The 57,835-nt window shown below is 47.4% G+C and overlaps 1 protein-coding gene across 3 annotated transcripts; it reads left to right on the forward strand.

Moving 5' to 3' along the window:
- Nucleotides 1-669: 669 nt before the first annotated feature.
- Nucleotides 670-41,102, forward strand: Pect (phosphoethanolamine cytidylyltransferase). Of its 3 annotated transcripts, none has more exons than XM_077669822.1 (16): nt 670-890; nt 2,642-2,684; nt 7,877-7,922; nt 21,208-21,293; nt 23,408-23,483; nt 23,990-24,056; nt 24,418-24,465; nt 25,209-25,293; nt 30,401-30,448; nt 32,744-32,836; nt 33,648-33,693; nt 34,471-34,547; nt 35,612-35,689; nt 35,989-36,054; nt 37,667-37,732; nt 38,282-41,102. In XM_077669822.1, the coding sequence occupies exons 1-16, from the start codon at nt 838-840 to the stop codon at nt 38,489-38,491; spliced, it is 1,188 nt and encodes a 395-aa protein (XP_077525948.1). In that variant the 5' UTR covers nt 670-837; the 3' UTR covers nt 38,492-41,102. The 3 variants fall into 3 exon arrangements, with proteins under 3 accessions (XP_077525948.1, XP_077525946.1, XP_077525947.1); XM_077669820.1 differs by lacking the exon at nt 670-890 and adding an exon at nt 939-1,120; XM_077669821.1 differs by lacking the exons at nt 670-890; nt 30,401-30,448 and adding an exon at nt 939-1,120.
- The last annotated feature ends 16,733 nt before the right edge of the window (nt 41,103-57,835 follow it).

Genomic DNA, 57,835 nt, shown 5'->3' on the forward strand with positions numbered 1-57,835 from the left:
GTCTTCGTTGACTGCTTCGTTCGAATTGGAACGGGGCTTAACATGGCGTACTGTCCGCGAAGACGGCAACGAAGCTGTCTAAACGGTAAATTGGAACGCACCCGTCGAAACCATCGAAAGTGCATTGGAAACTGAAACGCATGGCCAAAAAACGAGGCACTGGCGCTGAGCATAGCCTCATAGCATGGAGCAAGGAAAGCCTGGTAGCATTGAGAAACGAATAAATGTACTTCAGCCGCAGCACAAGTAAAAGGTGCCCAGGACTCCGTATGCTTACATCTCAGGTATCGCGCGTTTCATAGCCGAGTGGCAATCGCTTCACTTAACTTTATTTAGAACCCTTCGCTAGGATCAGAGGCAAAATTAGGGACCTTTGCACATGATGAAGCATTCAAAGCATAGAGTTAACCTGTCAACGTCATCCTTTTATTCCAGTATGAAAAGTAGACAAGCCAGGAAACGTCAAACGCGCAAGACAGAGAGAGCAAAAATAACACACATATGAAACTCAAATAACAATGAGTTATTTGTTGCGATGGTTGTTTGTTTTAATTTGGCAGACGATGCCGAAAAGCGAAAAGACCAAGGGCACGGGAGAGAGTGACGCGGCAGCGCGCGAAATTAGACCAAGGTCGACGATTGGCCTGCCGTGAACACGTGACCCCCTGCCGTAAAAGCGGATAATTTCCCAATGGCGCCTCAGCCGATGTCGTGGAAAGTGCGCCGGCCGCATCACAGCGTCGCAAGAACCACGTTTGCGCGAGGCCGCAGTTAAAAGGCGTGACCGGCACCGCGCGCATCTAAACAAGGCAGGCGCGCCTCTGGGAAAAATCGGCGATGAGCGGGGAACCAGCCGACAGGAATCTCGTCCGAGTCTGGTGCGATGGCTGGTAAGTGGCGACATATCCCCTCGTTGCGCGATCTGCGGTTACTGAAGTAGTACGCGCGGTCGAATGACAGGAATTCATTCACGACGTGCGATCGTCTTTAGAGAAAAACAGAGGCGTGGTGGCTGCTTCCGCCAGCGCGCTGAAATAGGATCGCTTATTTCGTCACCTCCCTTAGCAGAAGTTTATCGGCCCGAGCACTCCACCGTCTTGCTTTTGGAATTGCTGCCGAGGTGAGCGTTCGAGTTCAAGCGTCAATGCTTCTAGGTATCCGTGCATTTTGCATTTGTTGTTCCAAGCGAAAAATGCAAAAAAATAGAGCATTAGTGCGCGCTAATTTTTGATTCTGTCAGTAACTTATGCAGAACTTGCTGATAAAATCAGTCGTAGATCTGTGTGTTTTGCGTCCGTCACTTGATATGGGTACTGTTGAAATCAGTTTAGCGCCTTCCTACGCGCATTATCATCGGGCGATATGAAGTCGTAATGCGCGCAAACCAAAATTCATTGAACTGCAGCAGAACGTGCCGCGAGAGCAGTCTACTTGGGTAGTAAGACCGATAAATGGGTGTGTCGGAGTGCGCCAGTACGTTGCTCCCAAAGTTTGCAGTACGCTTCTGCAGCCGATTCATGCAACAGATATCGTCACGTAGTACGTCGCAGATCAGCGATATGCCCATAAAAGGAGACTCAATTAACTCGATCTTTGCCGCATCCTTTTTTAACTATCTCTCCGCAATATGTGACGTTTCGGTTGGATCTATTGGCTCGAAAAAAAATGTACGCGTAGCTGCGAAAAAACACTTATCGCTAGAAAAACACTTATCGCTACATTTTTCCTCTCCTGTGTGCCGTGTTTAACGCGCACCCCTTCACAGCGCAATCCTTTTTTTCTATAGAATTTCACCCAAGGGAATTTGTGTTTTATCTAAAACACGTCCACCGAAAGGGGACGTGTGGGACATTGAAAGCTTCGGGAATCAATATCATGACTGATTCACAGCCGCCGCCTTTTCTTGTTGCAGCCTCATAAAGTGTTTTGCCAGCTGCTGCTTTCAAGGTTTTGATTTGAAATGCCCTTGTCAGATGTTGTCACATCCGAGTCTCAACTCACCTCTTCAATGACAGACTACGTACTGGCCAAGAAAAGAAAAATATGAGCAAGCAGACTGAGTCGGCGGAACCTTTAAACAAAAAAAAATAGAAGTTCACGTACTGGGGTAATTTTTAACCACTTTCCAATGAAGCACGTGGTTAGTACCCTTTCTGTCTAAAGGTATGAAAAAGATCTTTTACGTTCATTGCTGATGGTATGGAGAAAAGCCACATTTGACATTAGGGATGCTTAATTTTTTGAACCTGCACACCCCGCGTGAGGATTCGAAAATGTTATACAAGCTTCCACTTACAGCCTTTCTGCAAAAGAATAATAGGAACTCTAGACACTTTGGCAAACTGGACCCTTTTCAGTCCCCATAGGTGTCTCGCCCAAGTAAGTTTCCACTTCAAATCAAGGCCAGGTTTCACGAATTTGGGTATAATATAAAAAATTACAATTTCTAGAAGTGTCCAGGCTTCTGGTGCAAACATAATTTTTTACTATCCAAAATAACGTGTGGCGCCCATCACAAATGACACACCAGCTCTGAATAGTTGCATTCAGCAGACTGCTTTGATGTCGGGGGCTCAACGGTGCATTGTCACCCATCGATGTCTGACGTTGTTTGTCTCCTCTGCTCTGTCTCCCCTTGTAGTTACGACATGGTACACTTTGGGCATGCCAATCAGCTGCGGCAGGTGAGTGACTCACGCTTATTGCTCATAAGGCATTGCTGCGCGAGAGCTGTGCCCCGATTGTATACGCACCACACAAACAAAGGTGACAGAAGAAACAGCCGTGCCCCTAAACATTTTGATAGAGACATTTGCAACATTTATAAACCTTGAGCTGCGCGCAGCTTTTGAAGCAGCTGTTGCATTTGCGCTGCTGAGTGTGTACTGCATGGGAATTAATTAACTCGAAACATTCAGTTTGTAACTAGCGACCTAGGTATAACTTTACACTGTCAGGCATGTGGGGAAGAAGCGAAATTGACCTAGAGCTACGATGTTTAGGTGGCTGTGTCCTGGATATATGACATCATTTCGATGAAGATCGTGATTGCATATCCTGTCCTACATACATGCAGTCATAAGCCAGAAACATTCCCACATCGGGGTGTTGGCCAGAATTGATGAGACAATAGTAGTCATATAACCCGTTAATTGATTTTAGTATGTGAAGCTGACAAAGTTTTCAGCACCGTGTGCAATTGATTGTCCCAAAGGTTTCGTTTAGTTAATTTCTTCTTGCTTTCTTTTTAAAGAACTGAATCTTGCGTCCAATTGTGTTTGACTGTTGTGACAAAATACGTACTTTTGCTCCGGACAACACCGACATTCAATGTGGCATACTCGGTGCACCAAGTTAGTACCTAGTCCTAAGCAGTGTGCAGCCATGCTGTAACTTCCTTTCATGGTCCACTGAGTCCTGCAGATTGCTTCCTGTTTACTGTGCCCTGTCAGCCGAGGCTGAGCCAACAGGAAAGCATTGGCGGCAAGAGAGGAACCTCAGCGAGAAATTCGTATTGTAGATGCAATGATGGCTATTACGATAACAGGTGGCAGAGCAAAACAATGTATATATAGGTGAAGGATGAAGAGCAATATCGCACAGCATCTTAACAACGTTTCCTTGAATGCCTCGCTGAAATGGCCTTTGTTTCATCTGCAGCAGTAGGGGCCACAAGTTGACCCCGTGTGAGATTTGCATATTTGGCCAAGGCCACTTCTTGCCTTCTTGGTGCCACAGACAAAGCGCACTGATTCTCTCGAGGCTTTTGTACGAGTTGCAGTACTGTTAAGCTATGGCCAACATATAAGAAAGGCAGGAAGGACATGCAGCTGCAGCCAATTGTTTTTATTTTAGTATGTGTTTCCTGCTAGTGGCTCTTAGTGTTGTGCACTGACAGTTTTCTGGCTTCTTTTTTCTATAGAATTGCATATGTTATTTGGATACCTCATAGGTACATCTATCGTTTTGGCTGTGTATTTATTTATTTATTTATCTATGCTGTAAAATCATTTTTAGAGATGATCACTTATGTGTACGTCCTTGGCAGCACACTTTCCAGCTGTTCAGAGTATTGAGTATGTGCCTTTTACAACTCTTAGGTGCAAAGGTAAATAAGAAAGTTTATTTCAGGGCATTTCAAAATATGGACCTAAATAACTTTTTAAAGTGGTAAAAATACGCAAATAAGTGGCTATAGTAATAATGGCACAAGAACCTTGCATCTAGGTCCATTTTGAATGAGCATGTCTCTTTGTACGCATAAATCAAAGCCCGAACCTCAAAAAAAGAACCGCAGCGCGTATTTTACTTTTCAAAACACTCGAAGAGCAATCAGCAGAGTGGTTCACCGAAAACTTCCTTGTAAATGCAAAAGGTCTCCGAAACAAGCGCAAAAAAGAAGTTTAATTGTGTGGCAAAATTTTGTGGGAGGTGTGTATTACAGTCTTAGCTCGTCACAAGAGACACTCAAGGGGACCCTGTAAACGTGTCTCTTGTAACCAGGGTCTCTTGTATGCGATGTTGCTAACATGGAGAACATAGAAAAACAAACCAAACCGCTTTCATTCAGATGTCTCTTGTAACAGTGCCGCTTGTAACGAGGTTTTGCTGTATTTATTTTATTTGTAATTGTAGTGTGCCTTGTACGAATGAGGTTTGAAATCAATATTTATGTCATAAAATACGTCGGGAGCACATTTTATTTACCTGGTTAAATTCAAAACAAGCCCAGCAAAGGAGTAATAGCAATTCTGCTTGGCCGCTTCCTGTTTCTTGTGCCACTTTTGCATTGTTGTTTGCTCTAAAAAGGTGGTACATTTGTTGTCTATACATTTTGCTTTCTCTTCATCTCTGTGCAGGCTCAGCTTTGAATATATTCTGGGACTTTTTACAATGTACACTTGCATGGCATACCGGGTTTGCATGATTCTAACGTGCACCTTTTTTTTCGCTAAAAGTAGCCTAAAATTTGCGTGCGCGTTACAATCAGGTTCAAAATCGAAATCAGCTTTCAACGTCCCGCGCTTTAGTTTTAATGCCAACAGGAGCTGGATAAGCGAGTTTATGAAGCACCAGGAATTTTCCCGGCAAAGTTACATGCGTCAAATAAAATGCCTTCTGCAAGTATGTCATGTCTTTTGCATCTGCACGGTAGAATCGGCGTGCAGTTATTTTGCCAATTTTTAAAAGTAACCTTACCTGCACGTTACAATTGGGGGCGTGTTAGAATCGCGCAAATGTGGTACATATACGGTAAGGCATAACCAATAAGGTAGACATACGATCACTATATTGTGTGTTCCACTGATTACCTGTACTTTTTTTCACAAGAGCATCTCCACTGTCAGTGGCACCTGTTTTCAGACTTCTGCTGTCATAGCTTGTATATAAATTGCCACCATAGAGCATACCTGAGAATTTGCTTCAATTTCCGAAACTCTGTTCAAAATCTGTGTGAAGCATCAAAGGTGCAGGCACAATTTTTCTGCTCTTTTGTGAAGAATGTCTGGGCAGTGCTTTCTCCTAATGTACCGGTCAATGCTCATGAATGTTGTGATTCCGATTGAAATCAGATTACAACTTATCATTTGTCAAAGTGCTGGCAAATTTTTTGGACTCTGCACGAGAAATGGGTCACCTGAAAGGAGCTACTATGTGTCGTAGTCTTATTGATCTTTTTGTTTTGCTCCAATAAGCCGCCCTGCCCTTTCAGCGATAGGATTGAAGTAGGATCCAACCGTGAAGCTACATCGCATTTAAAAACAATTATCATGAAAAGGTTAAATTTTGATACCAGGGTCATTCCACGCAAAACGTCCCAAACTGTGGGCCTGGCCGTCTCCAATTGCTCGAAAAGAAATCACGGTCGTTTACTTCGCTACACTATTCGTCTTCGTAAACAATTTGCATGGAGAAAAAATTTTTCTCTCTCACAGCAATTTGAATATTGTGGCTGTGACCGAAACCTAGCTTGCGAGAAAAAAAAATTCGCAAAAATAAAATATGGTACGGAACACGGTAAAAAAATTCCAGTTGGCAGAAACAGCACCGCGCTTCCTTGTTACGACACGTTCGCAACTGCTAGTGGGCCTCAAAATGTGCGTTGCAGGGAAGCTGTGCGGATATTTTGGGCCGTATTTAGACATTTCTTACAGGTGTTACCATTCTTAAAAAAGCAATTCACTGCATAGTTTGTTCATATTGTTGATGGTTAGTGCGGGGAAAAAATATGGGGGTCTGGAAGGGACCGGTTCCGGAGCGCTAAACACATTCACATTGAAAAACTGGCAATATCGCTCATGGTCAGACTTCTGGAGAATATCGCTCATGTTCAGGCGCTTATCGCAGTGCGTAGCGGTTAGTGAAAAAAACAGACCTGGGCTGACTTGAAAGGGTGTAGAAAGAGCACTTATTTCTGGAATTTTTTTAATTGTTCTTTTTGTTTTAAGGAAGGAAATAATTTTTATATTGAGCGGCGACATACACGACCTCAGTCGGCGGGCCGTAAGTTCGCTTCACTGCACGAAAGGCATAGAGTTTCATACTAATATATACTAGAGGGAAATCTGGCGCTGCATTCGCGTGCCGCCGTGGGCGGCGCCATTGCAGCTAGCGACGTTCCTCGCTTCCTTGGCTTGGTTAGCCACATGGCTTCTTTTTCGTCTTGAAGCCAAAAGGGTAGCATTGTTCTTTTGTTCATCATCCATGAAACTTCTAAATAATCCCTGACAATTAAATCTTTCTGGAGCTTTAATTTTATAATAACAGAACAAATTTTATTAATCTTCTGCAGTAATATTGTTGCATTTTTGCAGCCAAAGTCAACTTTTCAGCCTGTTCGTGAGCCATGCCAAGGACAAGTGGAACGTACCTGCCGGGTACATGACGGCACGCTCGCTGAAGCGCGGCTCCCCTAGACAGTGGCGCCAGATTTCCCTCTAGTGTATATTAGTATGAAACTCTATGCGAAAGGTACCTCCGCGGCAGCCCCGCAGTTCGAGAGACCGCATGTTTCCTCTTAGTTCCCGTCAGCGACTGTGTTCGTCTCGATAGTCTTCAAACGCGTCCTTTTGCGTTTTACTCATCTAGTTCGCGCTTCTTTATTGTCATTGTCGCATGCGCATCTGATCAGTTGTATTGCAGCAGCTGTAAATGCGGCACAGCTGAAAATAATTGATTTGTACACACAGGACACACTGAACTTTTCTTGAACTCCAAAGGGGTGTTTGCAGGGGAAGAATTGTCGCGTGCACCCGTGCCGGCGCCCGCGCGCGTGCGTGCACTGTATGACTGCATGGTGCACAGTAGCGCGAATTTACAACCCCTCCGCTTATCAGCTGGTGTACGCAGGCACATCGGCACGACGCGGCCGACAAGAGATAATCTTACAAAGAGAATCAACGGCTCCGTCAGCACGAGCAGCAAATCTACCTACCGCGGTGTATACAGTCTAACGCAACAATTAACCCAGTTTCTCCCTTGCAATATATGTTATATTGCAGGGGCAGGGACCGAGCTTGGGCGTACTGTCTACGCCCTCGGGTATGTACGAGCGAGAGTGCCAATTTTTATCTCCCCGAGGAGCTTGGACGCGTCCCAAAACAGCTCGCTGTCGTTCATCTTATTCTTATGTCAGACTTGACGGGTGCACGCCCTTTTTATATTTTTTTCCTTTCGTTTCCTTTCAAAATGAACGCTTCAAAGGCGAGCCCGAGTGACCTCTTGCAGCTTGAGTGACGGGAAGAGCGCGCACGCTGCCGCGCTTGGGGCGTGAGCGGGCTCCCGATAAAGTCCGGCGTGCGTGGCGTGATTTTTGCTGACCTGCCTCGCGGCACGTGCGTTATCGACGCCTCTTGTTTGCCTTTTTCTCGCGCAGGCCAAGGCGATGGGGGACTACCTGGTTGTCGGAGTCCACACCGACGGTGAGTGTCCATATCTACACCGAGAATGGCGTCATGTAAATATCCGGCGATAATTATTTTCACTTAAGGCTTATCTTCGGCGCAGAAAAGAATCTCGCTATCTGCCTGGCTATCTGCTTGTAATCGCCTGCGCAAGAGAATACATTTTCGGAATAAAAATAATTAAATCACTCGGTTACCGGTTGGAGTGAAATGCATATAGATCCATATATACGGAATTGATGGGCCCCCTCTTCTACGCCCCCCCCCCCCCCCTTTGAAGGAAACCAAACAGAAAAAATTCGGCCACTTTCGCAATTGAGATGTGAAGGCTCAGCGGAGCTGGTGCTATTCACTAGCTTTAACTTGGCTTTTCTTAGGTCTGCCCCTTTCGAAAAGAAAGGATTTAAAAAATTGGGCCCATCTCCCCGCGAGGGGGACTCGAGTAAATGCGTCGCATATGGGATGGGTGTATTGCGTTAACGTTTAGTCAGTGTTTGGGGAGTAATTGGTGGTAGTGAATGCGTTGTATCAGCAGCTTCTTGACGTAGTTTCAATGAGTCACATATATAAGGCGCGTTCGTAGCCTCCCATTCTGTGTCGGCTTTGTGGCGCAGTGGGTAGAGCACCATGTACATTGCGTTCCGCCCGCAGGGTCGAGGGATCGAAACCAGGCGCCGGATAGTATTTTTTTTTTATATAGTGTAGGGGGAGGGGTGCGGACTACGACTACGGACGTCAACGCGGGTGACATCGTGAGTTACTGAAATGCTCTGCATTTAAAAGCAAAGCTTTCTCTCTGCAAACTGAGTTCAGTCAAAGTGCACAATCCATCCTCCTAAAGTCGAAAATCAAAACTGCCAGAGTCAGCTCAGCTAATGCCCACGGCCATGCCCGCGCTACGAACGCAAAGGTAAATGCTGAGCCCCCCGAATGTGATGGTAGCGCAATCGGACAGACGCCAGCTTCACAACGCGAGGGACTCGGGTCAACACCACCTAGACTTTTTTTAAAGCAACGCTTGGCTGCTTTCGTCCAGCGGTTTCGCCGCGGATGCGCAAATTTACCTTTTGATCTCACGCACCCCCTGCGGCACACCCCTCGAAGCACATCGCGCGTGATTCGCCGGGCCCGCTTTCGGTGCTGCGCACAATAAGGCCCCGTTTTCAGTCCTTCTGCTGAACTGAGCGGCGCGCGGTTGCGGGCGCTCAGCTGCTCAGCAGCCGACCAGCCACACCGCCTCCTACGCATGCGCCGCTGGGTCTTCTCGGGCTGCGTGGCTCATCTTGCGCCCGGTGAAGAGGAACACCGCGTTCGCCGCGAATGAAAGCGAGGCGGGCCTCCTCGTGTGAGCGTTGCACGGGCCCGAACGGCGTTTGGCTGTGGTCGGCAATACAGCTATGCATCAAAGGGTAACCAAGCGAAACCAAGACACAGACTGAGGCTAGCTTTTGCTTTGCGTATCTAAGGTGAGCTGAGCTAAGCCGCAGCCATTTTTTCTAGGTGGTGTTGCCCAGGTTCGATTCCGACCACGGGAAACTTGATTTTTTTTCCCTTGAAGCGCGCTCTCCGAACACCTACTGGTGCGCCCCTGTCCTCCTGGCCACCTTCCCTCACTTCGCCCAGCATTTCCCCCTCTCCACTTCGCCGAGCGAGGTAGTAGTCTAAAGGGACACTAAGAGGCGAAAAGCAAGTTCGCCTGTATCGATCGATTACGGTGCTGAAAATCTAAATACACCATTCTTGCGACTAGCAGTTGTTTAATAAGGCAGAAAATGCCAGAAAAGTGAAAACAGGTGTCGGCGCCCAGTACGCTTTTGGGTACTGCGGTTTGTGGCGTCACAAAAGTTGATTGAATGATTGATTGATTTTAGGGTTTAACGCGCCGACGCAACGCAGGCGATGAGGCGCGCCGTGGTGGAGGGCTTCGGATTAATTTTGACCACCTGGGGATGTCACAAAAGTAATGAACGGGGGGAGCTCACTGGAGAATCTATAAATGTTGTTCTGACATAAACAGTTCCTAGGTAGTTGAGCAGGTGAAATGTAAATCAAAAGTTTCCGTGAGCTCATCTTATTTAACAAGCACAGACTGCAGCTTTTAGACGTTCCGAGACAGGCTGCTTTCCTCACGCTTCAGAATCGGCCACCATGTTTTCAGTTTCGTTTTTGAAAAGGCGTGCTGCACAGTGAATAATGTACGAAGGTGAACGCCCTTGCTTCAGCAAGCAATAACCCCGGTAGAAGCGGCAAAAGGAACAAAATGTTTGATAGATTTGCCTGAGCTTCTAATCTTCCGTTCTCTGTGTGCATATGTTGCTATCGATAAAGCGTGCTGCGCCCTGTTCTAACCTTATTATTCTTTAACGGTTAGGGGAAACCTTGTGCTTTTCCGTTCGCCTTAAGCTGCTGTTGATAATCCGTAACCGTCGCACAGCTCTACGGCGGAGCAGGGTTACTCAATTGTGATGTTCGCAGGCCGTAATATGTGGCCGATGGTTTACTCAAGGAGCGTACGAAAACACACCTTCACTATAAGCTTATCGAGTTCTACTGCTCGAAGCGGAGAGCACGGTCGCAACTGGTCACATTTCACTGACGCGCACTGTTTACCGCCCCGGGAGCTCGCTAGAGCGGCGTCGGAGAGCCGTCCGCGTTTAACGTATCACCTCCTAGTTGTGTGGCCTTTCGTGTCCCTTATAAACAGCTCCGCTGTTGAAAAAATAAGAGGAGCGCCCGCTGGCTCGTTACTAAACGGAGGTGCTGTCGCCTACGGGTAAACGTAAGAGTGCGTCCTGGCGGCTGCCGAACTGTGCAGTCAGTGAAATGCACGTTCCTAAGAGGGGTGTGGACAGCATAGAGTTGGTGGACAGTCAGTGTATTATCTCTATGACAGCTTGCACCAGCGTGAAAGGAGAGGGGGATGGAGAGAGAAGGCTATAGCTTGGCAGCAGTGGGGCAGCCTATGCAGCTGATGTAGGCGCGCGCCATTTAGGCGTTTTCTGGCACTTGCTATGCGGTGACTACTTTCACAGTGTATATGCAGCTTTCCTGTTGCTAGAGCAGGAAGTTGTAAACGTCCAGGAAACGTCGAATAAAATGTAACGATGCCAAGGTACCGTGGTGGAGCTAGCTTCTGTTACCGAGCAAATTTTTGTTACTATGTTAACGTCAGTGCATCACTGAGTTGCTCTTTTTCTTCCGTTTCTTATCTTGTCGGCATTATATTTGAAATGTGAACTTTTATGCCTGTTTTTTCGCTTTTATTTATTTGATTGCTCAATGCTTAATTATTATTGCTTTCAATTTTTCTTCACTTTGTTTTTCTTGTGTACAGTGGGTTCACCTCTTTGATGTGTAACTAAACTACTCCTGCATGGGATGTCCATGGCTTGCAGTATTGTATGTATAATGTAAAACGTCTGGATGACGTTATAGGGGGGGGGGGGGGGGCGGTATCGATGTTGTGGGAACGCAGCCGCTACGCGTACTCGTTCTTCTGCTAGATTCCTTCGACAACAAAATTAGGCGAACACGCTATGAATGCTTTTTTTCTTAATGTTGCACCGAGAAGAACGGCTGCACAGTGCCTCCCGCAAGACAGTGCGTCTTCGCCACGCGACCTTGGTCCGCCGCGTCGCCCGTGACCTCGATTCGGAACTACGACGCGGCGGACTCCGTCGCCCACATATCCCGCCTCGGGAGTCACGCGCGCCAAGGTTGCACTGATTTCAGTCGGGTGGAAACCGTCGCCAAGAGTGCAAGAGAGGCGCACCCATAAGCTTTACTAATCGAAGGCCAAAACCTTATATGTTTTGTTATACGAAAAACCCTGGTTGACCACATGGAATGGCTGAGAAAGTCGCGGCGCGTCACCACCTAACAGCAACAAAACCGTGGTGGGAGCTCAGCGAGCGCAACTCCTCTCGTGGCTCCGTAGCGCGTGGTTCTCTCTCCCTTCCCCTCTCTCTCCCCCTCTCTCTCTCTCTATTCACTATCCTTCCTTTGCCTGCCAGACTGCAGACCGTGCGGAACTCCGCACTAGAGACCCTACAAATCTGTATTATGGTAGCTCCATGGAAGCAGCATGGCACGTACGTGCAATGCTGCTTTTATTATGGCTTCCGCATTCAAAGCACGGAATTATTCGGTAGCGCTGGCCAGGTTGGATTCGTATTGAGCGTGGAGGCGAAAAGAAAAACTACGGCAGAAAAACTTTCTAACTACGTGAAGGCAAAAGCTTAGTATTGGCAGAGTCGAAGGACTGTGGTATTAGCCTAGTTGAGTACCCAAGCAATTACCGGACGTCCGTTGGCCGTCCTTGCGGACGTCCACTCCAACTCTAACGGACGTCCTGCGGACGTCCGTTTCAGAGCCGGTGGACATGTCATGTACGTCCGTAGTACGTCCGGGTTTAACACTTCCGTTCGTCCGCTCGGACGTCAGATATTGGATGTAATTGGATGTTCAGTAAAACTTTTGAGAATCAGAACTATTTTATTAATGAGAAGCATATGAATGCAACACCGCACAACAACAAAGCACTAGACAAGTATACACGAACACGGTAGCCTTGCTTAATACCTTGTTAGAGGTTCTCAATGCTTATATACCCTTCCGCAAAGAGATCATCGTTAGTCGGTGAGATCTTTCAAAAAGGTTAAAGTAGGCTTAGTTTCAGTAATATACAGATGAAACTTGCAATATACAAGTCGGCGTATTGATGTACAAAATCTTTTTAATTTAAAAAGAGAGTCGCTTTTCGGTTTTTGCTTTTATATTCAATTTACGCCATTATTTGATGCTTTGTGGTAACTTTGTACGTCCATAGACGTATGTCCTTTTGGCATACAGAAATGTATATCCGTTGCTGGATGTCCACTGTACGTCCGAAAATGTATATCCTTACATGGACGTACAGTGGACGTACAGCGGCCGTCCAAACTTGGCATTGGATGTTCGACTGTTTTTCGGACGTTCCACAGATGTCCGTGGTTGCTTGAGTACTCCTGTGTATCTGCTGTTGAACTTTCTGTTTATCTCCGCGGCCGTCACCACTTGACCAAGCCATTAGCTAGCCACCACCGGGAGCACCCTGTTCGGCCCCGTCGTACACTTGCACCTCTGGAGGCACGCGGCCTACTTTCCTCTGGCCAGCTGTTTCCCTTTCCCGGCGCGCGCACTCTTTCCCTTTGACTGCGCGTGATCCCTCGGTCCCCGCTCGCCCAACTTCAACTTTTTCGGACCATCTATTTTCTGTACCTCACAACGCGCGCACTTGAAACGCGAGACCAGTCTCAATTTTTTATGTATATACGAGCGTATATTTCTTTTGTCGGTGTGTTTATTTTTTCAATTCTTGTTTTGAAACCCGGTGGCGCAGGAGTCGTTAACTCAAAACCCAGAGTGAGAAATATTTCATTACAAAGCGCATTCTTTAGCGTGGCTAGAGAATTTCCCTCGAAATAAATAAACACTCACCCTTAAATGTAAAAAAATTCTTGGGGCACTCAAATCTGCGTACGTGCTTTGAAGGCGAAAGCCAGGCGGTGCTTATTAACAACCTCATTACTGCTTTATTTTTAATTTTGCAACGCATTTTCGTCTCTTTCTTCGCTGTCGTTTCTCTTGTCTTATGTTGCGGGGAATTACGTCGGCAAGCAGACTGGCATCGCCACAGCGTCCTTAGAATTCGGTTTGTGCACGCCTGGTGTGCACCTGTCGCTCTCGCGTGCCATCACGTTCAGGTGTCGCGCGGCATGCACCATTCTGCAACCTTTGCGTTTCCAGTTCTTTTGTGAAATTTGTGAAGCGGGCACGTTAGCTCCTCACCCGCCGCGGTGGCTCAGTGGCTAAGGCGTTGCGCTGCTGAGCACAAGGTCGCGGGTTCGATTTCCGGCCGCGGCGGCCGCTTTTCTGATGGAGGCGAAAAGCAAAAGCGCCCGTGTGTGTGAGATTTCGGCGCACGTTAAAGATCCCCAGGTGGTCAAAATTAACCCGGAGCCCTCCACTACGGCGCGCCTCATCGCCTGCGTTGCGTCGGCGCGTTAAACCCCACAATCAATCAATCACGTTAGCTCCTCAAAGCTCCGAACTCCTTGCCAATTCCTGAAATGCGTCGCTAACAGAGCAACACCATCAACAGCAAATTTTCTTCGCACTCATTAGCGAAAATGGGATAAAGTAGGACTAACTGCTGCATTCCGGCCTCGCGAAGAACATTATGCGCCGGGATGAGGGCCGTGCGCAAAGTGACGGGACCAAACGTTGGACCCAGGAACGTGCGGAGATAGCACAGTGGCGCGCACTGGGTTGCTGTGTGGAGACACGGGTTCAAGTCCCATCAGATCACACTCATACTTAAAACTGCGCATTCGGACGGGACAAGCAAAATAATGCGCAGTTTTAAGCATGAATATGAACCAACTAGCCCAACAACATGCTTTGCTGATCAGATCACACGTGTTCTTTCATTTGCGCTTTGCAGCGGCGGCTGTCTTCTTGTCCGGTGAGCAAAACGACGCCGTCTTTTCGCAGAATGGGCCATTGAAGGCTTCCGCCTTTAAAACTTCAATAAACTGCTGGTTAGCCCGAAGAACCAAGTTTTTTCATTCGGAGTGGGAAATCATTAGTTCTGACGTTTACCACATAATTTGTTCGAAGGTCCCCAAAATAATTGCGCTTCCGTCTCTTTGGGAAATTGTTCGCAACAGCTAAGAAACGTTATACCGCAAAATGTTCGGAACGTAGCCGAACCGATGGTGTGGGACGTATACCGATATTCTTTGGGACTGCGTCTGCAACGTTTTCGCAACTGCAACCAAGGCTATAGTATACTCAGCGGGAGGTTTATGATATTGCCTCGAACCGTGCATGCCTTCTGATTTGTTTATCTCCTGTTACCAGCGCATATCCTCCCCCCCAGATAACTTATCCGCTTCGAGCGAAGGGGGCATTTCCTCCTTTCGTATGCCGCCCCGGCCATCTCATTTAAGGAAAGGATTTAGCTATGCGGTCACAGCCAGGTTTTTCTTGTTTGATCGACAATGTTATCGATCCAATCTGATGTTTTCGAAACAAGAGCCCCCGAGATTTACTTAATGCGTGGAAAGCATACTCCGCGCCATTTAATGCTCTGTGTGTTGACTGTTTATTCAGCGCTCGGGTTTTCCTCTTGTTTTTTTTTCTTTTTTTTTTTTTTGCGAATTGCATAATTGCTCCAGTAAACGCCGTAGGGACAGTGCAACACATCTGATAAACGCTTTCACGGTTTCTTTCGCGTCTGGAAGCACTGTGGCGGCACTGCGTGAATTGCTCATCACAGCAGATACGCCATCCGTTTCGAAGAGAGCTACTAAAGCAAAGCAGATCCGCTTTGCTTTTGTAGCTCTCTTTTAAAGCAGAGGCTTTCCTAGTGGTACCGATGACGTCCTGTCAAAAATACTAACGCATTTCCCCATAGACCGGTTGGGTGACCGAGAAGCTCTGATAATTTCTGTGCAGACACACAGCGCATGCGGGAAACCGGGCTTTCATTCTGTCAAAACGGTTACTTGTAAAATCGTGAAAAAGGAACGGTTCCAGATGAGGGAATGCACGCATCGATCGTGAAGAAGCAGTACAACAGTGTGCCGTTATCTCATAAACCGTGCATCGGTATGCATTTAGATCGTTCGTAGATGCGCTTACTTTGTGCGCGAAAAATGGTCGCGTGAGTTCGTTCTTCGTTTGCGATTTGGGTCTTGGAAGGTTTGGCAATCGATTGGACACACTTTCAGCCTTCGCGCTTCTATCAACTTTCTTTAGGATGGGATGGTTGAGTTTTATCTGCGAAGTATACGTATCAAATGCGTCCATTGAGCCTGCAACTGAAGGAAAGCCGGCCATTAGCCGCTACACCGCTGTGATTCCAGCGATCGAAGAACGCCGGGACCAGGAAACAGAAAAATCCAAGTCATCTGATTGGCATAGAACAGGTTATTTTTGGCTGAGGTACTTTGCCACGCCCTAATTTAAGCACTGAATGTGTTGGTTGACGACGATCCGCAAGCATTTAGGATTTCGGAAAAAGTTCAGAAAAGTGTTGCAGGGTCCTTTTAATAATTCAACGTGAACCGTGGTTCGTTCGTCCCTGCGTGACAGCATCTAATCCAAATATGCCCGTCGGGCCCGTTGCTTTCGCTCCAGAGAGAACAGCGCCTGCATTTTATGCATTTCGTTGAGTTGCGTGTTTGTGCGGGAGCTCGCAAAGCCAATTATGCGATCGAAAGGTTCGGAGCCGACGCGGCCTTGACCGGTGCGGGCTGGAGGCCGAGGCCAGCCGAGGGCCCGCTGCAGGGAAGCCACGTTCCGTCGACCGTATATCTTGCCGTGAGCCGGGGTTGGGGCGCCACTGTCGTATACGTAATGCCGGGAACAAGATATACAGTTTCTGGACCTCGCGAGCGCTCGCGAGCGCTGAGTGATCGTATATCCTGTTGTAAAACAACGCAGTTGGGTCGAGGAGGGAGTGGTTTCCGGGAGAGGAGACGACACTCGCAACTTCGCGCCGAGGAAGTCTGCAATGTGATGTGTGGAATATGCGCATTCGCGTTGTGTTAATCGCCGAATGAGTCATAAGCGTACGTCTTTGCTTCACAAACGACATCACCGGCGCGTTCCCGTGCCGCCTTCCCTCTTTTCTTCGTTTTGTTTTTAAAGCAAAGATTTTATACTTTCGTCCAGCGATTTCGTGGAGGATGCTCAAGGTGACCTTTGGATCGGAGACACGCCCCTCGAAGCGCATCGCGTGAGAGACTAAACTTTTATTGGCGCAAGGGCTAATTCGGGGGAGGGGTGGTGGAAGGTCCCCGGTGATTTTGGCAGCCCGGGCGACGATGGCATCTTGCACCGCCGAATCCGAGCTGCCCAACGCCCTCGCCCAGTGCTCACCGTCTCGATATGGGGGGAATGGGTTGTGGGGGCATTGCCAGAGGAGGTGATCCATGGTTTGGACCACCCCACAAGCGGGGCAGTGGGGTGAAGGGTACAGACTGGGGTACATGCGGTGCAGGCGGGAGAGGCAAGGAAGGGTGTACGTTTGCACTAAGCGCCAGAGGCGTTCTTCGGTGTGAGAGAGCGCCGGCTGTGCAGGGGGCAGTAGACGGCGGGAGAGGCGGTAATGAGACGTAATTTCATGAAAGGAAAGGAGCCGATCTCGAGCTGACAGGGCTCCATGGAAGGGTTCCGGGCTAAGACCCGCTCGGAAGGTGAGCTCTCGAGCGGCTCTGTGTGCTGCCTCGTTCCCTCCCGCACCCGTGTGGGCTGGGGTCCATACCAGCTCCGTGGGGGAGTCAGGGGGATTTTGAAGAAGGATTTTGAGTGCCAGGGCAGAAATGCGGCCCCGGGCGAAATTTCGAGTGGCCGTCTTCGAATCGGAGATTATGATCGCAGGGGAAGGCCGTTGTGTTATCCGCCAAGCCCGCTTTCGGCGCCCGCGTGCGGCGACAGCGATCGCCACCGCCGCTGCGGCCGAGGCAGCCGACCACCCCCGCAGCCTCCCCGATGCATGCGGCGCTGAGTCGTTTCGGGCAACGTTACTCGTCTCGCGCCCCGCGAAGAGGAACGGTTCGTTCGCCGTGAATGTACGCCGCGTTCGCCCGGCCTCCTCCTGTGAGCGTTGCACGGAACCGAACGGCTTTGAGACGTGGTCGGCAATACAGCTAAATCAAAGGTTAACCAATTGAAACCAAGACTCAACCAGACTAAGCCAAGCTTTTGCTTTGCATATCCACTGTTAGCGGAGCTAAGCCGCAGCCATTTTTTTCCTTCGTTTCCTCGTGTAGAATGTCCTTTTCGTTCACGCGTGAGCTGTTCGTGTATGCGAAAGTTCCTTTCCGCAAATGAAAAAAAAAAATACAATTGGTTATTAGCCTGCGCCGAGTCCGCAGAGCACAAGTGTTTTTGCCTATATGTTTTTAAAGCTCTGTTTTCCAATTGTAATACGTACCAACTGGCTAGCTCCTCTATTCGCGTTCCTTTCTCCATGTTTGGAAGCCCGACGGAAAACTTCTTCCAAGCTCTGAGAGGGAAAACAGAGTTTCAGATTTTGCCTCTCTCTGGACCGGTTTCGGGTTCCTGACAAATTTGGCCGGGCGCAACCCAACGCCGCTTCCAACATCTATTTGTCCTGATTTTTGGCTCCGGTCCCTCGAATGATTGAATTAAGATCAAGTCAGATTGAAAACAGAATTGGAAAGCTCTGGTTGCGTGACCCGTACTGCGTAGATTTTTCTCCTTCAGTATATCTTGATGCTCAAGAGTCACCCGCGCGTTTTCTTTTCCTGTTGTTTCGGCGTCGCGTGAAAGGTCCACGCTATCTCTGTGCTCGTTTTGTCGCTGCGTTGGCGCGTTTATCGGCGTGGATTAAGTCGCATGGGGTATACAGTGAAACCTCGTTAAACCCGACGGGGGCGCGAAGAAGGTACGTACTAACCGGGCCTACGGTTTGTCCAAATGCATCAGGTTAAAGGGAAACCGGCTGGGGATTCGGCTTAAAAGAAACTACGGCTTATGCGGGTACTGTTTAACGAGATTCCACTGTATATGCTCCGCGCACGCACTCGGTTAGTAGTAGCGGCTCGTGTTCTTGCGTAAAACTGCGAGGGAGGGGCCAATTAGACGAGAGGGAAAGAGTGGCCATCGAAGGAGAAAGGCGAGTGCCAGATCGAGAGGCCGATAGGCAGCTCCAGCTGGTTGTCTTTATGCATGTGAAGTTGGAATGCGGCAGTCAGCCATTGTCTATGGAACATTAGCTGGAAATATTGCCGAATTGAACACCGTAAAGCAACGCAACGCTGTCCAAAAGGGGAGACCCCCAAGAAACACGCGGGAAACCTCCGGCGGTGGTGATCACAACGGATACCGCACAGATCAGTGCCATGGACAAGATAACGGGTCTCCCGAAGCTTTCCGGCAGCTTTGGCCGTGAAACGGTTTTTTTTTTTTTTTTTTCACTGGAATAAGTCATCCCTACCACCAGTTCTACAGCATTTCAGCTGTTCTGGTTGCTGAGCACAAGGACGCGGGTTCGATTCCCGGGCGCGTCGCCCGCTTTTCTGATGGAGGCAAAAAGCAAGAACGCTGGTGTGTTCGATATTTCGGCACACGTTGGAGATCCCCAGATGGTCAAATTAATCCGGAGCTCCCACTCCGGCGCGTTAAACCTCAAACGTTTCTGGTTAAGCGTATAGTACTACTATCGCAGCTTTCGTACGGAAAGGCTAGTTTTGTAGATTTTCGTTTATTTTCTACCCCGCTGGGCGTGGTTGCTTGTATGAGGTGTCGAGAAGCGCAGAAGCTTAGATGTCTATCGTCGCACGGTGCGTGAGATTCTTGGGTGACGTGCCGTCTCTCGGTTGCCGCCACTCAGCCTTGGCGAGACAGCGGTCTTCCGTCCGGGAGACTGCAATCATCTGGGCCCTGCTCGCGGGAAGAGTAGAGAAGCGCGATACGGTATCGGTTGCGTGGCGCGGTTGACTTTGAACGCACATGGAATGCGGGGAAACACCTCGCGTGGTCGCTCGCGTGTGCTGCACTTGAGAACGTTGAACTGTGAACCGCTGAAACTGGAGGACGCCCGTCCGTGGCTTGTCTTGGAGAGATAAGACGACGCGACGTCGGCGTCTGAACCACATAGATTAGCGCGCTGAATCACGTCTCGTGACCATCGGAGGAGACATCCCCCGCTTTGCTGATTCGCGCTGAACTGTCAGTTTCGAGCGCTTTCAGAACTGTGCGGTGTAAACGTTTGAAAGCTCAAAGTCAAAAGCACGGAGCAAGATATCTTGCTCCGTGGTCAAAAGCCGAGAGACTTTGCGCCGCACTTCTCGCAATGCACCGGGTGCCAAGGGGCCTCTCCTAAACTTTTGCAGCCGAGCTGCTTATCTCAGGTCCCTGTGAAGGAGGGGGTAAACGAAACGGCTCACATTTTTTTGGACAACGACGCAAGGATGAATTAAGCAGAGAAGCATACAACACAAGCGCTTGTGTTGTGTACTTCCCTGCTTCGGCCTTAATTGTCCACAAAATGCGCGCTGTTGAACCTTCCGGTTCTGATAACCAAGCACCCATCATGGTACAATATTGGGGTTCGCGGGAGATGTCCGCGAACAGAGCGCATCCGCAGCAGAAGCGTGGTAGGGAGAGTGAGAGGTTTTGGGAGATAGTGGAGAGATCGGGTGTGCGTCACCGCTCGCCGCTGCATTTACAGCCGTGGAGAGGGTGAGAGGGCCCAGCAGCGGCAACGCGAGAAAGGGGAGAGAGAGTGCGGCGTCGAACGCGACACGGCCGGTCCCGGCGCTGATCCGTAGACACCGCCCACTTGCCGACAAGACGTGCAGTTTCCTGCCCTCCTTTCTCCTTTAGATTGCGCCCCGCAGTCAGTGAAGTTTTGTTTTGTGAATGTGTGGAACTCTGTGAAACGGAAGCAGCTTGGCTGGGTAGTCCGCCTTTGTATGAATGGTTCAATGTAGCAATTTTTTCTTTCCATGTATCTGCACACTAAAACTAGTTCAGTTGGTGAGCAGCATGGTGGCAATCAGGACTGATTTGAAGTTCTGTTCTTGCCAGTGCTGATACTCAGTGGGTGGGTGCTATTTTTCGAATTGCAGGTGAAACTCTGACCAGACAAATCAGGTGCGAACACGTGGAAATTGCAAGCTACATATGCATTTTTTTCTTAAGGAAACAGTAGCACGCGACGAAGGTGGCATGGCGAATTGGCAATCTTTTGGGTAAATGTATACTAGTGTCAAATGGGGATTTTGCACTGCAGAAAAAAAAAGCAAAACTGTTGTAAATGGTTGAAAATGACCCTAATAGTCCTGATGACTAAAATAGGACCTTCTCCAGTGCACATGATGCCAATGAAATTGCTTGTAAGAACACTTCAAGTTCACTAACAAACATTAGGCACTATTTGCAGCAATAGTGTTTTACACAAGTGCCATTTTGGTGCAAGGGCACTACTTTAATGCATCTGGGGATGTTTCACAGAAATTAAAATATCTTTTGTAAGGAAGGTGCAGTTAACTCATCTACAGTAAGCCAATGGTCATCTACCTGTTATGTGCTGGTTCCAACAGCAGCTGTTTTGACGTGCTCGTACTGGTACTGGCGTCCGAGATGCCTGGATGGTACAAGACCCCTTGAATTTGCGTTGTGCCCCATCACCAGTGTGCTTCCTTTCTTCAAGCATTTTGTGTTTAGTGTATTTATTTATTGCCCTGCCTTTCTCCACCCTCCCTCTCCATACCTTCTGTTCCAGAGGAAATCAAGAACCACAAGGGCCCGCCCGTGTTCACCGAACAGGAGCGGTACAAGATGGTTCGGGCCATCAAGTGGGTGGACGAGGTGCGTGCAGCGTCTTTTTAAAAACACCATAGTCTCATAGCCAGGCGGTGGGCAAGCTTTTACTACTTGCATTTTTACACTTGACCAAGCTTTGTTGAAGTGGCTGCTGCTAATGAGAACATGAGGGGACATTTAAGATACGCTCGGTGTATCGTGTGGGTGAGCGGTATATCACACTCTTCTTATTTCTTCCTTTATCTTTTTTTTCCCCCTGTTTGGTGGCTGATTGGCATGACCACACATTCAGCAGTTATTTTAAACAGGAGGCTCAACTGTGGAAGCTCTGAGCTCAGTGGCACTCCCTTGGCTCAGCAGTTCAGGAGTATTTCCATGTGTGCATTCACTGCAACACTATGGGTGGTAAAAAATATTTGTAGGTGTGAGCGCAAGCCGTGCAGTGTTGGTGTGGATTAATATTTCAGTGGACCATCTGCAGCTCCACTTTGAGTGAACAAAGGGGTAGGTCTAGTTCTTGGGCTTGCGTGTACCATTGGTGCAGTCATCTTAAAATTTGCAAGTCTTTTTCAGCTTCATTATTCAGTGGTCTCTCGTGTAACTCGAGAAGCGTCAACGCTAAAAAGAAGGTTCAGTGTGCGTGCAGCAAACACAGGCATGTTGGATGCGGATGGTTTGTTAGTACTTGTTACTGGCACAATAATCACTAGAAATGTGCATGGTCGTTCGAATTGAGTGGTGATGGAAACAGCAGGGGATTGCCAGTGTGACAAAGCTGCAAAATGTTCAAGGTGGTGCTAAATACTGTGTTTGTCTGAAAAAAATGCTCTAAACACAATTTTCTCTATGTCTTGACAAAAATGCATCGAATTCAAATGGTTGGCACGTTGAGCACCCTGAATTGTAACACTGCAAGCATGCATACGCAGTTGTCACCAATGTGACAACCATGAACCATGACAGTCGTTGCTGTCATGGTTCCGGGCACCTACGCTATTTTATGCGCTTTCTTGTCAGGTGTGGTGAAACCATAACATGGGGGCAGAAGACGGCAGCATTTGACATTTCAGCGGAACTTAATGACTAAAAAGAAATTTGGCCACCTTTGCAATTGAGATGCGAAGGTGGAGGAAACAGCAGAGCTTTCCTGGCTTTAACTTGGCTTCTCTTAGGTCTGCCCATCTTATCGGTAGGTCGAACATTGATTCCGCCCAGCGCACGCCGTCTCTCCCAACTACGAGAACACCTGCACGTCAGAGTTTAAAGGTGTAGTGACACGAAATTTCAAAGCTGAGATAACCATGTAAAATGCTTCCTTTTGATCGGGAAATATTTCCCAGCAAGTTTCAATGGTAGCCATTCAGTATAACATATTTTAAATCCATTTTAATCTCTGCCCGCACGAGAAGCCGACACGCTGGCTGCGGTTGGTGCGCACTGCTACACCGTCTGTACGCGTCATGGTTTCGGGGCTGATGTCATGCTACCTGAGCGCGCGCGGGTGGTGAAGACCTCGGCCGGCCTGGGCGAGCGCCTGCATCCGCACCGGCCGCGGTGCGACAAGAGTGATGACGTCAGGCGCTACTTCCTGACATGGTGGCTGCTCGGCGTCCGTTTTGTCGAAACCGAAACTGAAGCGAACAAACGATGCCGTAAATGATTGTTTACGCTCCGATCAACCCACCCATTGCAGCGAAAAAACTTAACGCGAAAATTTCGTGTCAATACTCCTTTAAGGTGCTGCCAATCCCCGATGCGCGCCTCCCCACCCGAACATCTGTTCTGGGAGGCGCACTCCCCACACCTACTCGTCGGCTTTTTGCCCCCTCGCCTCTTTCCCTTACTCTTCTTGGCCTGGCATTCTCCCCCTCTCCACTTTGCTGAGCCGAGTTTGGAGCGATACCCGGCACGAATGGAACTTAAGTTTAAACAACCCGCTGTTAAAAAAAACTATTCCTGACAACCACTCTTATTCCTGTTACACTCTTATTTTAACGCATACTTTGTGCTTGTAGTCGAACCAAATTTCCGATGTATAGTGTCAGTTTTAGCCTGCATGTGCTGAAGACAGAGAAGTTAGTTTTGGGGCACCTATTGGTGCTGACTAAACTAACATAATCTCTCTGTCGCAATTTTTCCTGCATTCTTTTCCCCCCAAGGTTGTGGAAGGTGCCCCCTACATCACCACGTTGGAGACCTTGGACAGGTACAAGTGCGACTTCTGCGTCCACGGAGGTGAGGCCATTCAGACACTACTAAGTGGGAAAAGGCCTCAAAGCACGCGTGTGGCTGGAAGCAATCAACTGCTGCACTTGTTCTGTGAGGTTTAGACACAGGCAGGTTTTGTGCTAGGACATGACAGGCTCACGGTGCCAGTTTGTTTCAAGCACTTAATATTCGCAGTTTCTGCAGTTCTAAAATTTGCTCATTGAGACCAAAGAGAGACCGGTAAGCGCATAGTAGAGATTATTTTTGTTGCATGCTAGTGTAGTGCTGAGCAATAGTCTTCAATGGTCTCCTCCTCAGTTCCGCTTTCATGACACTTTTTTGCTTCATATTTTGGAGGCCATTGCTGATTGATACATGATATCGTTTGGACTCTGACTGGGTAAAACTCTAGAGAGATGTGCAACAAAAATTTTTGTAAGTAGTAGACATTGGATGATCCTAGTTGCAAGGTTTTGTCTTGTACTTAGCTTCTTTTGTTTCTTAGTGGAGAAAAAATGTGGTTTGTGTTGCAGATGACATCACGCTGGATGCATCGGGAGAGGACACATATCGCTACGTCAAAGAAAGTGGGCGCTACAAGTAAGTCACTGTGCACTTATAAATGTGCGGTGAATCACGCGTAGTCAAAGAGATTCTAGCGTAGCAGTGGCTGTCGTAAAGCGCCAAATTGTGCGCACTGGAACCGACAAAGTGAAGCATGATAGTAGCATGTATCGCAAATCACCTTTAATTTTTTGTGTGTGTGTCTATTCGAAAGAAAAAAAAAAACGAGGCAGCTCAGTGAAAGAGTTCATGCAATTTAACTTCTGACTGCTCTTTGCAGAGGCAAACTTTGTTAGCCAGGATTTAGTTGGACCTAACACTGGACCCAGCACTTTATTAAGCACAATGTGCCTCACAGCAAACTGTTCAAGTAAACGAGAAAACGTTTACTTTGCAGGGAGTGCCAGCGAACGGCAGGGATTTCAACCACAGATCTTGTTGGCCGGTGAGCATGTTTTGATTTTCCTCTGTTCTTTTTGTTGCTGTCGTGCATGCTGAATAGGTGTAGAGTCACCGGTGTTTTACCGCAAGCACAGAACTCATTTTCAGTAGCTTCTTTTGGCGTCTGTCATCACATTCGTCCAAAACCGCCGCACAGAACAGCTGTGCATTAATGGTTCTGTATATTAATAAGGTTGCAGATAGGGCTGCTGCTGTGGTGGTCCTCTGGCTATGGAAAGTAGGCAGGGGCTACAGTATTATCCGTGCCCTTTAGCAATAAAGATAGCTACTGCTGTCCTTTAGATGTCCGAGCACGCTTCATCCAAACAAAGTATTGCCTCGTGTTGTTCCGGAGCACGTGAACTTTACTGAACTTCTGAATCCATGCTACTACCAGTTGTAAACTAACTACTAGACAAATCACAAGTGAAAGAACCATTTGTTTATGATAGCACAATTCTGCTTCAGGGACGCCTAATGATTAGAACTTCCTTTGCAAAGAAGTTCCAGTAGCAAAGAAATTCTACAAGATTAGCAGAATTGTGCACATCAAAAAGGTAAAAGGGTGATTACGTGTGAGCTGCCAAGAAAATTCTTTGAGATTGTTTTTGCCGTAACAAATTACGTTTTTTGCAAGAAATCGGTAGGTTGTCGCTGCAATCGATGTTGCAGATTGTTTGCTGTTTGGTTAAAAGCTTCCACGCCTGATTGGCCTGGAATTAACCCTTGGTTCATTAATCTGTGCAGCATGCTGCTGATGACCAAGCAGCACCATCACCGCGGGGCCAAGGAGTATGGCGTGGACAAGGAACATGCCGGCAACATCAGCAAGGTGGGCTGTTTTCCTTTTGTTCAAGCTTCATGTGGGAAAAGGGGATGGGAAGGGGAGGCAACAAAGTATTTCGCAGTATATTCAAGTAAGGAAGACCATAAAATTACTTTGGAAGAAGTATTGCAGACTCAACATGCTAAAAATAGCAATTGAATGTGCAGAGAAGGAAGTGAAAAGTGAGGAAGGTGTCACTACCAAGATGAAGAGGCAAACCTTTTGAGCACCTTTAGGTGTAGAGCAGTGAAAAATTAAGGGCTGTTCAGCATTTGGCACCATCAGCAGTTGAATAGACTTATCTAAGGCTTTCGGCACCGTTACCCACTCAAAACTTCTTCATAAACTTCGTGTTATACTTAACAACCCGGCCTTAGTTGATTGGATTGCTAGCTTTTTACATGATCGCTCCCAGTATGTTTCGTTTAACTCCACAAACTCATCGGTAGTACATGTGTCATCCGGAGTTCCCCAGGGTTCGGTCCTGGGGCCACTTTTGTTCTTATTGTATGTAAATGATCTGCCTAATTATATATCCACAAACATCCGCCTCTATGCTGACGATTGCGTGTTATACAATATAATTAACAAGAATGATGATCATATTTTACTAAATGATTCTTTTGCTCAATTTTGCAGGTGGTGCCAGACATGGCAAATGAATATTAACTTTACGAAAACAGTCACTTTATCTTTCAGTACACGCAATTCCGTTTCTTTGTTTAATTATTCTTTCAACGGCTCTTCCCTACAGCGGGGGAACGAATATAAGTACCTGGGCGTCATCTTCACGCCTACCTTGTCTTGGTCAAGGCACATTGATTATACATGCAACAAAGCTCTAAAAAAGTTAGGCTACCTAAACCGTACATTGCGAGAAGCTCCACTCGAAACGAAATTAATAACATATAAAACGCTCATCCGACCCATCTTAGAATATGCCTGTACCATCTGGAATCCTTATAAAGTATCTGAAATTAACACACTCGAATCTGTTCAGAAAAAATCCATTCGTTTTATTTTTCGCCGCTTCGATTGGAGCTTTTCGCCGTCATCCCACCTTGCTACACTAGAATTACAACCGCTGTCGGAGCGCCGTGAACGGGAATGTCTTAAACTTTTACATATTCTTACGAATACTCCGCGCTACTCATTACAGAACAGCTATTTGTCGCCCGATAAACTTAAATCTACTAGAAATAGCCACAAACTCAACCTTGCAACTTTTCATCCACGAACTAATCTATTTAAGTACAGCTTCTTCCCGTGAACAATTGAAAAATGGAATCTACTACCAGGTGAAATTAGGTCATTGCCTTTGGAAAAATTTCTGCAGAATTTAAATTGATTGCGTTATGTCAGTTCTGCATAATTTCAATGTCTTGCTGTACTTATTATCTATTATGTCTATACTTCATGAGTAAGTGAATTTCAATGTGTTGTGTTTTTATCTGTGTTATTCTGTGCAGAAAATTGTTTTGCATTCTATGTACCAACCCACTCTTGCGATAGCCCAATTGGGCTGCAGTATGTATAAATAAATAAATAAATAAATAAATAAATTAAATTGTTGAGAATATTGTCACGAAGACAAGGACGACGCAGTTGTCTTGAAGGAGAAACAAGTTTATTGGAGCGAACTTGTGCTCCCCTAACAACTCAAAAGAATACAGAGGCGGCGGAGCAGCGGTCAACAAAGTGACTTGCGTCGGCGAACGTCGCAGAATCGAATGCCGCGGCGTCTGCTGTGCAGGCTTTTATCTTTCGGCGCGAGAGTTTCTGGAACCGTCGATTCACATCCAGAACATTGTAGATCACAGGAGATTATTCTGGGCTAGCGGCGCTAGGGCGAAACACTCTGCTTATCTGAATGAGATAGCCCGTGCGGCATAAAAATAAAGAATGGAACACGCGCTTCGCATGGGACACAGATAACAGAGCCGGGCGCGGCCGGGCATTAAAAACAAACAATAAATAAACAAACCCGTACATGGTTCGCGGCAATATCAGTAACGGGAGAAAATTTGAGAAATTGGAGGTGAGGAGCCCATTACTGCAGCTAGTTTAAATTCTCGCACAGAATGTTTGCGAGCATGTATGCCGTTCTTTTAGCTCATTTTTTGCTTACCATTTACTTCCTGTGCGTGCAGTGGTGCCTCTCCTTGTTCTCAAGCACTCCCCCTCATCCCCTGAACGCTGTGATGTTTTCTTGCAGTGCTATCTGTAGGCTGCTCTAATCTATTGGAGAACCCAATCTTGCAAATAAAATTGACCATTTGACCCAATTTTAAATGTTTTATTTTTTATTTATTTTTTGTTGGCAGCAAATAGGAGTGTAACATTTCTTTTCTGACATGCATTCTGTCACCGAGACATAAAACTTGGGAAGAGCAGGCACGAACAGTCAACTGCCCAAGGAATGGGGGCATAATTCAGGCTGCAGCCAAAAAATGCAAAAAGTGAGGAAGCTGTAGCTATTGCTATCACAAGGTACAAGACAAGCAAAATTCTGTTACGCCTTTGTCTACAAGCCATATATGCAACATGAAATAGGCAACCTTTCTGCTAGGAAGAATTTTTTCCTTTCAAGGTATGGCCTTGTGTTTTTCCTGGTTTTACTGATTAATGGCAATCACTCTCGAATTTAGGAAATCAGGCTTTATCTGTAAAATTAGGGCAGTCCCTTTCCTCCCCTGGTTATGGCAGTTTCACTTGCACAAGTGCGGAGGGCTTGCCGGGATGGCTTGCACCATGGGCACATTGGACTGCAATACAGTTGAACCGCTTTATAAGAGACATATACCGGGGAGCAGTTTCTGTGTCTCATATCGTTGTCATCACCATCATCACCAGCCTATCTACGCCCACTGCAGGGCAAAGGCCTCTCTCATTAATCTCCAACTACCCCGGTCCTGCGCTCATACGAGATGTCTCTTGTAAGCAGGGAACCATGTTTTCACTAAGTGATCAGACCCTAGTTAAATGCGGGCACCATACGACTAAAATAAGCTCGACAGAATGCTACAGCATGTTGCAAAAGGTTTATTATAACCCTCGTTTTGCCCCCAGAATTTGTGAAGTGGTTCTGAATCTTTGTTTTTGCTTTATGGTTGTATTTACACTGTTTTTTACAACAGCTTTTAGAAGCTTTCTCTTGTTTCACTGGTCGCGGAAGATGAATCGTAGATGTTGAGTTCACAAGCCTGATGAACAGTCAGAGCACACACCTTCTTCTGCTGTGTGTTCTGGTGTTCTGGCTATTCATCACGCTTGCAGGACTCAACATCGGCGGTGCTTCTTAATTGGAGCTACGTGATTGGGAGAGCCCACTGCACACTCCCGGTGTTCTTGGCTTGCGCAGAAGCCCGCATGGGCGGTCGCACTCTGTACATTGCATTTCCATTGGCAGGGCTTATTGTCGTCGTTTCGTGGCTGACTGAACCAGTGTGTGTTCGCTGAAGTTATAATAAATAGCTACTGCGGGCATCTGTTGCCCCCTTACAATAGACGGAACTGCAGTTACTGACTAGTGGCACCACATCTAAAGTTAGAATGTCTCTTACTAGCGAGATTGTTGACCAGAATTCAATGGTAACTTGTCCTTTATAACCAACTATCTTCTACATCCGATGTCTCTTATAAGAGAGGGCAATTTAAGGGAAAGATAGGGCAGCCATCTATGTGGATAAATAGTGTCTCTTATATTCTATTGTCTTTTACATCCATGTCTCTTATAACGAGGTTCAACTGTATTTGTCATTGCACACACTTCACCAAGTGGCAAATGTTTTGTCTGCTTTGCTGAGGAGGATCTGCCGGTACTATCACATGTAGCAAATTTTTTTGCCGCTGGTGGAATAGTAATTTTTGATATGAAGTTAAACAAGTCAGATGATGTAACTACTAAGAATCGGAGGAATCGGGCAACAAAACAGCACCTTTTTTTTTTTTTCTTTCGTAGAAGAAGTGGTCACACTGAGGGTGAATTGAAATTACCAGTCAGTAGCGTGTATTGTTTTAGGTACGGCCTCTTTGGTGCAAAAAAGAATTCATCATTCTCTCGTGGTGTTCTCCCTGCCGTGGCTCTTGCCAAGTGGGCTGGCACTTGTGCAAGATGAGTTGCATTCAGTATCTTCTGTGGCTTTTACAACTCAGTTGGGACAAAGGCGGGCTGGTGCAATTAGGTATGGTCACGGAATGTAACTGATGCCTGGTGGTTATGTGGCAGACACGGCTTTCTTTAGTAAAAGAAATTGCAAAAGAAAAATTGATTTTGTGTGCCTCCTATTCTAATTTGTAATCAACTAATTCTTTAATAAAGAATACTTGCAAATTATTGCAGTCCTATCGTAAACACTTACCTTAACCTTGCACTCCAAAGTGCTCTGAACGGCTGCTTTTGGGTACATTTCATCTTTTCTTGTATTCTCAATAGCAACTTTTTCACCATGGCAGCAGTTGTCAGCCACAGTGTCTTGGGGTGTGCTATAAACTGGCTAGTGCTGTAAATCTATATGAAAAGTGTAGCGTTTGCTGGTACAAGTGGAAAAAATTAAATACTTCGTTTGTTGAAAACATTTGCACCTTGCAGCAAAATTTTCATATGGTTACCATTTTTGCCACAAGAAAGGTAATGTTGTAACTGCGATACATCTTTGGTCCTTCCATTGTTCAGTGCAAAGCTAATAGAAAATTTACCATATCGTATCGCAACGTTGTGTCTTTTGGAAACTATAACACACCACTGGTGCTAGTGAGCCCTGACAATGTGGCTTTTTATGTGCAAAGGAACGTCGCATTTGTGGGCAGTCACGTTGTTTGAAGTACTGAAGCAAGGCAGCTGTGTTATTTAAATGCCAACATTTGGGCGTAATGAACGGAATAACTGCGTTCTCTGTGAGTATGCCGATTGCAGAAATGTCATAAAGCGCTCCACACTGAGGTCTGGCCCATATTCTCTCTAGGAGATACTATCCTATGTTTTTGTTGTATTTTTTTTTTCCCTCTTCCCCTCCTTTTGCATGTGTTGTCCCTGTGTATTTGCCCTTCCTCACGTTCTGCTATGTTGTCGACTCTTCGGCCCCCTCTCCCTCCCACCCTTAAACATCGGCAGTTCTCCACTATCGTTGGTCTAACTACAGCCTGCGTCAACGGAAATGGCGTAAGTCATTGCCGTGGCCGTGCGAAAAGCTTGTTTTTATAGTGCCTACACGCCTGGTTTCATATTGCGTAAGGCTGATTCTCCCTGGGGCAGAGAGTAATACTGAACGTTATAAACAAAGTGTTCACGAGAAAAGAGTAAGTTGGGTGCGGCATTGAATGTTGTGTGCTGCTCTGTGTCACATTAGCACCTAGTTTTAGCAGCTCTGGTTTGCAATTCCAACTTGCTGCATGCAAGAACACGCAAGGAAAGCTTGCAGGCGCAACAAGGCGACGAAACCTGACTGCAGCATGCGGTCAACATGCTGCGAAACTGGCTTCGTGAAGACACATGGCAACATTTGAGCGTAGTGCATGGTGCGGCTGTTAGGTAATGCGAGTTATTTTTGCGATAAAAATAGAATAATTGCAGTTGAAGTTGTGACAATGATCGATGATGGCCCATTGATCAGTGGCACCTGGCAGACAGCAGTGTACTCCAAAATGTGCAATTTATTTACAAGCACTATGTGCGAAGCATGGCATGATTGCTCGGAATTCCGGCAGAGTAAGTGAGGCTCACCGTGCCTATAAAGCACCAAACACCTCAGTTGTATTACAAAAACCCCGCCGCATCCCTCCCACGGTGGTGTAACTACAGCTCTCTCTCTCTCTCTCTCTCTCTCTCTCTCTCTCTCTCTCTCTCTCTCTCTCTCTCTCTCTCTCTCTCTCTCTCTCTCTCTCTCTCTCTCTCTCTCTCTCTCTCTCTCTCACGCATGCATGCACGCACGCACGCACATGCAAAAACTCTGTGTTCATTCAATGCATGCTTACAAGCAAATGAACCAAAGCAACAGAAAACAACGGATACACTCTTAGCACTGAACAACTTACCTCGGTCAGTCTTATGTCCCATCCCCTAATTCAACACCAGTAATCACACTCCGCAAAGAAGATTACTTTTCTTTGTTAGTGCTCTCCTCTTTCCTGTGAAACCACCATGGGCCTCCCAAAGGACGGTCGTCCGGTCACTGCTGCGTCCAGCCTCTTTGGCGATGGACTCGGACGTGCAACAAATTGGCACATAGACACTAGTGATGGCCAGGATAACTGCGACAGGCAGTGCGTCACTTGTCCACTTTTACACTTTCTTGGGGACTGAGCCCTTGAGTGACCAGACTGGCTGATGGTGACAGGCGTCGCCTTGTCCCTTGAGAGCGTGCTCACTGGGAAAACACTGAGGAGAAGGCCCCACGGTTGCACTTGGTGCATCCTGTGCACTATTCAGCCCTGCCAACTTAGAAGCAAATAATCGCAACAGAGGTAGACGAGCTAAGCAACAGCAACAAACACGCTGTCGGCAGTCTCCATTAAGCGAGGAGGTACTCGAACTGAACAGTTGCTTTTTCTGTTTACATATAGGGTCTGCTGTCATCACGCATGCAATTTGAACTCGGAAATGTGTTTTGAAGAGCTCTTTCAGACACAAGGCCGTGCTGATTAATGACCAGAACATGCAACTAAACTTGGGAGCTCTGATAGACAAGTATCAACAAGTAACAGCCAAACATGCCTCAATAGGAAATTTTCAAATCGGAGTCACACATGCAAGCAAAAAAACTCTCACTGAGTCAAAGATATGATGAGGGAGACACCATGCAGAGCTGTGCTGGTTAGTGCGAATGCGCCAGAGGGTTTTTGTGTGGCGCTGCAATCTCGAGGCCACCCGCACGGCTGAGCATGCACAAACATGGAGGGTTCTTTCGGTATACAGGCTTTGCCGCTGAACACAAAACCTCTGCGGAGAAGTCCACCGGCGAGTTGCATTGTGCGCTGTTGAAGCGTGCTGCGTCAACACACATGCAGCACAGTCGATTCCTAGCAGCGCAGCACACAAGACAAGGCATGCCTGAAGCCTGGCACTGTGAATTCACTACTCCAAGTCGTACAGCTACCACAATGTTTATTGCAGCCAGCTGGCATAAGTTATGCAGTGAAGCTTTGCACCTTCCATAGCTGGAGATAATTTAAAGCCCTACAAAGCAGAAAAATGAAAAAAAAAAAAAAATCATCTTCTTAGAGTTGTTTTAGGTGTCTGCAGTGGCGTTGGCAACTTCGCTAGCATGTCAGCCGTTGCAGCGTTAGAATCAGAAAGGGGGGTTGGAGCATCCCGAAAGCATAGGTGCCAAAGTGCCAGGGGGGCAGCATTTTCACTGCTGCATGCATGCTGCCCCAGTGTGGTGTCTGTGTTCCCACTGTGCCCTGTCTGCCCGGCTGCGTCCTGTGCCTCGATCGGTGTTTGTGCTTCTGTGCTTAGGACTCCACCACGCACAGCCCGTGGACCGGCATCTCGCAGTTCCTGCCGACAACACAGAAGATCATACAGTTCGCCGAGGGAAAGGAACCCAGGGTGCGTGCAGCTGCTTACCGCACCTTTTTCTTCACCTCTTCATTTTTTGCAGCCTATGCACTGGGCTACAGAGTATGATTTCGCTTCTCACGCTGTTATTTCTCCTAAAAATTGCCCCTCTGGAAGTGCAGGAAAATGCATACGAGCAACTCCAACTGTATGGGCAAATATTTTTTCGCCTTAGTTGGATTTTCGTAGTATTTGTGATACTTGGTGTAGTTAACTAAGCTGTAGCAATCTGACCTCTTGTTCCTTAGTTCTTGAATATATTCCTGAAAATTGGAACAAATGTTGAAAGCAACAGTGGTATTGGGAGTTTTTTGAACTGCAGTAGTTAAACACAAATTTTCTAAGGTGATTTCAAGTGTTCGTTAAATGCAGTGTCGCAGCCTAGATGGTGTGGTTAGAAGCAGCATAATTACATTGTGGTATTGTTGGCAGTTCACGAGGCTTGCAGTTTGCTGAAAAATGCAAAGCGCTGCCTATTCAGAGTGTAGGAACTGAAAAAAGGTCAGAAATAATGATAATTCATGAGAAGCAGTTCAAAGCTTCCTCTTTGCACGGCTTCAGTTGGAGCTTTGAGTGTTTAGACAGTCTCTCATGTGGCAAACAAGGATTCTAGCATCTTAATTGAGGGCAACCCCTTTGTACAGTAACCACACTTGCTGTCTTCAGTGGGTGTTTTTTGTTTTTGTGTCAAGAATGTTTTCCCTATGATTAGAGCACACAAAAACCTCCTCGATCCAGTGTTTATGCCCACCTACGTGAGGTGTTCCCCCCATTGACAGTCCTCTCTTCTTTTTTCTTTCAGAGCACAGATCGCATTGTCTACGTTGCTGGAGCCTTTGACCTCTTCCGTATCCTTTTTGCTGAACTCTGAAAGCGTGGCACTTTTGGCTAAATATTATGCATAAGCAGAAAACGCCTGTTGTAATGTGTTGTCGCTATATCTCGCCATTGCTTCATTTGTTACAGTATTTGGCATAGTTTATTCTCTTAGTGGAACAGCAGAGTGTTGCCCCTGATATTTCTTTGGGGGTCCAGTGTGCAAAGAAGCCTCGATTGAACCACAGCCTGGTTAGCTGCTTGAAGCCTGGTTAGCGAGTACACTGGTTAGCGAGTACGCTGGAATGAAGCCTGGTTAGTGAGTACGCAGTATGTATTTTATCCCGTCCCTGAATATGTGCAGAATGCTTTAGCTCTATTACTAGTTTGTTACATTCTTGAATGATGCAGTTGCAGTTTGTTTTTGTTTCTTGCCTCATAAGTGGTGCTGCCGGTCGTTACTAGTGGGTGAGGTGGTCTTCCTTGGTGTGCTTGGGGGGCTCCCTGCATAGACATGAGACCTTGGAGAGTTACCACTACCAAGCCTTTGGTACATGTGTAATCATTATAGCTATAGACAGGGATGCACAGAGCTGCCATATTTGATGGTGGCCAGTTTGTTATGCAATACGTTATGTTGGTTTCACGTGCCTTGTTCATTGAGTTTACGGTTGTGCAGCTATTCTGTAGGCCAGTCCCCAGGCGTTGGTTGTGGGCTCCCATGGGGCGTCCCTTCAAATCTTTCATTACCCTAGCAGACTGTGCGAGTAGTGGTTTGTGTAGCAGCCTTGACGCCACTGGGTTACTAGACGTGGGCTACCTGGACTTCTTAGAGAAAGCCAAGGCCGAAGGGGACTACCTCATCGTGGGCCTCCACACAGACCCTGTGAGTACGGTGTCACATTTGCTGTGCTTTGCGAGGCCAGTAACAGGTGCAGCTATTAGCAGCAGTGCTGTAGCATGGCAGTGGCATTTGCAGTCTCGCATCTAATACGGGGAGATGCACCCGGGCGGCAGTACATACTGCGAGTGTGGGACTCATTGAAAGCACACTTGCTGGTTAGCCTGCTTTAGTGACACATTTCAGTCTGCATGGGTGTATACTATCCCCTGCAAAATGCTGTTTGGCCTGTCCAAAGCAGCAAGAGCATTCTTCTGATATTAACAATAGATATGGCTTAAGTATCAGGGTTTTATTGTAATGTTTGATAGTGTGACATGTGGTACGCAGTGGGGTGAGATGTACAAAAAAATTGCATGCAAAAAAAGTGACCAGTGGAGCTTGTTTCTTGCAGCACAGACTGTCTAACTTTCGTGAGCAAAACATACTGCCACAGATTAGCAAAGAAGCCAAGCGCAACAGTGAGAATGTGTAGGCGAGAGTGTTTCACCTACACCATTATGTGGGAATTCTTCACTCGGCCACTGTGGCAAAGGAACAAGGCCTCCCCAAACACTGAGAATTTAGCAGGTCAGGAGACAGAATAAAAAACAGATCTTTTGGCGCATTGACAAAATGTTAAGGAGCGCGCGATAATCAAATACCCTGAATCTGCAATCATAAAAGGTATGCAGGTAACCATGGACATAAAGCTACTCATGTGGTATGTCTGTTCAGTGTGGCCGAAAGCTTTAACAGCTGTTAATCGACCAGATTTAGGGGAAATCCCCAAGGTGGAGTAAGTTTCTGTGAAGGAAAGTTTGACATCCACCTAAATGCAGCCATATTAATGCAGCCATTTCTGAGAAAGCTGTATAGCTTTCCTTTGTAGCCTTATGGCTGCATTTAGGTGGATGTCAAACTTTCCTTCACAAGCTTTAACAGCGTACACAGAAACAGTTTGTTTGGGAGCAGTTTTAGGAGTTTTGTGTGGTTGCAGCTGAACAGGGGGTGTCTCTAGTAGCTCTCAGGACTTCTTGTCCTTAGAATGTCTTTGTCTCCTCTCGCAGGTGGTGAACAGGTACAAAGGCTACAACTACCCCATCATGAACCTTCACGAGCGCGTGTTGAGTGTGCTGGCATGCAAGGTGCGAGACCTTCGCCTTCTGCTTCCTTTTTGTGAAGTGCTTGAAAATCCTAAATGTCTAATTTGATTAATGGCAGTCAAAAACCTGTGCAAGTGTTTGCGTTCTTGCCCCAGAGTGGATATACCAGAAGTTTTGACAACTTCATAACTCCCACATACTAATTGGCTTAAATTTACATTATTTTATTACAATAAACCTTGCATTAGTATTTAGCAACTGTAACCTTTGTGCATTTGGTCTGGCTATAAAGTTGCTATGTACTTGTTCGTTCACTCTAATTTAGTTTTGCTCTGTTTCAGTACGTCAATGAAGTTGTCATCGGAGCACCTTACTCGGTCACAAAAGACCTGATGGAACACTTCCGTGTAAGTACTGCAGTACCTTGAGTTTGTGGTAACAAGCCGTTTGCTTGGAAAATGTCACAATAAGTTATTCATTGAGTGATCCTGATATTAAGTAATATATTCACTTGCTTTCCAGATAGTATATTTAGTTGTAAAAGATAACATTACAAAGTAGTGAAAACTGATTGATTGTAGGGTTTAACGCACTGACGCAACGCAGGCGATGAGGCGCGCCATAGTGGAGGGCTCCGAATTAATTTTGACCACCTGGGGATCTTTATCGTGCGCCAAAAACTCGTACACACGGGCGCTTTTGCTTTTCGCCTTCATCAGAAAAGCGGCCGCCGCGGCCGGGAATCGCACCCCCGACCTCGTGCTCAGCAGCGCACCGCCTTAGCCACTGAGCCACCGCGGCGGGTAGTAGTAAAAACTGCTGTCTTCCAAAGTACATACAAGCTGTTAAGACAGTCTTTCATCGGGCATTTATTGCACCAGATTTTGTAATAGCACCACCACGGTAATATAGACTGCAGTAGTAGTAGTAGTATAGTATTCCAGCAGCATTAGATCAATACAACACCCAGTAAGAATGAATAAAGTTCCTGAGATTGTTGACAGACCATATTGACTTTAAATAGGCTGAGAGGAGCTGTACTACTCAAAATACTAACCACTTGACAGCCCAGGCAATCAGATGGCAGTTTTTTCTAGTGGCATGACTTGTGTGCTCGCTTCTCAACCTTTTGAAGGGATGCTGAAGTTCGTTTAACCCTTATTTGTGGCTGTATTATGTGGGTGAACTCTCACAACCCATAATACAGCTGTTTATTTATTTATTTATTTATTTATTTATTTATTTATTTAGTACATACTGCAGGCCCAGTTTGGGCCCAAGCAGGAGGGGCAATACAGCGCATACAATACATGCAAATACTACACGCAAAATACACGCAAAAAGCGGAATTCTAGAGCCTTAGTTCAATTCTGCAATAAGCAACAAAAAACACTGTGTGCCTTTTTGTGGCTATAACAACAGCTACTGCAGTGGCATTATGCACACTATATTGAAATGTGCATCCATGCTGTCTGAGCCATGAAGATCACACGCGCTTAATACCCTCCACTTCTTCTTTGTTGATGCACATAGAGTGGTCTAAAAATTTAATGAATGTATCCCAGCAGACTCACTGATGTGCCGTCATAGCCAATGTCAGCAAATCATCAGGGAGGATGGTATGAAAGAGCCGTCATTGTAGAGCATTTTTTTTTTATTCTGTTATTGTGCATGTAAATCGGACAGAAAAATGTGTAAAATGGCACGTGCCTTCTATAACGTGATCCGGTACAGTAATTCAAGAAATTTTACAACTCGTTTCAGTGCAGACATAATGGGCACTGAGATGCCTTTATATTGTCAGTTGGACACAGCATTGTCACGTCTGAATAAGAAGTTGCACCTTGTGGAGTTGTGGCGTGGCGTATGCATTTGTAATGGTAACTCCACACTACAACTGTGTTCATTGAAATCAAGAAGTGTTTAGAAAGATTTGTTTTCGTGCCCCTAGCTGTAAAGCGCCGAAACCACACGGGTGGCTACAAAGATGTACGCTTCAAATTTTTTTGCCTGCTCCAGGTTCACATGGTGTGCCATGGGATGACGCCCATTATGCAAGATGTGGATGGGAGCGACCCCTATGCCGTAAGTTCTTCAGAGATACCAATGTGTTAAAGAGGACTGTGATATGGGCTGTCCTGTCTAACTCTCGTTCTTTTTTGTGCCGTGTTTTCGCGCGCTGGATTGTCAATCAATGTGTTAAGTTTGACATTACGCTTGCGGCCAAGGGGGGGCATGTTGGCATGTAGGAAGAAACATTATACTTTCAAACATGGCAGAACTGGCATGCTTGAACTGCATGCGAAATTCAGCTTCATACGAGACAATAAAGGCAATCTGTCGGGTCACTTTTTCCTAGTGATTCTCTTAAACTTCTTTGCTAAAGGTCAACTCTGGGATTGTAAAAATTGCATTTTCCTGTGCAACTCGTTATCAACGCACATGCTGTCAAACAGATTTTAATCGAAGAAAATGATGTAGAGGCTGTGTTCTGCATTTCTACTGTTGTTTTCATTTGGTTGTGTCAAGGGTTGAATGGTGCTCAAGTTCCTTTTCCTGCATGACTACTGCAGCACACAAAACTTCGATACGTGGTGCATTGATAGAGCCTCGGTTCGGACTGTCTCTGTGCAGGAGCCCAAGCGGGTGGGCAAGTTCAAGACCCTGGACAGCAGGAACACCCTGACGACGCACGACCTCGTTCAGCGGATCATACGGAACCGCCTGCTGTACGAGACGCGCAACTACGAGAAGGAGCGCAAGGAGGTGGCCATCTACGACGCCTGGCTGTCCAGTCAGCAGAACAACCACGCGGGCAGGAACAACAACCACGCGGGCGAGTGACGGGCCTTCGCGGGGATGCCAGGCGGCCCAGGGAGTGGACCGGACGACAGCCAGGCTTGGCTGGCATGCCACGCTAGCAGGCTTGTGGCAATCGGAGGAGCCGTCAGGTCTACTCAAGCAGCCGTGGTTTGCAGGCACATTGAGTTAGTACCAGTGTGCGTTGTTTGTACAAAGCGCTCACTGAGGGACACTTCAGTGGCATTTGAACTGCGAGGGCTACGGAGCTATTGTACACCCATTGGGCCTTTGAAGAGTGGGAAGCGCTGTTTAGGCTGCAAGTATTTCAAGCGCTTACTGCTTCTTCTCACAAATGTGCGAACGCGTTTGCTTGCCACTTTTTTGTGTAAAAAAATTGTTTTTTTAAGCTGCGTGGCAACTTCTCGACGTGTTGAATCCATCATGCATGATATCAGGCCTTTAATCTAAACGTGCAGCACAGGTTTGGTTTTAGAACGCAAAGCGGGAAGTAAGTGTGCCCAGTGTTTGTTTTACTGCTGTGGTTTTTCGTACATAATAGCAGCATATTGGCACCCTTAAAAAGTTTCCACAATTAACTGTATTAGATTGCTTGAAGCAGTACATGTTAAACTTGCCAGAGATGCGTGGTGGCGTAATTGTACACATAGTTACTTTGAGAGTGCAAGTCTTGGCCTGCGCTATCCAATTTATTTCCTCACCTGCAAACCAAAAAAAATGAAGTATGTGCCAGAATTTTTCTTTTCCATCAACCACGTGCCATTTTCCTCTGATTATTGACCTAATACAGTGCGTTGAATCAGTACTGGCATGGTTAAGTTGTAATTGTGTGTGCATTGTTTGCCGGCAGTTAAAAAAAACATTATAAGCCCATTCGCTGCTCGAGATGGTTATCTAGTCTTAGTTCACAGCTTAGTGCACAACACGGTCGCAGTGCCCACAATAAGGTACAAACACACATTTGTACATAAGAAACAACTTTCTGCAGAGATGATGTGCTTCCCCAAGAGCGAGCCTTCATGGGCGATATTGTCACAAGCTGGACTTTACACGCATTGCACTTCTCATGTGTGCAATTTTTACGACCCATTTTGTCACCCACTGGCATTCAGCATATGTGTTGCATTAATTTCTTGGTGACTTTTAAAGTAGCCTGTAGTGTTCCTTTGGTGCTGCATCATATTGTTTCACTATAGTACAAAATCTTGGCCAGTGCGAAATATGGTTTCCTATCATGCGGTGCTTTTGTGCGGCTTAGTGCGTGTAGGTGCAGGTCTTGAAGGACAGCAACTAGTTCACCCATGTGTTCAGAGAACTTAAGAATACCGAGCGCTACGGCTCTCTAGCTAGCATTGACGCTGTCCTAGCAGTGTAGACCACATTTCCTGTGCAAAATTGTTGTTGCTTATTGCTGGCGCAAAGTGGTATTGATCACATTATATTAGCCCCAGAACATTACTACAGGGTCAGAAAGGCACACAGCTAGAGAGTGCAGTTCCCCCAAGCACAGTCGAGCCTTGTTATAATGAAGACTGGTATAGTGAATTATGGGCTGTAGTGAATTAAATACAAACTTTGGTTGGTCACGCTCTATTTCAGTGGCAATTATTCTTTTTATAGCGAAACGAAAACGGCCAGAGCCGCGCGTGATATCGGCTATAACGAAGAAATATTTTGTTCACGCGAGCCTTTAAAATGATAGCTAGTTTAAGAAAGCAAAATATAAAAAATAGAAGATAACAGTTTGTAAAACTGCAAAAGTAGAAAAGGCCCTTTCGTGCTCAGGCACTGTGGAAAACTTCATCCGGCAGTGCTGTGAATAGCCGCCAGGCGAAGATCACATCCTTCTTCAAATAAATTAGAATGCAGGCTCGTTTTGTCAGGCGTGCTTTGTTCTGTTGTAATTTCATCCTGCCATGTTCCGGCCCATTTTGTTTACATGCCAAGAAGGGAACAGCTAAGTACTAGTACCTCGTGAATAACGGGTTTGAAGCTTGCAATAATGCGTTTATTATGCAGGATTTTTGCGGGAGCCAGATTGTCGATTTGTTAGCGTTTATTTTTACCTCTACTGTTACAGCAAATATCGGATGTAACAAACTAGTTTAGTGCCCCGATACCGCTTCATTACAACGAGGCTCGACTTTAGTATACATCTCTCACTGTAGAACCCACTGGCCAGACGAGAATTTTCAGTTTGGTTATCTTGTTATCGGCACTGCCAAAGAAGCCTGCAGTGTGCACCTATGGCGCTGTTATATCTTTTGCCCGCACGTCCTGGCTCCCACATATTGCTAGTCATTGAACCAACGACTTGCAGTGTGTTTTTTTTTTTTTTTTTTTTGCAATAGTTGTGGCTTGTATAAATCGAAAGACCGAGTTTATTTACACTTAGTAGCTTTTGTGCGCTTTTACATGTGCCTCTTTGTACCTTGGCTGTTGCGTTTGTAATGTATTTATTCGAGTGTGCCGTGTTTTTAACCAAGCCAGTGCATTTCTCACTCGCAACGACAGCAAGAGGTGGGCATTTTTTAAAAGATGTTTTTGAGAGCCTAGTGCTCTGTGCACTTTTAACTGTGCTTTGGAGAAATTCGGGTGCCAATAAAGTGCATTGTGGGACCTTTGTTGCGTTAAATATGTGCGTTTTCTTTTCCTCGCCTTGCACCCGCTAGTGTGGGAGACACTGGGCCAATGAATAGACAGTGGAAGCGAAGCTGGTTGTGGTGCGCTACCAAGAAATTATGGAGTTGAATATCTTGTCTGGGGCCACAAAGTAGCCATTACTACTGAAAACCTCTGCTTCTGATGATTCTGTTTGCATCAAATCTTTGTGGCTAGGGGCTCTTGCCTAGTTCTAGAAAAAAAAGCTTCGAAGCCTAATGTGTGACCCATTGACAAGTGACAGCTTCTTCAAGCTGCAGCTTAAATGTGACCTGGCGGCAACAGTGTAGCTGGAGTTAACTGTGGGCGATCAATGACCACCGACTTCCGAACCACCTCTCCCTCACCCTTGCTCATCTATGCCATTTGGCCAATGGCCTTCCTCTCTCAACGAAGGTTACTACTGCTACTACTACTGCTGTTCATATGCATCGCTAGCGAATTGAATTTCCTCGTAGCATGAAATCTATAAATGCCTCCAACTGTGATGGAGGGGCATAGGCAACATACTTGGGCATCGAGCGGTGTTCACATTGAAAGCGTTTGGGCGCACAAATTGATAATATACCATGCAAAGATTATTATGTCTAGCTGACAGGAACACAGTTGGAAAGGACTCGACAGTACATATTCTATGCTTTTAATGGTCTGTTGGAAGCTAGGTGAGAAATATTCAGGGTTAATGCCTCTTTTGAACGTTGTATAAAATGATGTGTCAGGGCCGCTCAATGAAAGAGAGGTCCGGCCTGCCGAATCCCAGTCCATGTCGGCAACGGGCAGGCTCGTGACGGGAGTTTCCAGTTGCAGCCACTAGTTTCAGCGGGGGCACCACACAATGGCGACGGTTGCCCCGGCTCCCATTTTCAGAGTGCCTTCGTAGTAGCAGCAATCGTCGCCCATGAAAGCGGCGCTAACTAGCGTCCTATCTCACGTATATGGAAACTAATACGACTACGAGTAATGGGAAAGATGACTCTGAAATCTCTGAAAATTTGATCTCGTGGAATGCTGTCAGGAATTCGTGATCATGGTTTAAGACGGCTGCAATGACGCCGTCACTTCAGCAGCTGTTCACCAGCCCCGCGGTGTTTGGGAAAGCAGCTGTGCAGCCTGCTGCTGCGATGCGAATTTGGTTTTAAAAGTCCATTAGGTGTATAACTTAAAAGGAAGCTATGACTGCTGGCATTTATCATGCTAAATTATTGGAAGCTACCCTCAGACACAATTTAAGAACAGTCATATTGTAAACTTGACCAACGTAGCTTCAACTTCTTAGTTGCTCAAGCTGTCTCACTGTGCAGGCTGATGACTAAGAAATTCAAAAATTATAGGTCAACTATTACACACACACAAAAAAATGTTGCCAGATGGTACGACCTTCACAATATAGTGGAAAACCAGGGGCTGTGTTTTATTCCAACTGACGACGAGAAAGAATTTAGCCTTGAACCACGCAATTGCATGGTTTGAGGCTGAATTCTTCACGTAAACTGAAGACCTGAAACACGAAAACCAAGCCTAGCACGGGATCCCCCACTGAAAAGACTCGCGAAACAATCGTCATGATAAAGTCAATGATCAATGTTGTATAATGTATAGTAAGGTCCGAAAAGTATAAAATTTCCTCATATTTCATTTGCTCATGCACAGTTACGCACTCCCCCTCCCTCCCCAAGGAAAAAGATACGCAGAAATGTTTGCTATGTATACAAATTTATTTATGAACTTTGAGATGAATGTCCCGGTTAACGAGACCTTTTAACCGTGATCCAGTGGAGTTGGCGTTCAGCTGCTTCCGATATTTAATGGCGGAGAAGAGTGTGTTCACCCCAAAGGCGCGACGTTGCTCCAGGCTCGTGAAAACATTAAAATTAAGGAGAGCAACGGTGCCGTCGGCAAACCTGGTGGTGTGACTGACCACCTGTTTGCCGGCCGGATTGAGTCGTCGCTGAACGTTTATCAGATAAATACATCTCTTATTTGTCAATGCACTCACAACTGCTTCGCTTCTCATCAACTCCCATCTATGCATATGATCCGCAAGTTTTATATTTGGACATATTGCTGTCTATGACCAAAATATTAAGTCAAGAAACACTTTTCTATCAAAGATTGCCGATGACGTACACTAAATGCCTGGTGCGGTTGAGAGCAACCATCTACAGGCGGGGTGTGCCAGTTCATGTGTGCTTTGCAGAGGTGGGCTTAGCTAGCCACGTGCTCTCGCTGTCTGGTTGTGCAAAATAGTACACACATTTGTGGAGATATCCCCGGATACCCAGCACTGGGGGAAAATTTGCAGATTTTTTTGTGACGCCGTGTTTCCACACCTCGCAGTGTACCGATAGCAAGTATACCTATACCCCAGCAATGAAATGTGTGAGGTGTACATAACAAAGCTGCTGAGGTCTTTGCTTGTGAACTAGACTGGGGATGTCAAGATCTCTCAGACTTTATTACCCGGAAGCGCATAAAACCCTCAACAAGCAGCAGGCCACAGCTTGGAGACAGATTCAAACTGGGATGTACGCAAACCCAGTCTTGCGTAGCTATTACTACCCAGGCATACAAGACGAGTGCAAACACTGCAAGCAGAGAGCGGATTTAGAACTCATCATCTGGTCCTGCTCCAAAATGCATAAAACTGATCAGAGAACACTCATCATAAACGCACCCAAGCAGTGGGAGGCAGCCTTGCTCAGCACGGAAGCCGACACCCAGCTACAAGTAGTCCAGATGGCCGAAGCCGCTGCCAGGGACCAAGGACTCCTGGCTGATGGCTGAGGGGGAATGGGCTGGGACTCCCACCTCTTCTACTGCCAACCCCTTACCGGGCAGATATGGACGTTGTCAATACGCCGCCTGTTTCCGAGTCGCGCTAAGTGGGAAAGACATGCCGCGCTGTGTCTGCTTTGAAAATGACGATTACTCTGCTACATTCACGAATTACCGCATAATTTTAAAAATTGTGATGTGATCAACTATGGCCATTTGTGTACGCGGGTACCTCAGAATGCATCGAAGCAGCTTCCACGGCCAGAAGCCGCTGCGGTGGTGGTGATGATGATGATGATCGGGATTATGATTATGATTAGTGGCTCTCTCTGAATCGGGACGTCAGTTGTCTGCAACCGACTTTCCTGTTTTATTCCCCCTACACTTAGCTCACCTAAAAGATTTGCCTCCCCCGCAGCTCCCCCCACCCCTGTTTTAAACTTCCATCGCTCCCTCCCCTCTTTTTTCTTCCCCCACTGTTCTAAATTGTCATCCGTATGATTACGCGCCCTGCGTACCCATCCCTTTCCTACTTTTCCTCCACCACCAGTCCAGCCGCCTCTTACAGTACCTGCCGCAGCATACACGTTTCATCCTGCTGCTGCGTACGCCTGGGTTCTAACTTCTCAGACACCCCGCCCGTGCTTCAAAGAGCAATGCACTGCCTCTCGTATTGCCATAGAAACCTTCCTTCCTGATTTCTAGTTTCTCTGTCTATAAGTCTCCAGGGTTTTTTTTTTTTTTTTTTTTTCGCTTCCTGCCGTTTTTACCTGCTTTTTAACTGTTGTGTATACCGCACTTTCCCCTACCAAATTTCCGTACCGCTTGGTCAGCTGTCTGGTCCTCCATCTCCACCACGTGTCAAACACTCTCGCAGCCCATTTTTCGTCCTCCATGTCACGAATTCGCTCCTCAAACTTTATATTGTACCGCGCCTCCCTTGCCTCAAAGGACGACCAGCCCATATCCCCCCGTACCTCTTCGTTCGTAGTTTTCCTGTGGGTCAGTCTGCCTACCGCCTCTGATTTACCTCTAGGCCCGCTTTGGTCTGGGTTCATGCAGAGAACCAAATTTCCGAAAGTCAATTCTGGTACCATGACCCCCAGCTGTTCGGACTCCCCTTACTACCTCATATTTGTTGTAGCCCCACAGTGCTCTATGCTTCATTATAGGTGCTTTCCGTCATCCTTTCGTCTTAAGGTAAGCCTTATGCGCATGCGTGTAGTCTTCGCCGTCGTTACTCCCAAATATTTATACTCTTTGACCCGTGGTATTTCTGCTTGTTGCACTGATACTCTTTTGGGAGCCGTGTCGTCGTTAAAGACCATGATCCCCGATTTTTCTCTGCTAAAGGATAGCCCAAGGTGCTTCGCTTCTTCAACTCATATATCCATCAAGCCCTGCATCAAGATATGTCGTCTGCATACATTACTGTTGGGACCCCATTGTTACACCACCTGCCTGTTTTTCATGTATGATAAGTTGAATCCCAGTGTATTGCCCTCTACCTTGCTTTCTAACCCCGCGATGTAGATCATGAACAGCAGTGGAGAAAGAGGACATCCTTGTTTCAAACCCTTGTAGGTGTATATGGACTTGTATGTTACCCCCTTCTACACTATTTGCGCTTCGTTCTCCCGGTGTTACTCTCTGAGTAAGTTAATATATAAGTCCCGCCCCCAATCCCTCGTCCTCCAGGATATTCCATAGCCGCTCCCTGTCTACCTTATCATACGTCGCTTTAATGTCCAGAAAGGCTATAACCACAAAAGTCGGCCTGATGATGTTGATGATGATGATTGCTATTGGTATCCGCTTTGTAGCGGGTGATGACGTGTCATCTTACCAAAAAGGACTGATATACCTATGTTTTCCACTCTTGGTTTAATACTAGCGCTGCTCTTAGGGCAGGCACAAAAAAAAACTTATTACGCACAAAATGCTTATTTCTTCTGTTACAGGTGGTAGCTGTCCTAGGCAACATTCCCCTTTCTGCTTTTCATCCACCAGCAGTCTAATCTTCTTTTCGCCCCCTCGACAGCCTTGAAGTTAACTTCCTTTCTGGTACCCTTAAATCCTACGGCTTCTGGAAGCCGAATATTTCCCTCATGTAGATTTGGATGCATACCCTCGCATTCTAACACTGTGTGCCGCACAGTTTCTGTTTCTTTTCCGCAGACCATGCATACCCCGTCATTTTATGAATACTTCCCTACAAAGCTCTTGTTCGCAAGCAACCTGCTCTATAGCCTCAAAAAGCAAAGCACTTCCCTAGGAATTATAGTAGAAATTTTACTGCCTGATGTCCGATTTCTCAGCCCTGTACATTTCTAACGACGTTTTAGCTTCCATTTTTTCTCTCCATTTATTCGTTTCTATCTGTCTTGCCTCTTTAATTGGCTGTTTTCGATTCTTCACTGTTCTTTCCGTACTTCATCGTTTGCCTTCTAGTCTTCCTTAGCCACTGCGTGTCCAGGCTTTTCAAGTATAGGTACCTAAAAACCTTAGCTGCCCACCTTCGTTGATCCATTGCTCTCAGCCTCCTCTCAAAACATATGATCAGCGCAAGGGCCAAAAGGAAACTAACGCCTTCCCCGGTGGAGAAGTGCATTTGGCAGACCGGACCTCCTTTCCGTCGAGCGTCCCAGGTTCGTGTCCACTGGCCATTAACGTGAGAGCAGGTCACAAAAGTTGTCCCTTTCCGAAAGGGGGTCGTGATGTTATTATACATTAGTTGTTGCGGTGTATATCAACCACCAGGGGGCCCAAGTAGGTTTTCCATTTTTTGACACGAAGGTGTTTAGCAACTCATTGATTCCGGCGTTTTACAAAACTCAGTATAACAGTATAAGGAAAAGAAATCACCGGCACCGGCAAGATTCGAACCTGTGTCTAGATCCACGACCGGCACGACCGGCTATATAGCCGGTCGTGTATACCCTGTTTTTGTTATGTATACGACATAAAAGAGCTGCCAAAAAGCAGCACACGCGTTGTCAATCATGTCCATCCAGTTGATTCTACGTAGCATATCTACACGGATGCATCACGGACGCACGTCGGAGCAGCCGCATACTCCATCGCAAGTGGCAATGAAGTAGTGACACACACCCTTGGTCCTTTCACTAATCCCCCACCTACAGCGACTCTAGAGACTCTCCCAATAATCACCAGTATCCAGGACCTCTCATTACGGCCCCCTAACCCCTCAGGATATACCATATATCTTGAATGAAACCAGGCGCAAATGTAACAGGACGCAGAAAGGAGTACACAGGACAAGCGCTGGTCTAACAACTGAAAAATTCATTATGCAGAAAGGAAATATATTCCTGGTTTCATTCACAACTCGCCCAGCTTGCAACTCTTCTGCTATACCATATACACTGATTCAATGCAAGCTATTCGCGCCATTCACATGGGTAGGATTCCTGAAGAACTGCAGTATGATCTACGCAAAGCCTTAACAAAGCTACGTCCCCACACTGTCACACTGAGGTGGATTCCTGGTCACGCTGGAATCCCAGGCAATGAGGTTGTGCATAACCTCGCCCGCGAACTTCTGCACCGGGCGCCTGGGATTCCCTGGCCTTATCCACCGACGTGGGACACTACTCTCCACTACAAACAAGAAATAAAGTTTCACTACAAGAACACCAGAGAAACTCTTCGTACACTTCCTGTTCCAGACAAATCTCTAACAACCACGCACCTACGCATTCTTCGACGTGTACAGTTAAATACCATCCTTGCACCTGCTCGTTCCTTCCTCTACCGTATCCGACACTCACCAGCACGTCCCAATTGTCCCGAACCATACGCTAATTTAGAACACTGCATTTTCGCCTGCCCCATTGCAATTCAATCCCCACATTTTCCCCACCCACCTCCTTCAACGTGGCGGACTTGGCTAGCCTCGGACCAGTTGGCGTTGGTGAACCTGGCCCGGGATGCATTCTCGACGCTTAATGTTGCGTTTGAATAAAGTTTTTTCCTCCTCCTCCTCCGTATTGTCTTTATTGTGGGCTCAAAAGTTTAGTCACAAAATAAAGTATACCTCTTTGGGGCTAAGCGAAATCAATGACACAGAACAGAAGAAAAATCCAGCATAACATCCCACTTTGTGAAGATGGATGACCGGTGGGGCTGTTTGTCGATTATTGGCAGTCCACAAACTCCCGCTGAAACAGAGCCGTCGCACCGGGTAAGCGTTCAGCGGGACTGCTGCCACGCCGACGTCTTGCCTTGCGGTACTAGGGGGGGTCCCGACGGGCATCGCGCTTACGCCTGGCGCCGCTTCCCGATCGTCGTCGGTAGTCTCCTTCCGTCGATCCGCCGATTTTCAGGGCGCAGCCCTTTGTCACCCGTTGGTGGGCTGAGCCGCGTCGCCATTCTCGTGACCGAACGAATGATGGCTAAACCGACGAGGGAAATAAAAAGCAAACGATGAAATAAAGGAGGACAGTGTCGCGAAATAGGGAGGGGAGGAAGGTTCGCCGTGGCGGCGCCTGCCAGAGCTCTCCGAAAGTGTGCGGTGGGGGAGGGGAGGGGGCAGTATGCTGTGTCCGCACGAGGCGCGACGCTTGGCGAAAACGTGAGGGGGCGTGCGCGTGACTATGATGTGCGTTCGCTTAAGACGCAGTTCGCGGTACCTTCCTGAGACGCACTTCGTGCTGCCGACGCGGAGGCTCACCATAGCTTCCGTCGAGAGAACCCACGAGTGAAAGCTGCATTAGCGCCCAAATATTGCATTAGGTAATCGCCAGCTTTTTCTTTGTGAGTAGGCTTCACTACGCAACAGGCGATGTGAGAAAGCCAGTTTACAAAAGCCAAGTTTACACCGATTTTCTTAAAGTTGGCTTCACCTCTAAACACACAAGAATTGCTAAAAAGAGTATTCGTAGGGGCAAGTAAGCCATCTGAATCGGTCTGATATCAAAATACGGAGCCCTAGAGGCGTAGGGGTGGCCGGAAAGAGAGGGTGTGCCAAAGCGAGGAGGAGGGGCGCGGCTTTTCTCGGTGCACTCACGCACGCAAAAAAAAAAAAAAAAAGGAAAAACGTGGGAGTTAGGTTATGACAGATCCGCTGTAAAAAAAATCTAGTCTATCAACGTTCTGGCACGGTGTGGCGTCGTCCCGGAGAGACAGCCACCTTCTATTTGAACCTTGAACGAGTAAAATGGAGAACTTAAAGCTCGAACGCTCTCATGGACAAACTTTGTATCCATCTTATCGTTTCATTTCTGAGCCCGTTCATCAGATCACGACGCATTCAAAGAGCAGACGTTAACAGCATGCCTCGCCTTGTTTTGTGAGTGCGTGACACACTCGTCAAACAGAGGAATTGACAGCTAGATCATCTAAAAACTCCTCTCAACTTGAATATCGCGAGTTCGTTTCTCGCGCCTCTTAATGCACGGCCTTATTTCCGGGAAACATAAAAATGACCATTATAAGCCCCTACTTTTCGTACTACTCATCGCAACCGATTGAACAACCTTATTATGCGCCAAAACGTCCGCACATGTTTCCGTTAAGCGCGTGTTCTATTTCCTCCGTCCACGCTACGGTGAAATTTCGAACCCTCGCCCTCGCCGTTATCGGCTGTATCAAACTATTTCCCTTCTTTTGACTAAAACAATCAAGTACTACCTTGGCTGGCACACTAAAGGCTCAATTTTCAGCCCAGCCTTGATTATGGTGAACGTGATCAGGCGTGTTAATTTTTTGTGCCGATACACATTTTATACCAGTGAATCCATTTCAATCACCTTAAGTGGAAGCGACCATCAAATAAAGCGCGAGAAAAACAGTCTTGCTGTACACTGGACGACATCTACTTCACAGTGCAGTCCTGGCCAAATTCTACCACTGCAAAATAAGCCGCCGTCAGAATCGGGCGGTGCTGCGGAAATTCGGTGCGGAGCGGACGCTATATCAACGCGGCCATTCCCTCCACGCTCGCCTTCGAAGAGCGTATTCCGAACCATGAGCGTGCGACATTTTCGAACTACGCGCGTCGCGAGCTCCGCCTCCTCTCTTCCTCGACGCGGGCATCTCCTTCCCCGCGGTGATAACTACAGTGACAGCGACAGCTCACAGCAATACACGCGGGAATTAGAGAGACTGACCAGTGGGTGTCAGACACGGGCCCCGGAGAAAGAGACCAAACAGTTTTGTTAATCATTCTCAGACGCTGCACGAATAAAAAGTAATGAAGCTGGAACTAGCGTTGAAGATGAGGACAATGACATAAAAATGTATAGTCGGCAGAACCGAGGGGCAGTGCACCAGGGCGGGATTCTCAGTATTGCACTTTCCTGTCCGCTTCAACGCGTCCGTTTCGAGCGAGCCCTGATTGGCTGGAAGCAGACGACCAGATGTGACGCTGCACATCCATTGGTCAGGGCCCTCGCAAGTGCAACTACGCTCTCGCAAGTGGGCTTCTTCCCAACGCCTCGGAACGACCAATCAGCGTGAACAAACCTGCCAATTTGGCGAATGACGAGGCCGAGCATGCGATTGAAGTAAAACAACGGGGGTCTGCGCTGGGACAACAGCACGAGGAGTGCATGTGCGCTTTTGTCCTAACGTATGGGAGATGGAGGCGACTTCACTGATGCGCGAGGTGGGTTTTGTAGGGAAGGAGTCTTGACAGGGGTGTAGCCCGAAAGAACCCATTCCCGTTTGACCCCGTCCCGTTTGGACCCATTCCCGAAACGCCCTTCCCGCTTGACCCGTCCCGTGTGCGCCCTCTCCCGTAACGACCTTCCCGTTTGGGCGCTTCCTGTTTCAGCCCGTTCCCAAAACGCCCTTCCCGTTTCAACCCACTCTCAAAGCGCCCTTCTCATTTGAACCCGCATCGTTCCAACCCATTTGAATATCTAAAAATCTGCTTTACCATCTTCGAAATTGTCCTTCAAATTGTGCTTACAAGCAACGGGTCATGCACTAAAAACTTGTATGCAGCAATTCATCCGGAATCGACCGATATTTCCGGCCGATAAAAGTTTCTGAATGCCTTAATACTGCCCTCTTGACACAATATTTGTAGCTGCGAAAGTGTACTAGAAATATACCCAATATCTAGGGCAATTTACGCATTGGCTTTTACGCAGTTGGTGTCCGTACGCGTGGCTGAAATTTATTTAAAAGCTGTTCTTATGCTCATTTTTCGAGCGTAGCTTTGTCTTCGGGTTCGAGAGATCTATAGATCAAATATGTCCATAGGAGGGACTTAAAAAAAGCAAAAATAACAATTGAATGTGTTCATTCAGCCAATTACACATTTTGCGAGAACGCAGGGAGCTTTCTGTCCTGCGTTTTTGTTGCATAAAATCCTGCGCGGCTTCTTTGTGCAGGCACCGCTGAAGTGTTCGAGGGGTGCTAGGAGCAACCGCGGAAGCGCTTTCCGCTTTTCATCGTTTTTTTTTGGGGAAGCCGGGTAGCGCGTCTAGCCGATAAAAATAATCCCAGCCAGGGAAGGGTGGTTAATGTCATTTTTGGGGGAGCCGCAACTTTGTTGTTTCACGTCTATACGGCGCCGAGGGTACCTTGTGACGCTGGAACAAGGTCTCTCTAGTTGCCGGGGGTAATTACTGCATTAGCGTGCAAAGAGCGGGTGCGTCCTGGTCGGTGGGGTCATCCTTGATGCGCCGTCATTCGTGGGGCTAGAGATGAATAGAGAAAGGCCCGCCGCGGCGCTTCTAAATGTTGCACCGGCCAAGGTATGCAGTGAAGTTCGAATTCGTAACAGGTCTACAGTGTCACTGCTACAACGGATATATGTGACGAGGGACTGACAACTCCTTTTGTAATGGACGCGCCTGGTTGACAAAGCCGGGAATGTCTTCGGCGCTGAGCATATTTTCGGCGCGCGTCGCAGGAACAATACTTATAGAGGCCGCCCGAGGGTCGATGGCCAGCGCTCGGAGTTGGTATGGGTCGGTTGGTTCTTATTAGTTATTTACTCGTCATTTGCCGATTACCTTGAAGCTTGAGTTAAAGTTAGCTCTAGAGTGTGGATAAAATAACTGTTTGTGCCTAAACCTCTGGTTGCCGTGGTCGTGTGTGTTAGTAGTCCCTCCTCACACTCTTTCGGGACACGGCCATGATGGCGTCGTTTCAATGCAATAAACCTTAAGTGTCTGGGATTTTTGGGGTGGATCTAAAGAAGCTAGAGACGCGGGTCATTCGAGCGAACAAGAGCAAAGGAGGGCAGACGCCGGGAAACCGTCGCGACCTAAATATGTTTAGTTTAGGCATTTCGCCGTTTTCGAGTAAATTGTGCAGATTTGTTAATTGGTATGACTTGAATTGTAACCAAATGTCGTCGTCTGTAGATTAAAAAAGTGAACCCCAGGTTTGAAAAGCAGTCAACGACTCTGGCTGTACTGAGCATGCTATCGCAGCGGCTGTGAACAAACGGAAATAAAGGAAGAGCAACATGAAAATGTTTTTATAGCGTTTCATAAACTGGGTGACGTTATTCCTGGGAACGGGCTAAATAGGAAAATACGAAAGGGGAAGGTTCTTTCGCGCCGGATTGAAATGGGAAGGAACAAACGGGGAGGTTGAAATGGAAATGGGTTCAAACGGGAACAGGCGAAGTGGGAAAGGGCGAAACGGGAAGGTCGTTTTGCGCCGGGTTGAAACGGGAGGGAACAAGCGGGAAGGATGAAATGGGAATGGGTTCAAACGGGAACCTCCCCTTGACAGATCTCCCTCACTCGGCCGGCAGGCAGAATTTTTTAAATTCTTGCGGCGGCTTAACATGTCTTGGATCGAAGGCCTCGCTAGCAACCCTATCCAGCGCAGATTCTATTTTAGTGGCGAAGCCTTTTAAGTCTCGGGCTGTCGACGTCTCCTGTCGTCGTAGTCGTTTCATGTACTCACGGGCCACGGCACTAAAACACCGGGACACTCGTTTTCCAACGCCTCGCGCTAGAACGGTTCGTGCTTCAAATACACGAGACTTTTACAACAAAGCTGTATACCTACCAACGGTTTCATCTCCATGGGCAAAAACGCCAAGGCGGCAAGAACACACACACTCCATGCTTCGCCCCTCCCCAAGTTTCAAGTTAGCGGAGATGGCCCGGGATTCTACTTACTTCAATCGTACGCTGGCCTCGTCTTTCGCCAAAGCCGCACGCTTTTTCGCGTTGATTAGTCGCTCCGAGGCGTTGTGGTGAAGCCCACTTGCGGCAACTTCTTTGTACGTCGCAACTGAAACTGACGCGAATTGGACATTTTCGAAACGGACACAACTAAGAATCAGCATAGAAGCGTAAGAGGAAAATGTTTGTCAGACGCGGCAGCAGCGCCTGCAGGTGTAATCCGAATGCAGGTTATCAAACTACTGCGTTTAAGGGGCCAAGTGAACGTGACCGGCTTATGTTTCGAACGGGCTACAAATTTAAAACATCCAACTCAGCGACGCCAGAGCAGTATTAGCATAATAAATGTAAAGGAGGTACATCTGGGCAAGCTTTACGGACCGGTTGAATAATATTAAAGCAATGTAAATAATGATGATGATACATTCTTTTATTAGGAAGGGGAGGACCGAAGGTCGCTGGAGGGGGAAGAGGTGGAATAGGGAGGGAGGTAGACGCCCACTAAATCATGCTCGCCAGGCCACTGGCAACGCCAAACTGGGCTTAGGTCACCAGGTGTTGAGGATTTTCGAGAATGTCCCTATGTAATGCTTCTATATCTGAATTTTGAAAAACATTATGGTCCAGTCTATGAATATCAAAAGCGGAGCAGTGCAGAGCAAGATGGTCCATGTTTGCTTCACACACAGTACGACAAAAGGTACATGTGCAGGGGGCGGCGGTGCCAATGCCCTTCTTCCTGTCAGCAAGTGTCTGCCACTTATGGATGATATGAGGTGTAGTGGCCGTGTTGGCAAGTACTTTGTTAATAAATATTTCTTGCGATCGGCTGAGGGGTATATTCTTCAAGATTTGTGGAGGGGTAATGCTTTTTAATCTCTCGCGGTGAAGAAACCGGAGGTAGAATCGTACTCGCGCCATTTCGAAGTGGCCGCCTGGCAGCGAGTCCGCGTAGGGGTGGTCGCGGAGGTCGGGAGATCCGAGCAGGAGAGGCTGGAAATGTACAGGTAGAGCTCCAGATTGTGAGGTGGCAAGAGCATGTGCCACCTCGTTACCACCCCCGCGATCCCCGACGTGTCCCGGCGTCCAGGTGACCCTAGCGTCAACGTCGTTCCGCTGCTTGTGCTGGAGTACCTCTCTCATAGGCACAATCAGCACAACGCCAATGCAGTATTTACTCATGCCGCTCTCGATGGATTTCGTCTGGCCTTGGCTTGGTACAAACCCTCGACCAGAGAAGCCAGACGTTACGTCTGCACACTGGACCACGCAACACCTGCACAAGCGGACAACACCGGGCCTTCCGTCATATATACGGACTCATTTGAGGCACTACGTAGCATTGAGGACCCAAAAACAGAGGACGCCACTGCTCAACGAATGTAAATAATAAAACACGAGCTGCTGAGGTGGGTGCAAAATAAACTATCGGCTAGGCAGTTGCTTCGAGCACAATATTTTATTGCTTCAGTGCTAACGCAGTGTACAGAGATTTGAGCAGTACAGGGGCAGAATCATCAGCTTTGTACATTTCAAAGTGGCAATTTCTAGCGAGCCGTGATTGGTCGGAAGCTGACTACCCGGAGGTGACGCAGCTGAATCATGCAGGGGGCATCGGTTTTGTGAAGAGGGGTCATCGAGGACACCCGCAATCGGCCGGCGAGGAGGCGCCGGCCCATTCGCTCAGCAGCCAGGCTACGTCATGGGTCGCGCGGAAACCCGGCCGTCCAATGGGACGGCGGGGCGACCGACATGAAGTAATTTCAAGAGGACTGTGATTTGGGCGAGTTGGTGAATGTTCATGATTGACAATCCAGCGCGCGAAAACACGGTTATCGGGTGCAATAAGTTACCGCCACGTGGAAGACTGATCTGTATATATGACCAATGTTTTCTTCGAAATAAATCAATTGTGAGTGAAAAAAAAAAAAAAAAAAAAACAGCGCTGTCCTGTCTAATACCCCTGTCACACGCGCCAACCTAATGTCATTTTAGACGAATGAGATTCGTTTCAAATGACATTCGTCTGCTGTCACACGGGCTCAGTCTAATGACATTCGCTGCGAATGACATTCGGTACCAAATGAGTCCAGAGAACTCATTCGACTGTGAATTCGGACCAACTGCGTACTCTCAACAGCAGAAGACCAAAAAAAAAAAAATCTTAAAAAAAATAAGAAACTTATTGTTTGCCACTTTTTATTTGATCTTGCCTGTTTTCAAAGTTTTCGCTTGCTTTATTGAGCACTTCGAATGAATTACTTCCGCTTTCAGTGTGACCGCATGGGTTCCCGGCTTTGCGGGCCTTTGCCAACTTTCAACCATTTCAACATGGCTGCCGCCGGCATGGGGACGGAAAATGCGCGCGCCCGCAATGCCGCGGGACACCCAAACGAACGCACGCAATGGTCCGAGAGCGAGACGTTCGCTCGGCGACAGCCTTTTTCACGTCGCTCATCGCGGCGTCGTCCCCGCGCGCCGCTATGTTTGTGGACAAATTGCGGTATGGATCATGGCGGATCTCCTTGTTATTTGTCTTGGCTTCGTATGACTTATTGCAACAAATTACGGCCTAAAAAGAGTGCGCATAACGCATGCTAAAGCATTTTAGATACTTTTTCTCAAAGTATAAACGCTTATCTGGATTACATCATCATTCTATGCAATTTCGAGTGCGCCAAGTATACTACCGATTGCCATTGACATCACACGTGAATGACATTTGGTTTGTTCGTGTAGCACCTATGCAGAAAACGAATGTCATTTGAAACGAATCTCATTCGTCTAAAATGACATTAGGTTGGCGCGTGTGACAGGGGTATAACTCTCGTTCTTTTTTGTGCCGTGTTTTCGCGCGCTGGATTGTCAATCATGAAGTAATTTGGTAATGTGACTTGAGGCGTTGGAAGCCGGCTCCGGGGATTCGAAGAGGCGACGGTCCAAGGAACACAAGCCAAGAAAACCAGAATGGCGGCAGCCGATCGTGGAGGCCAAGCCTCGACCAACATCGTCCACTGGCATCGCAGGAGTGGAAGACTCTGGCCGCTCAAGCAACACGGGACCCGTCGACGACGCAGAAAACGGGAGCGCTAGTGTGGTTTGGACAAACCCCCTTGAGGAGATCCGTCCGTTGCTTGCCTCTTGCCTGCCTCCCATTTCGGCGCCGTCGCCATGCGTCTGACGGGTGCTGAGGATCCTCCAAGTGTGTCCCACGCCATGGGCGTCGGCAGGGGGGTGCAAAAGGGGCACACTTGCACCCCCAGCCGCCCCAGAACAATTGCCCCGCCTCCTCGCCCTTTTTCCCCTCAATAGAATGGGTTTGCCCCACCGGCAGACAAAATCCTGCCGACGCCCATGACCCACGCCAGTTTGTACGCAGGTAAAGGACTCGCAAGTGCAATTAAGCCACTATTGAAATGGACGCAAAATGGACATTCTAAAGCAAAGCTTCAGCCAGCGTTTCTTTCGCGGCGTGCGGGACAATAAACTCCCAACGCAGAGGAGGCGGCAGTGGGGAGGGGGCCCAGGGGGGCGGAGTGTCTCCTCACGGAGGACACTGCAGATGGCGCGGCGAATTTACCCAGCGTACCCCGCGCGAAGGTGCCTGCTCACCGGCGGGAGCGTCGGCGGTACGGTTTTGTTATGGTCCCTTTGTGGTCTGCTTTAGCGACGGTTGTCTTGGGCCTGTTTTGGCGCAGCTTCGTGTCCATTGCGCGCTTCCTTAACACGGCTTGAGTAACTTGTTCGACAGCACCTCCTGGGTAACCCGGACACGACGGAAGTTCGTGGTCGTACGGCACAGATACGTTAAGGATTGGTTTACAGGACGGGAAAACAAAATGTAGAGGATGCACATACAGACATCTGGCCGCCAGAGAAACGCTACCTTTTGCGCACTGCTTGCCATGAATGGGACTCCCGTTTTTTAAATTGGTGAATAGCGATTCGGTTGTGTTTTAACAGGTATTACAAAAGGCGAAAGGAGCAACAGGTTGTGATAAGTAGCGATTACAAGAGTTTCCTCACCTTTTTTCGCAATTCTCAAACTTACTAAACAATAGTTTAAATCGTTATAAATGGGAATCACTAAGCTAACATTTTTAATTGTTTCGGTGTCCGCGCTTGTGTCGCGCGGTGATGTAGCACCGCGAGCTAGCACATCGGGATGGCTGGGTTCCGCTGTCGCACCTTTCGAATGACGCTCCTGACCGTGTTCTTTCTGCCGACGCACGTCCGGGCTACAGCGGCGGCGTCCGCCGCTCTAGCTCGGCCGTGGCCGACGCTTCTGCGTTCGGGACGCCGCCCCCGCGAATTCCAGGTAACGGCTGGCAGAATGTCTGGTTTCACTCTTCGTAGAGCCACGTGTGCGAATTCAAGGGACGTCGCATGGCCAATTAATAGTTATGGGTGTCGTTTAAAGCTTTGCTTTCCAATCACCTTTACAGCGTGGATTGGTTCCAAGCGCCATCCGGCCGTCACTTTGGAACGACGCGGTATTGACGTGCATATGCATGCCATGTATTTGTCGGTTCGGAAGTCCCGTGGAGGATATGCCGGCTGTAGAAATCCCAGGGGGGAAAATCTTACTGCCGGCCTGCACGTGGCCCCCCCTGCCGGCGGACTGGGCTGTGTCGGTCGGTTTCGGCTGTCCTGCTTTGGTCCGTCGCAATGGCAGGAGTCAGTGGTGTGCCAGGCCCACTGTATTGGGTATTCAACGCCCATGGGAGCTTGAGCAACTCCCAGGCACTCTGAGGGCAAGTGCCTTCCAAGAACACCGATGCGTGATGCGGACGCAGGCCCGGACAGCCTGGGT

This window comes from Haemaphysalis longicornis, unplaced genomic scaffold (genome assembly GCF_048455015.1).
Source record: "Haemaphysalis longicornis isolate Haplotype H1 unplaced genomic scaffold, Haemaphysalis longicornis Haplotype H1 scaffold_5, whole genome shotgun sequence".
Classification (NCBI taxonomy): Eukaryota; Metazoa; Arthropoda; class Arachnida; order Ixodida; family Ixodidae; genus Haemaphysalis; species Haemaphysalis longicornis.

Excerpts from the sequence above, each read along its gene's own strand:
- Pect (XM_077669820.1), top strand. The coding sequence starts at position 954 with ATGACAGGAATTCATTCACGACGTGCGATCGTCTTTAGAGAAAAACAG. Across the intron at positions 23,484-23,989 it reads CGACTTCTGCGTCCACGGAG|ATGACATCACGCTGGATGCA; the intron begins GTGAGGCCATTC and ends TTTGTGTTGCAG. Across the intron at positions 24,466-25,208 it reads ACCACAGATCTTGTTGGCCG|CATGCTGCTGATGACCAAGC; the intron begins GTGAGCATGTTT and ends TAATCTGTGCAG.